The 67,881-nt window shown below is 58.9% G+C and overlaps 3 protein-coding genes across 8 annotated transcripts; 1 reads left to right on the top strand and 2 right to left on the bottom strand.

Annotated features, from left to right (window-relative positions):
- Positions 1 to 748: 748 nt before the first annotated feature.
- On the bottom strand, positions 749 to 5,932 carry LOC141967712 (cytochrome P450 2C5-like). The gene is made up of 9 exons (XM_074921783.1): positions 5,753 to 5,932; positions 5,188 to 5,350; positions 4,676 to 4,825; positions 3,741 to 3,901; positions 3,394 to 3,570; positions 3,148 to 3,289; positions 2,529 to 2,716; positions 1,714 to 1,855; positions 749 to 1,510 (listed from the first exon to the last, which is right to left on the bottom strand). The coding sequence occupies exons 1-9, from the start codon at positions 5,930 to 5,932 to the stop codon at positions 1,317 to 1,319; spliced, it is 1,497 nt and encodes a 498-aa protein (XP_074777884.1). The 3' UTR covers positions 749 to 1,316.
- An 11,160-nt stretch (positions 5,933 to 17,092) lies between these two features.
- Positions 17,093 to 48,100, top strand: ARHGAP44 (Rho GTPase activating protein 44). Of its 6 annotated transcripts, XM_074922208.1 has the most exons (21): positions 17,093 to 17,277; positions 28,840 to 28,879; positions 32,356 to 32,460; positions 32,533 to 32,609; positions 33,246 to 33,357; positions 34,208 to 34,284; positions 35,077 to 35,194; positions 36,669 to 36,737; positions 36,822 to 36,903; positions 37,681 to 37,808; positions 37,954 to 38,065; positions 39,840 to 39,921; positions 40,812 to 40,892; positions 40,978 to 41,091; positions 41,230 to 41,321; positions 42,001 to 42,181; positions 42,763 to 42,780; positions 43,093 to 43,314; positions 45,165 to 45,304; positions 45,407 to 45,775; positions 47,359 to 48,100. In XM_074922208.1, the coding sequence occupies exons 1-21, from the start codon at positions 17,225 to 17,227 to the stop codon at positions 47,505 to 47,507; spliced, it is 2,421 nt and encodes an 806-aa protein (XP_074778309.1). In that variant the 5' UTR covers positions 17,093 to 17,224; the 3' UTR covers positions 47,508 to 48,100. The 6 variants fall into 6 exon arrangements, with proteins under 6 accessions (XP_074778309.1, XP_074778310.1, XP_074778307.1 ...); XM_074922209.1 differs by lacking the exon at positions 42,763 to 42,780; XM_074922206.1 differs by having other exon boundaries at positions 36,669 to 36,903.
- Positions 48,101 to 49,042: 942 nt separating this feature from the next.
- USP43 (ubiquitin specific peptidase 43) lies at positions 49,043 to 67,594 on the bottom strand. Its single transcript, XM_074922177.1, has 15 exons — positions 67,061 to 67,594; positions 63,985 to 64,125; positions 60,611 to 60,711; positions 56,793 to 56,885; positions 56,354 to 56,489; positions 56,138 to 56,261; positions 55,212 to 55,374; positions 54,963 to 55,074; positions 53,609 to 53,712; positions 53,219 to 53,296; positions 52,988 to 53,117; positions 52,445 to 52,793; positions 51,902 to 52,060; positions 50,507 to 50,629; positions 49,043 to 50,424 (listed from the first exon to the last, which is right to left on the bottom strand). Exons 1-15 carry the CDS (start codon positions 67,592 to 67,594, stop codon positions 49,709 to 49,711), a joined length of 3,063 nt encoding a protein of 1,020 aa, XP_074778278.1. The 3' UTR covers positions 49,043 to 49,708.
- Between the last annotated feature and the right edge of the window lie 287 nt (positions 67,595 to 67,881).

Raw genomic sequence — 67,881 nt, 5'->3', positions numbered from 1 at the left:
CTGAAGTCTTGTGTCTGGGAGGTTTGCCCTGGGAGGAACTGGATGCAATGGGAACCATACTGGTTTTTCAAGGCCTGGACACACATTCAGCTGCCTGCCAGTAGAAGGAGGAGCCCAGGCCACCGCTAAGGCTGGGCAGGGTGGGCATGTGTTTGGGTCATTCTTTTCCCTTGCACGGGTCTTTAAAGAAAAAAATCCTTTTCTTTAAAGTCCCGATGTTTTGGAATAAAGACTGAAGCATGCCTGGGGGCTAGCAAGCAAATCTCTCTCCGTGCAGGGGTGGTTAAAGCAGCACAAGCACAGAAGACACATTGAGCACCCTGAGAAGGATGCAGTGACTTTGGTGGCAAAATATTTCTCGCTTCTCAAGCACAGCACCCCTCTCCTATAGCGCATTTCCTCCCACGCGTCATTTTTCAATGTTTTGATGGCCTAAAGGTTGTTCACAGGACTTTCATCCCCTCTCAGCGGGATGCGGGGGTGGGAGCGAGTGCGATTTGCAGTGTCACAGACTGTGTGTAGTGCTGGAGGGACAAAGCAGGGAAGCAGAAGTATTAGGTCCTTGTCACCTTGGGTGTTGTGGCTGGCTCCCACACCACCTGTGAAGGGCAGGGAAGCTGTGAGTGTCCTTAAAAACACCAGCATCCAGTTATGATCGTTATTTTTATTATAGAAGCACTCTTAATCGCTCACCAAAATGAGGGAGCGCCCAGCTCAGCCTGGGGAGCTACAGACAGCGAGAGGCACAAGGAGCCAGAGGCTCAGTCAGAGCTGATAGATACGGCAGAAGGAAAACCAGTGCTGTCTTCCTCATCTTACTGGGATGTGGAGGGGAAGAGTCGGGAGCAGGTTGCCCATGGAGCTGGTGTCAGAGATGCCTGGCAGTTCTCTGAGAAGCTCAAAACTCACAGTGACCCCCCTGCTAGGTGGCTGCTGCTGTAGCATTCATGGTGTCGTGAGTTGCCCTGATTTCAGAAGAAACAAAGCTGGGGATGCGTCTCTGGAGCCAAGGACCCAGCGCCAGGCCCAGAGGGAATGGCCTCAAGCTGCCCAGGGCAGGGTCAGGCTGGCTCTGAGGAAGGATTTCTGTGCAGAAGGGGCTGTTGGGCGTTGGAATGGGCTGCCCAGGGCAGGGGGGAGTCCCCGGGATCCCTGGAGGGGTTGAAGAGTCGGGCTGAGCCAGCGCTGAGGGATCTGGTGGAGTTGGGAACGGTCAGGGTGAGGTTCATGGTTGGACTGGAGGAGCTTCAAGGGCTTTTCCAACCCAGATGATTCTGGGATTCTGTGACCCCTTCTTTTTCCTTCCTGTTCTCTGCTTAAGAAGACACCAGGCGCTGAATAGCGAAGAACTTGGCCGGTATCGCCCTCCTCTCTATCTCAAGCCATAGGGAGAACAAATTTGTCTCCTTGTACTCGCCAGCGAGCTGGAAGGTGAAGCTCTGCAGCAGCGTGGTGAGGAGAAGGAAGATCTCGATGCGGGCCAGCGCCTCCCCTGGGCACATCCGCTTCCCTGGGGGCACAGAAAGGGGAGGGTGAGCACCGGGCTGATGGCTTCATCTGGCATTTGGGAAAAAAGGGCTTAAAAGGGTAGCAAGAAAGCTCATATTAAGGGTATAACTTTGGTGCCAACCAATACTCATGCTGGCGGTCCCTGGCACGGAGGCCCTGCAGGCAGGGTGCTGGCAGAGGCAGCGTGCAGGGCTGAGCACCAACCTGCCGAGAAAGCCAGGAAGGCGTCGCGCTTCCTGAACTTGCCGTTCTCATCCAAGAAGTGGCCTGGGTCGAATTCTTTGGGGTTCTCCCACTGGGTTGGATCCATGTGCACGGAAGAAAGTACTGGAATAACAGTTGTGCCCTGTGGGAGAGGCAGGGGAGCAAGGGGGGACATCAGTGCTGTGACACAGGGCTCTGCTGAGGTGGATTAGCAAGTGAGGAACATCGAGGGGTGTGGGGGGCGGCTGGGTGCACACCCCCACGCCCACCCAGATGCCCTTGGGGGAAGCAGCCCGGATGGGCGATGGCTCTGTGCCAGGCAGGGACAACTAACATGGGGCTCTACTGTCCCCATGGTCCTGCCGGTCTCTGTGCAGCTCACAAGACAGAAATTATTGAGTTATTCCCACTGATTTATGTTAAACCCCCTCTCACTGCACAAAGTCCAAAGGAGGGAAGTGTTCCTTCCAGGGGGGTGCTGTACAAAATGCTGGCAGTCAAACCCAGACTGGCAGTCCCCAGATCTGCCAAGGAGGTGGGGGCTGGCTTGGCCCTGTGCCCACATCTTACTGGTGGAGAGAGGTGTTCTCCTGGACAGGCAAGGGACATGAGTGTGTGGGCAGGACTGGCAGCAGTGTTCACCTCCCCCTACTTCTCCACTCAAAGGTTATTGCCATCTCCCTGCACCAAAGATTGGGAAAGACCTGGAACCTTCAGGAGTGAACAAACAGTCCAGTGGCAAAGGCAAATGTCATTCAAGCCCCTCTCCCACCCCTCCCCTCAGGACACAGAGTCTCCAGGGCCACAACATCTACCTTGGGGATGGTGTAGCCCCTGAACACAACATCCTGAGTCGTCATCCGTGGGAAGTTCTCAGTGCGGCTTTTGTGGAAGCGCTGCAGCTCGTGGATCACCGCGTTGGTGTACGGCATCCTCAGCTTGTCCTCTGTGCTGGGAGCACGGCTGGTGCCCACCACCTCATCGATCTCCTCTTGGACCTTGGCTGGGGAAAAAACAGGCATGGAGTTGCGGTGCTTGCTGTGCAAATCCCCCATAATTTCTTACGGGCGTCCATGGGTATCTAGACCCAAAGGATGACCTATCTGAGAGGGAGCAACCTGACTTAACTCCTTCTAGAGACCAGAAATAAGGTCTCTGTCCACATACCTCTGCAGACCAGGCAGGTCCAAAGCACCTCTCATAGGCCAGTTCAGGGCCATCTGCACAGGCAGGGATGGAGAAAAGGGAGCAGGTACCTGGATCCCTCTGGCCTGCATGAATCTGTGTCTAATGGCTCTCACCCTTGGGTGACCTGTGCAGCATGACTTTCGTCTCCCCCCAAACAGATCCCTCCAGGGCTCGGACTCTCTGTGTGTGTTTGCTGCACTGTGACCTCCTCAGGCACAGGGAGCACTTGCACTTTGCTGCCCTTACCTTGAATATGGGGGTATTTTGTCAGAACCAAGAGGAAGAAGACCAGGGAGTTGCTAGTAGTTATTGTCCCAGCACCAAAGATATCAAATACTGACATGACCAAGTCCTCCTTGCTGTACATGTTCTCTGGGCTGTTTTTCTCCTGCAAGGATGTGGTGGAGAGGAGATTCAGTATTGTCTGAGTGATTTTCCAGGCTACAGCCAGGTCTGGAGGGCAGCCCTCACCCCTCTTTGCACCACCTCTACCTTCTCTGCTTTCAAAAGGAAACAGTCGATGTAGTCCCGGGGGCAGCTGGGATCCAGTGTCAGCTTGTGATGCTTGACTCTTTCACGGATGTAGTCTTTCAGCTTCTCACAGCTGGCCAGGAGTTTCTTGTGTGGCCCTGGGAGGTGATGTATGATGTTGGGGAAGGTGTTGTAGACCTGTGGATGGAGGAGGCACAGGAGGGCTCAGGTGTCTCCATGGAGCCTCCCACACCTTCTCTCAAAGTCATGCTGTCCCATCAAAGCCAAGGAGTGACCCAAAGCCAAGGAGCATCCCTCAACTGCCTGAGCACATCAGACATGAGTGAGAGCACAGCAAGGATGCCTACCATGGCAACGGGAGAGAGGAAGAAGCTGATGTAATTCCCGATCATGTTCAGTAGCTCCAGAAAGACCATGTCACTGTAGCTGTAATGGGTCCCGAAGACAACAGAGCAGATCACATTGGCAGCTGCACGTCTGAACATTGTCATCGGCTCAAACACATTTCCTGCAGTCACAGAAGAGGCAACAAAGGCGTCTAAAGCCAACAGTTATTCATCTGCTTCAATACAGAAAACACCCTTCCTCCTCCTCTGTGCCCCTGTCCTTTGAACTCTGAGCCCTGGCTGAATCTGCCGGATCTAACAGCCAAACCGAAGAGCCCTCCTGAGCCATGGGCTCCTGCATCTACCTCCCTGCTCCTAAACCCCTCCCCAGTGGTTGGGACTCAGGAAAGCAGAAGCATCTCCAAGTACTTTGGGCTCCTGCCCTGGGGATCCGGAGGGCTGCAGAGCATCTCCCTACAGCAAGCAACCCCTCGCCAGCACCACACCTCAGGGCAGAGGAGCCAGTGTACAACTGAGCTTCCATCTCCGCTTATATTCAGGAAGCCCTGAAGAGGTGGTGGCACTGGCAGCAGCCCAGGTTTGTTGGAGATGAGGACATCCCCCTGACAAGCACCATGTCACCATCTTATTTGTATATTCTCAATGCCACACAGTCTAGTTTCCTATTTCTGTTCTTTGGCATGAAATGTTCCTGAGGGGTTGCCACCCTCTGCACCAGTCCAGGAGCAGGATCTCCCACCCTGGCCTTTAAGCCATGACCATACCACAGTCCTGCAGCTCTCTCTGGGTGGGATGGGGCTCGGTCTAAGCCCTTTCTCTGCCAGGTTCATCCACACCAGCCATTGCAAACAGCTCTGGGGACTACATGTGTCCCATAAGGCTGTTTTGTGTCCTCTGCCTGCCACAGGGGCCAGGGTGGACAGGACCCTCCTCACCTTTGAGTTCTGACAGCAATTTCACTAGGTGCTGGGCCTCTTGCTGTACCCGCTGCGACATGGAGCTCTTCCCCATCCCAAAGTCCCGCAAGGTGCTGACCGTGAACCTCCGCAGTTCCCGCCACTTCTTCTCATCGTTGGAGATAAAACCTAGAGGGAGGCAGTGAAGACCACTCACCTGCCCACCCTGCTGCTCCTCCCAGGAATGGGGAACCCTGCTCTGAGCCCAGTGGGGGAGCAATAGGGCAATAATCCAGGGAATGACCCTGGTGTGTGCAGTGTCCTTGAAAGGCTGAAGATCTCTACAGAAACGCAGTACAAAGATGGAACTGGCTAACTGGAATTAATACCGTTCTTGGACAAGAGGCTTAATAGTTGGAAGGACTTCTGGAATGGGAAATGGGTGTTTGAGGTCTTGGGTGTTTCACTAGACTCGAGCATGGCCAGCTGCAGTCAGGGACTTTCTGCTCATCCAGAGAGCAATAGTGTCTAGAAGAAACCCAGACACCTACCATAGTCTTTCGACAGACTCAGCAGAAGAGGTATTTCAGGTCTTCCTCCAAACTCCTCATAGTGGCCCAGCAGAGCATCCTTCACCACCTCGTACCCACAGAGCACCACCACCGGCTTCTGCCCCTGCCAGACGGTGAAGATGGGGCCATAGGTGCTGCTGAGCTGGGGAAGGACAGGAGAGCTGTGGTGAATGAGTAAGTGCCTCCCTCAAAGCCTGCTGCCATCCCATCCCTGTCCCTGGGGGGTTTCTGATCCCAGTACCACCATGGGGGTTTGAAGCATCATCTCTGGGAAGCAGCTCTGGATGGCGGCAGCACTGCAGCCTGGAGAGGGGTTAATGTCACTGCTATGGGTCCCTTACAGGAGGAGAAAGACTTCAGTAACAGTATTGATTATGCTCCCAGTAGCAGGGATTTAGTCAATTTTGTCAGAGCAAGAGAAGAGAGAGGGAAAAAGAGAAAAGGAAGGTAGGGAAAGAGTCACCTGCATGATTCCTCTTTTATTTTGACACGGGACACTCACACTTTCTTTCCTGCTGGGGCTGGGAGCAGCCTCCTCTCTTACCTTCTCATAGGTCTTGTAGAGCGGCAGGACGTCCTTTTGCCACAGGTTGCCCAGAATGGGCCTCGGGGCCGGTCCAGGAGGCAGGCAGCTTCTCTTCTTATTAGTTCTCCAGACCAGGAACCACAGGATGGAGAGGAGGAGGAGGAGGGTGACAAGCACCCCAGCCAGTCCAGCATTCATCCTCACCTGTGCTGCTGAGAAGGGAAAAAAATCAAAAAATTCCTCCTCTAGGGAGAAAATCACAACTGAGCAGTGAGCAGAGAGGAGCTGAAACCTGCTGCCTCTCCCCTTCCTTCTGCTCTATATAGGCACAGCCCTTCACACATCCTTCGGGTCATCTCTTGCCCCCAGCACTCCCCGTGCGGTCAGTGACATGGAAATGTTGGTTTCTCCTGGCCAAGCACATACCTGGCCCCGCTGTATCGTAACACGGGACTCGAAGAGCTGACGTGGGGGGCTGGAAGCATTGCAAAGCCCCGCAGACAGGCCAGGAGAGATAGTGGCTCTCCCCGTGTTGCTGAACCACTTTTTGCTTGGAGCTCTCTTTCGATGACATGCCACAGAAGAATTTGTCACTATCCTAGCAAAACCTTGCATGTCACTGCCAGGTCGTTGCTCGCTTTGTCGCTGCCTCGCTTACCAGTGCAGTGACCCAGGATGGGACATTCTTGTAAACAGAAACCGAGGGAGAGGGGGCACGCACGGCTGGTCAGGTACCTGTTGGGTGACAATTTTTCATCAAACTCCTTTCTGATGGCAAATGGATCAGAAAATAGGAAAATCACATTTTTGTTCTGAAATATTTTGGGATTCCTCTTAGGTTTTAGAGGAACATCAACCCAAGATATTGTGGTTGTTGCAGGAGTGGAGTTAACTCTTCCCAATGTTTTTGAGCATCTTGCTCTGATCACTGACACATCTGGCTGCACATGAGCACATCTGGCGTTGGCTCAGCACCACACCTCTGGTCAAGAGCGCTCGCAGCCCTTGGCCGAGCAAGCTGGTCATAAGTCAATTCCCAGCAAAGGATGCAATTTTTCTTGAAGGGCTGAAGGAAAAGAGAGGGGAAGTTTGATTTCATGCTAGTCCCTGCAGTGGAAGGAGACCCTCAGCAGAGAGTATGAAATGGTATTCACTGAGAGGAACCTGAGTTAGAATGCTCACCCAGAGCAGAGCATCTCCTGGCGTCCAGCCGCAGGATGACTGGCTGGCAGCCAGGACTGTGTTTGGGCAGGGCTGATAGAAACAGCCAGGACCTCTGCACTGCCACCCTTTTTCAGCCACATAGCAGGGTGGTTTGAGGGCATTGGGCAGGGATGCTTGGCACCACCGGCCGGACTCATCCCCACTGGGCTCTGGGAGATCTCTCCCATGGCCGCAGTGCGATTCCTTACACGTATGCACCAAATCTCTCTCAAATCACAAAAATGTGACTGACAATAAACCTCTCACAGACCTGAGACTGCTACGTTTCAATATTTTTATTTTTTTTCTCCCTGCCTCATGCTGCTGGGGGACAGAGAGGGCTTCTGCCTTCACCAGCACTGTAAATACACTCAGCAAAAGGGGTTTTGGGGGGAGAGGGTCATGACAGCTGGATAAGCAGCCCCACAGTGGTGCCAGGAGCCCTGTAGCTGAGACTCACTGGGGATGAAGCCAGGAGGTTACTGTGACTCACTTGTTTACCCCATCCCATCCCGTCCTGTCCCTCCTCTTCCCACAAATTTCTCTAAATTCTTGGCTTGGGTGCCTGCAAGTGGGGAACTTTGCTTGGGGAGGTGATGTAGTGACCAGGATTTTGGCAGGGATGTGAACAGCCTCTCAGTGACTGACACCATTTTTTCCATGGCAGCCAAACAATACAAAGGAATCACTCAAACACCAGGAAAAGAAATAGCTGTGGGGATTAATTTGAGCCGCAAAGTTTAAATCCGATAGAAAATTCCCTCTTTTGCGGGCAAGCTCAGGCAGAGCCCATGGCCACTGCCTGGACACTGATAGCACTTCAGTGCAACACTCATTGCTACAGCAGGTTTTTTGAAAGGTGAATGTCTCTAATGTAACAAAAAACCACATTATTATATCGCATTTTATTAATAAAATAGAGAAAATTAAACAAATCACCCTGGAATTTGTGACTCCAGGTCACCAGACAAGAAACTTAACAAGAAATAACTCCCAGGGATGATGAAATTGCATTTGTCTTCCTGAACTGCTTGATGAAACTTTGGTTTAAGTTTCTTTCCATAATCCATAGAAGAAATTAAAGCAAAAGTCCAGAAATGTAGTGTCCATGTAGTATCCCTTGTCAAGTGTGCAGAAGAAAAAAGGGAACTGAACTTTGTCAACTGAACTTTGTCAACTGAACTTTGTCAACTGAACTTTCAGCAGCAGAACACCACTTTGCCTAAAGACAACTCAGGAGGGAAGAGCACAGATGGGCTTTGGTGCAACCACTTTGGCACATTGCAGGGCTGGGACCTAAAGTGAGCTCAAACTGCTTCATACGGACCCAAACCCACTGGTGCTTTGTCCATCTTTCTGCTGGTTTTATTGTCAGGGATTTTGGAGAGCAGGGTCTGTAGAGAATCAGGCTGCTGCAAGGATTTGGGATCCCTTTAGGAGCAGTTGGTGAGACCTTTCTGCCCCAAAACCAAAAAATAAAATATCAGGGAAGGGTCAGCTAAAAATCCCCATGGAAGGACCCATGTGACATGAACAAAAACAGGGAGAATATTTTGACTTCTGAAAAAATAAAAAATCCATTTAGAGATTGCCAGCGCCTTTGGATTTTAATACAAAACCATGTTTTGGGACTAAACTCATGCAGAAATAACATGTAAAAGCAATCAGGGAGCAGAGTAGCCCATGTCTGCCCCTATTGTGTGGATGCTCCCAGGGCACTGGGGGACTTCTGGTCCCAGTCATGCCTGGTCCCAGTGCTAGGATGGAGCCCAGCTCCTGCCTGCCACACTGCAGGTCTGCGAGGGATGGGGAAAAGCACAGATCATGTTGCTGGATCAGACCCAGAGTATATCAGAGGGGTAGATTCAAGGAGTTAGAAGAAATGATGTTCGTAGGGTATTTTTTGGTGTAGACATTTAGAAAAGCTGCAAGGCAAACATGGCAGCACAGAAATGAGAGAAGGCGACTCCAGTTAAATAAAGAAATCAATAAACTGTCTGGGTTATTAGATCTAGGAAGATGTGCCGGAGGAAATCATAATGGTTGCTCCTCTCTCTCAGCTAGTGCTGCCATTGGTGTCAAAAAAAACGATGACAAGGATCAGGACATGTCCTGCATCACAGGGAGGAGGATGGGGAGCAGAGCCATGGTACAGCCAGGAATAGGGTCTGACTGAGGGCTCGCATCCACAGAAACACCGAGTCGCCAAGGCTGGAGGTACCTCTGGAGGCCATCTCGTCCAGTCTCCTGGTCCAGCAGGACCAGTGGGAGGAGGTCGCTCCAGGCCATTGTTCTGCTGCTTAAGGATACCAATTAAACTCAGACACCAGAGTGAAAAGAGCAGGCATATTTTACTAGTGATAACAGTGTAATACAGAAAACATGCAGTAAGAAAAAGCAGAATAGTGCACTTAAAGCAGCAAACAGGGAAAAACAGGGGAATGCATTAAATCATTACTACATGAGAGAGAGAATGGAGATTAAGAAAAATACATCACCACTTGCATATGTTATCATCCCCCAGCCCCGCAGAGGCTGGGCAGCCCCGGTCACAGCGAGGGTTTGCGGAGCCTGTCCCGGCAAGGGGGAAATCCTACGCGGTGCCTCCACCCGTAGCTGAGGCTGCCAAAGTCGCTGCAAACGGGCCCGGCCTTATAGACCAGAGATCGACAGGCCAGAAGAGCCGGCACCTCTGTTCTGAGTGGGAAATTTCTGGTTTCATTCTCCTGTTGGATTCCACCCAAAGCCTGGCCAGGGCTCAGGGGGGGAAACCAAGGGAGTTTCTAACAAGGCCAAATACCTGGGCTCTCAGCCTTGAAGAAGGCTGAGAAAGGAAAGTTGAAAACATTCTCTCCTCACTACTGATTCTATTTTGTCTAAGCTGCATCTTTCACTAGCCAGTTTACATACTTTGTTATTGATTACAGACTAAGTTAGCAGCTTCGGCTTGGGGCCTGTTGTTCAGACCTCAGTACTTCAAAGCTTTAGCACTTTTTACATCAGCATAAGTGCGTTGTTATAACTTAGTACAATACCTACTAGCACAATGGTTGTCAGTTATAAAATGTACAGGATTCATCTATAGGTCAACTCTGTCTTGGGCCAGTTGTCCAAGCCTTAGCACTTCAGCCATGTCTAGTTGGGCATGGATGGAGACTCCACAGCCTCTCTGAGCAACCTCTTCCCATGTTTGACCACACTCACAGTAGAATATTTTTTTATGTTTAAGAAGAATTTCCAATATTTCAGTTCGTGCCCATTTCCTCTTGTCACTTGGCACCTTGGAGAAGAGTCTGGCCCTGTCTCCGTTACCGCTCCCCATCAAGCATTTATCCACATGAGCCATTCCTCTCAAGTCTGAACCATCCCAGCTCTCTCAGCTTCTCTTCATCAGAGAGCTGCTCCAGACCCTCAGTCTTTGCTGAAGTCACTCCAGCATGTCCATGTCTCTCTTGTACTGAGGAGCCCAAGGTGGGACATGACACCCAGATGTGTCTCACCAGTGCTGAGCAGAGGGGCAGGATCTGCCCCTTGACCTGCTGGTGATGCTATGCCTGATGCAGCTCAGGGGGCTGGTGGCCACCTTTGCTGTGAGAGCATTGCTGGCCAGTTTGGTGGCCACCAGGACCCCCAGGGCCATCTCTGCCAAGCTGCCTTCCAGATGGGTGGCCCCCAGCACGTCCTGGTGCCAGGGGCTGGACTTGGCACTTCCCCTTGCTGAACATCACAAGGTCTCTCTCAGCCTATTTCTGCAGCCTGTCCGTGTCCCTCGGGATGGCAGCACCTCAGGATGGCATCAGCCACTCCTCCAGCTTGGTGTCATCTGCCAACGTGCTGAGGGTGCACCCTGCCCCATCATCTGGGTCATTAATGAAGGTGTCAGACAACATTTCTGGAGACTTGTGATCCGCAGGCTTTCAAACACAGCCTTGGTGGCAGCACCAATGTGTAGCTGTTACACTGTGCGAAGTTTCAGCCTGGGCTTTGCAAGGCCCACCCTAACTCCATGCCCTCCTCCTTGCTCCCTTCACATTGAAGCCACTCTTCAAGGCTGATGTCCAGATCCCACCTTGGGTATGAAGCAGAACTGTGGCTGTGGGTTCCCCTAATCTAGTACTTTGCTTCAGCTCTGTTGGCTTAGAGTAAGCTGTTTCACTTACGCTAAGGCAATTAATATTATCCTAATGCAATTTTCCCCCGTCAGCAGCCCAAAGCCTCTGGAGGTGCTCTGCTCACCCTGGTGCCTTGGCCACGCAGAGCAAAAGGTGCATAAAAATAGCTGCAAACCATTTTAATTTTTCTCCCTTTCCCCTCTGCAAGCACAGGGGTGAGACAGCCCCAGCAGCCACTCACTTGTGTAGCACAGGCCAGCTAATGACTAAGCTGGGAGTATTTTTGGTTGCTCTTAATAATGCAGCAGTACTCATTGCATCAGAGTCTGGCCATAATTTTAGGGTGAGTGTCATTTGTCATTGCTGTCACCTCCTCTCACTGGGATGTAGTGCCATGGCAGCGTAATGCTGAAGCCCCTTTCACACACCTGGGGGGTCGTTTCTGGGGTTTGCTATGGAAACCCTCAAGAAAATCCAGTTTTACACCACTGACCAACCCAGAACTACCCTGGTGTGTGGGAGAGGCATAGTTTGATCAGTCTCAGTAATAAAGATGCATTTTATCTGGTCGCAGGGCTTTCTCCAGTGTCAGCCAGGCAAAGCAGTGGAGGCAGGTCCCTTCACCCGCTCATCATCCTCGTGCTGTTAGTCCTTGCCTGTGCATCTCAGCTGTGGTCCTCGTCCAAGCCCTGTCCCATGGTGGATGCTTGTTGGAAATGGATAGCACCAGTGTGTTGTGCTCTGGGACTGGCCTGGCAGCATGGGCACTGAGCAGAGCTTTGAGATACCTGTGGGCCCAACACCCTTTGAGGGCTCAGCACTGGAGGAGCATCAGGCTCTTCCTTCATCCATCTACATGTTGCAGTTAAACCAAGCAGACAACTTGGTCTGTTTTTCCATGGCTTGCTCGTCCCTTGAGGAGGAGGAGGCTTTCTCCAGTACCAGCATGTTTCTCCTGATGAAACATCCCAGTCAGAGAGGGACCTGAGGGTGTTGATTGCCAGCCGGCTGGACAGGAGCCAGCAGTGTGCCCAGGGGGCCAAGAAGGCCAATGGCATCCTGGCTTGTGTCAGCACTAGCGTGGCCAGCAGGGACAGGGAAGGGATCTGACCCCTGTACTCCACACTGGTGAGGCCGCCCCTTGATGAGTGGGTTCCGTTTTGGGCCCCTCACCCCAAAAAGGCCATTGAATGACTCGAGTGTGTCCAGAGAAGGGCAACAGAGCGTTGGGCATTGGAATGGGCTGCCCAGGGCAGGGGGGGAGTCCCCATCCCTGGAGGGGTTGAAGAGTCGGGTTGACCCAGCGCTGAGGGACCTGGTGGAGTTGGGAACAGTCAGGGTGAGGTTCATGGTTGGACTGGAGGAGCTTCAAGGGCTTTTCCAACCCAGATGATTCTGTGAAGCAGGAGGGAGATGGGAGCTGGACCCTCCACAGGAGCCACTGGCTTGGCCCTGAGCAGCAGCATCACTCGTTATCCGTCCAAAAAGGGGCAGCTCCAGTGCCATATGTGCCGCGGCAGGACAGGAGCTGCAGAGCCAGGTGAGCAGATGGCAGGTGGAGCAGAGCTGCCCTTCCCTGGGCGACCGGCTTCGGGGGCACGGCAGCGTGCCAGGCGTCCGCGGCCAAATCTGAGCGGGTGTGGGGAGGAGAGGGATGCTGCATTTTCCTGGGCATGGTGTTGCAGCAAAGCCCTGCTGCTTGGGAATTTGCTCCTTCATTGCTTCTTTGCACCCAAATGATTATTTACACTCTCACAGGAATAAACCAGAGAGCAGAGAGTCTGCTACTTCTTGGGTTTTGAGGAATTACGTCCTGTGCTGAAGCGGCAGCTCAGCCAGGACAGAGCAGGGATTTGGTGGCAGCCGGAGGACGGTGGGTGCCCACTGGGTTAGGCCAGGCTCGCCCACAGCAGGCACTGAATGACAAGGGATGGGACCCTGCTGCAAGCTCTCCAGCCGCCTCCCCTGCTCCCTGCCTCCCTTTCCTCCTGTTTTTCCTCTGCGGGAATTGCACAGGCACTGCTCCCAGCACACCCTTCGTTATCTCTGCCTCCTGGAACAGAAAACAGGGAAATATGATTAAAGCCCTTTCTCAGGGGAACTCCTCAGCCTGCAGAAAGGGCATGAGCTTCATCACTGCTGGGAGAGAGCATCCCTGGTGCTCTCATCAACACAGCAGCGGCTATTGCTCCTGGTACATTCACACCACGTAGCCCAAGCACGGCACCCACCAATGCCCAAAAAGAGACACAGTGGGATGTGACATTTGCTTGTGATGTGTTTTGGGAGCAAGTCGGGTCACAGAGGGCTGGATGTGAGTCAGGAGGAGCCTGTGCTGGACCTGTGGGTAGGGGCAACTGGGCCAGCGTCCCGTTCACGTCAAGGCTGTTATCTATCATATGCTTTTCCACTAAAATGGATTGCTTTGATGCTAATTTGTTTTGACCCATCTGGGCCAACGCTATCTGATCTTGGAGGTTCAGTGGCTCTCAGATGATGGAGGAGGTGGACGGGAGGGCAGCTCAGTCACCGTGTGCATGAGGCAAGAGGGTTAAAGCCAGAAGCAAGCTGGGGTGGTAAGATTGACCTTACTGGCACCAGTGTGTTGGTGAAGGCAAGAATAGTCTGCCCTGCTATGGTAGCTGCCTTTGGGCCCGGAGAAGGTGGGCACCATTACTGTGTCCTACAGGGTTTTTCCCAGGGTTGTGTCCATGAGTTTTACTTTTCCTGCTCCAGTGAAAGGTTGTAAACCATCTCTCCAGCAATGTCTCAAAACATCTCATGGTGGAAACCACAGCTCTGAACTGTGCCGCTCTCCGTACCTCTTTGAAGGACCCAAAATTCCCTGTATCCACTCCCAGACATCCATAAAGCATCCCTTTTTGCCATCCTGCAGTAATGGTGCAAGTAAGAGTGGAAAAACAGAGAGGAGGTGCTGAGCCTGCACCAGCTTATACCAGGGGAGATGCCAGGGGCTCCCTGGCTGCAAAACATTCCTATATCCTACGACAGGTCGTGCCCTGTGATGCACTGAGAGCATCGCAGCAGCAGAGGGAGGAAAGGCACCTGTGGGTGCAGCCCCCCGCCCCGCTCCCATGGGCACAGTCCCAGGGAAAGACCCCACCACACTGGGGCACCGTCAGAGGTTTTGGGAGTCCTGGTCCCTCACTCCCATCCCTCCGGGCTCAGGAGAGGCTGAGTGGAGCTGGAGCTGCTGCCGGGATTGCTGCTGGTGTGTCCCAGCCCGGGCGGGGAGCTCGGCCGCCTTCCCTCCATCACGGCCTGGTGGTGCCTGATCTCAGCCCTCGTGTGGCAGTGGCTAAATTTAGGGACAGATGCACGTGGGAGCTTTGGAGCATCCTCCTCACTGTCGGTCCCAGGGGTGCCCAGCACAAAGACCCCCGCAGTAGCCACCCAGACCCCCCACCAGCCACCCGTGAGCCCCAAACCAGGGATGTTGACCCATCGGTCCCTGCCCTCCAGCACCGGGGGGGTCCCTGCGTGACCTACTCAGGCACAGGGGTTGACAGACCCAAAACTCATGTCTGAGGTGCTGCAAACTCCCGAGGACTGGGAGACACTGCGCTGGGGCTTCACCTCCTGGGGCGGCCCGGGGCAGCCCCGCGGTGGGTGCAGTGGGGGGGAGGAGCTGTGTTGTAGGGCTGGGGAACGCGGGGACACAAAATCAGGCTGGGTTTGATCTCAAGCCTGGAGCTACTGCGAGCGATGCTGTTCCCATTGATATTACTCTCGCTTTGCCACCTCCAGGCAGTCTCAGAGGGGTTTCAGTCACTTAAAATCCTTGTCATCATTCCTTGGTGTTTAATATTAACTAGAGCATCCTTGCTCTTCCCCAAAAAAGCTCCGGGGGCGTTATTATGGGTTTGCCCCAGAACAGCCTGATTTTGTAAGCCCTGTGTGTTAGACCCCCCGTAAAACATCCCTGGAAGCTGCCTGCTTTGAGGAGCTTGTGAGAGAGGCAGCGCAGGCAGCTGCCCAGACCCCAAGACCGGGGCAGTGTGGTGCTGCTGGCGGGCACAGGGAGCGGGTGTGGGTTTTGCAAGGAAATGGTAACAGGGAGGAAGGATCGTTACTTTACAAATAATGTGAAAACCAAAAAAGCTTTGGAATGTCTTCAGATGGCCTGGAGCAGAGCGGGAGGAGAGGGGCTGCTCTCGGCACAGCACAACCTGGGGAGCAAGCAAGTGCTACCCCCAGCATGGTCCACTCAGGGCAGCTTTTGCTCTCCTTTAATGCAAAATTTCTTGGCTTTTTCCATTAGACAAACATTGGTTTATTATTTTCCTTGGGTTTTCAGAGAGCTGGAAGGAGCACGGCTGGGGCTTGATAATTTATTTTTTTAGGAATTGTTCTCCACCCCTCCATGCGCCCGGCAGGCAGCATGCCCTGCCTGCACTGAGAATCACCCTGGAGCTGGAAGGATAAACACTATTTTGGGGTTTTTTTGGACTGACTGAAATAGCAGCTGCAGCAACCCATCGTCTTATTTTGGAGGATGATCAACAGTATGCCTAGAAGCTCATCGAACTGCTGATTACCAGAAAATCCTGTTGGTCCTAAAAGAAGCTGAAAAAATCCTGGCAACACCTTTCTAGTCCCATTTTGCAGATGAGAAGACTGAGGCTGAAAGCTGCGAGGCTGCGATGGAGCAGATGCTTTGCAGGGTCTAACAGTGGACCCTGGAACCTATGGAAAAGGTCTGGGGGTGACAGGGCTTCAAAGCGGGGCTCACAGCCCAGGGCAGGGGCTGCCCGAGTGCTCTGCTGCCCGAGCCCGGCTGCTGCTGGGGGGCAGCTCTGCCCTCTGAGTGTGTCTCCGGGGGTTGGATCCAGATGCGGGATGCAGAGACTGGGCTGGGGAGGATGCAGGTGCCTTCAGAGAGCATCACTGTGGATTTTCCTAAGCAGGTTTCATGTCATCACAGGGATCAGTGCTGTAGATTTTTTTGATTCCACACCAAGAAGCTACAGAGCAGTTAAATCAATCAAGCGTCCTTCAAACCGGGAGCGATGCCAGCGTGGGCAGAGCAGCCTGGGGCTCAGCGCTGGGCAGGCCCTGGGCAGACAGCTGGGGTGATGGTGGTAGAGGGGGGGAACATCACCCCACCTTCTTCCCCCAGGTCCACAGAGCCCAGGCAGCACAGAGCAGCCAGGCAGCAAGGTCTCCCGGCCACCCCGGCCCTGTCCCGGCTAGGACTGGCTTCTGCTGCCCTGCCCAGGGGCTGGGGCAGGCTTCTGCTCCGGCCCACCCGGTGCTGCCCAGGGATGCGCAGCAGCGGGATGTTTAAACCTGCCACTGCCCCGAGAACCCCAAATCCCCGGGGCTCCAGAGAGCAGAGATGGGGGATGCTGGGGGGGAATGCTGGGGGGATGCTGGGGAGGGATGGAGGGGGATGCTGGGGAATGCTGAGGGGGGATGCTGTGGGGGGAGGGATGCTGGGGTAATGCTAAGGGAATGCTGGGGGGGATGCTGGGGGGGATGCTGGGGAAAGCTGGGGGGGTGCTGAGGGAGGATGCTGGGGGGGATGAGGGGAGGGGATGGTGAGGGGATGCTGGGGGGGGGGGGATTCTGGAGGATGCTGGGGGGTGTTGGGGGGGTGCTGGGGGGTGTTGGGGGGATGCTGGGGGGTGCTGGGGGAATGCTAAGGAATGCCAGGGGATGCTGGAGGGATGCTGAGGTCATGTCAAGGGATGCCGAAGGATGCCAAGGGATGGCAGGTGATGCTGGGGCACGCCAGAGGGATGCCAGGGGATGCTGGGGCCATGCCAAGGGATGCCAAGGGATGCCGGGGGGATGCCAAGGGATGCCGGGGGGATGCCCGGTGCCAGGCCCGCTCCAAGGCCCCCCCCTGCCCGGCAGAGCCCGCCGGGGCGGGCGGCCCCGGACTACATTTCCCATCGCCGCCGCGGCCGGGGGCGGTGCGGGGCGGTGCGGAGCGGAGCGGAGCGGGGGGCGCGGAGCGCGGCGGGGCCCGCGCAGGCGGAGGCGGGGAGCCGCGCAGGGGGCGGCGGGCCCGCTCGGCTCGGCCCGGCTCGGCTCGGCCCGGCCTGGCTGTGCGCCGGGCGAGGATGCGGGAGGGGCGGCCCGCGGCGCCCCGCTGCCCCCCCGCGCTGCCCGCGCTGCCCGCGTAAGGGGCGCCCGCGCCGCCGCCACCATGAAGAAGCAATTCAACCGCATGCGCCAGCTCGCCAACCAGACCGTGGGCAGGTAGGGATGCGGACGGGCCCTGCCCGCCCCCCCGCCCCGAGTCCGCACCCTGCCTGCCCCACCGCTCCCATCCAGAATCCTGCCTGCTCCCCACCTGCCCCCCTGCTCCCTGCCAGCTCCCTCCCTGCCCCACAGCCCCGTCCCACACTCTACCCGTGTCCTGCCTTCCCCCCCGCCTCTGCATCCTGCCCCCTCCTTGCCTGCCCTGCTGCCCCTGCTCCCTCTCTGCTCTCTGCCTGCCCTTCTGCCCCCATCCCACACTCTGCCAGCACCCTGCCAGTTCCCTGCCGGCCCTGCTGCCCTGATCCTGCACCCCACTTGTGTCCTGCCTGCCCCACTGCCTCCACAGTGCCCACTCCCCACTGCCCCCTGCCTGCCCCCTTGCCTGAGCCCTGCTTGCCCCACTGCCCCTAATCCCACACCTTACCTGCTCCCCTGCCTGCCCCACTGCCCCTGATCCTGTACCTTGTCTGCACCCTGCCTGCCCCACTGCCCCTGCCCATCCCCTGCCCGCCTCTTGGCTGCTTCCTGCCAGCCCCACTGCTCCTGCCCCTTTCTGTACCCTGCCTGCTCCCTGCCCTCTTCCTGTCGCCCCTGTTCCTGCCCACACTCTGCCCACCCTACTGCCCCTGCTCCCCAGTTTGCACCTGCCTGCCCCCTGTCCCTGCCCCCAGCCCTCGACCTGCCTGCCGGCTGTATGCTCCTTGCCCGGCTGCCTGCATCCTGCCTGCCCCCTGCCTGCCCCAGTGCCCCAGTGCCCATTCCCTTCCCCCTCCCCTGCCTGCAGCCCCTGCCTGCACCCTGCCTGCCTGTTAACCCCTGCTTGTCCCCCTGCACTCACCCTGCCCCGCCGCCCCCTTGCCCCAGCCCTGCACCCTTTAGTCACTATTTCCCTGCCTGCCCCTGCCCTCACTGCCTGTCCCGCTGTCCCTGCCCATTCCCCGTGTGCCAGGGCTGGGCCGCAGGGACACCCACTGTCCCAGGCACCCCCGCCCTGATGCTGTGGGGTGCCCCACTGGCCTGCTCCCCCCTGCACCCGTGGGTGGCCCCAGCTGGCAGGGGGGCAGGGGGGTGCATTGGGGTGCGGGCGAAGGGGCTGTGCCTGTGGGGATGCCCGTGTGTGCTGATGCATGGCTGGGCCCAGGTTCGGTGGTGGCTGTTGTGTAATTCCCGGAGATTTTGCAGCTTGAGGGGGGGGGGAGAGGAATTTATTTTTTTTTCCTTCTTAGTGCGGTGCTGGGGCACCAGCACGGCTGGGGCGTGGGGGTCAGCACCCCCTCCCGGAGCTGAGGGCTTGGACTTCGTCTGTCGTCCTGCTCCCCCCTCACCGTGTCCCCTGTGGCGAATGGGGACACCCCGCCAGCTCTGGGTCCTCAGAGGTGGCCGGTGGCGACGGCTCCTGCCTCGGCCCCAGTGCTGCTGTGCAGCCCCAGCGTACGGGCGCGGGGCTGGGCTGGCAGCAGGGCCCCATCCTGCTGCGGCGGCAGCGGTGCGGGAGCACGGGGCAAGAGTACGGTGTGGGGACACGGTCTGGGAGCGTGCTGCGGGAATCTGGCGTGGGAACATGGTACAGGAGCACCATGTGGGAAGACGGGCCAGGAGCAAGCAGTGCAGGAGGAGCGTGCGGCAGTGCGGGAGCACGGCGGCAGGACCCTGGCGCAAGAACACGGTGCGGGAAGGTGGTGAGGGAGCGTGGTACCAGAATCTGGTGTGGGAGCACAGCACGGGAATCTGATGCAGGTGCGAGGTGTGGGAGCGCGGTGCGGGAGCGCGCGGCAAGAGCGTAACGCGGGAAGGTGGCGCTGAAAGAGTGCGGGAAGGTGGTGCGGGAGCACGGTGTGGGAGCACGGAGCAGGAGCACGGTCCAGGGATGTGGTGTGGGAGCGCAGTGTGGGAACACGGGAACGTGGGACAGGGAATGCGGTGCGGGAGCGCTTGCCTGCCTTGAGGAAGCGGCAGGAATAGGCTGTTTTGGGGACAGAGCGTGTGATTTTCTCCTCACATCTCTGCTGGGCCAGGTTTGCTCTCTGGAGGCACTGAGGAGGTTTGACACGTCTCCCACCCGCGGCTGGGGGGCTGCAGGGGAGGGGTGTCCCCAGGTCCTGCCACCACCGCATGGGAGACGTGAGCCGGGCACCGCACCCACGCCTGCCTTCAAAATGGTGCCGCCGACAAGGCGAGCATCCTTCTTCCCGCATCCCCCGGGAGCGCGAGGCCATGCCGGGCTCCCCGCAGCACCCGCCTGGCAGCCTGGGCCGCGGGGCCAGTGGCCGCGGGGTTTGGAGCTTCTAAACCCCTAATCCTCTTAGGGGCTGGCTGCCACGCCGGCTCGTGACGGGCAGCTGGCGGGCTCCGTCGGTATCCCGGCACGTCTGCTGCCTGCAGAGCTGCCTGCGCTGCCAGGCTCTTTAGGCTGGGTTTAACCGGGGCGTGCGTGGCCCCCTCTTTGCTCAGCGCTGGGATGGGATGGCTGGAGCCTCCACAGGGCTCAGCAGGAGCTCAGGGACTGTCCTCTTCCTCGGCCCAGCTCTGTTGGTCCCCATCTCAAGTGTGGGCTGGTGTTTTATTCCTCTTGCCCACTGCTCAGAGCCCTGAGCAGCCCTCTTCAGCTAGCTGGAAATAGGGAATAATAGATGGAAATAGGGAATAATAGATGGAAATAGGGAATAATAGATAGGAATAGAGAATAATAAAAGGAAATAGGGAATAATGAATGGAAATAAGGAATAATACATGGAAATGAGGAATAATTAATGGAAATGAGGAATAATAAATGTCAATAAGGAATAATAAGTGGAAATAAGGAATAATAAGTGGAAATAAGGAATAATAATAGAAACCTGGTGTTTTCTCTCCCCTGGGAGAGGCTTGCCAGGGTACATTCACTGTAACCCTCTGGGGTCTGAGGGTTGTCCCCTCCTGCTCCTCACCAACCCCAGTGGGTCACCATCACCCTGCAGTGCCAGCCCCCCGCATCCAGGGCTGGGGACCACCAGGCCAGATGTTGCCCCGGGGCTGGGGTCTGTGCTGCACGTGGAGGTTGTCCCTCGGGGGGAGACAGGGTGCGTTGGGGACAGTTTGCATGTGGCGGTGGCAGCGGTGACACCCAGCTGGTGTCACTCCTCCCAGCAGTACCTGACCCAGAAGATCCCGCTGCTGCGGGGGTGCCTGCGCTCCCCCCACCAACACGGGGGGCTGGGCCAGGGCTGTGTCCCACAGGACTGGGGACAGCAGTGACATCTCCCCAGCCACCGGCGAGTGTGCAGAGGGAGATGCAATGCAGGGGGCCCCAGTCTCTGGTGGCTTTTGGTGGTGCAAGTTCCTTAAAAAAAGGAAAGAGAAAAGGCAGCCAAAGGGAAAACCCCATCTGTGGGTCTGCCAGGAGGTGCCAGAAGTACCCTGGCAGGGGACAAGCAGGTAGGACCCTGTCCCTGTGAGGTGGCCGCAGCTGGCACTCGTGCGGGGGGAGCGTGTGGCCAACTGCAGCCGAGGGACGAGGGATGGGGCTCCCCTGCACGGGGGGAGGGCTGGGCTGGGTCAGGGTTAATGTTAGGAACGGGGTCAAGATTAGGGTCAGGATCGAGGTCAGGGTTAGGGTTAAGTTTGGGCTGAGAGTCAGGGTTAGGGTCAGGAGCAGGAGCAGTGGCAGGGTTAGTCAGGGTTGAGGTTAGTGTCAAGGTCAGGATTAGTGTTAGGGTCAAGGTTAGGATCAGGATAAGGATCAGAATCAGGGTTAGGAATGAGGGAAGGGTCAGAGTCAAGGCAGGATCAGTGTTAGAGTTTGACAAAGTTAGTGTCAAAGTCTGCATAAGGGTTAGGGGCAGGATTAGCGTTATGGTCAAGGTTAGGAGCAGGATCAGGTCAGGGTCTGCTGAAGGTGCTGAGTACATTTCCTTACCTTTCCAAATCTGGCCTCCAACTCTGTCTCCCGGGTGCTGCTGTGTTCCCTTGCTGCTCCACGTGGGACGCTGGGGGCGAGCGGGGACTCCTGGGCCCTGGGGAGAGCAGCAGCACCCGCCAGCACTGGGGTGCCCGGTCTGGGAGTGTGACAGGAGCCACCCAGAGCAGACCACGCTCCTGAGCACCTTTATTTTATTTTATATTTTATTTTATTTTATTTTATTTTATTTTATTTTATTTTATTTTATTTTATTTTATTTTATTTTGTTGAGGTCAGTTCACTAGATAGAAGGAACTGGGGATGCTCATCCCAGCCCAGACCTGCACTTGGTACCTTTGGGAGAATTACTGCGCCCAGTCTGTAAGGGACCATAATATTTATCTCCATGGGGTGGAAAAAGGGAAGAGAAATCAGTAAGTGGCTGTAAAACATTTTGAAGATGGTCTCTGCAAAACACTTTTATTTTTTATTTCTATTTATTTACCCTTTCCATCAGTGGCCAAGCCGGCAAGAGCTCTCACCCTCACCTTGAGGTCACAGGATGATGGGCACAAGCATGCCACAGCACTCACTCCGGGGGCTGAAACAGCCCTGTGAAATTTCCAGAATTGGCTAAATATTTTTTTTTTTCATTGGGAATAAAGTAGACGCTTGCAGCCGCGTGCAGAATAGCGTGGCGGTGTTCCCGAACGGCACGGCAGGTGATGGGGGGGGCACCGGGGGGGATGGTGTCAGCTTAGGGGGGTTGGATTTTTCCTCCTGGTCCTTTCTGAGCATCCCAAGATGTATCCCCCATCCTGGGGGACAGCGGTGGCATTTTGGGCGGGACATGGCTTTGGTGGCTCTCAGGGCAGATGCTTTTCCGTCTGCATGTAAAATAAAGCCTTTAAACACTGAGGGTTTATTCTCTGTGCAGCAAGAATATTCTCCATGAAATAAGGACATTTTATTCTGCTTGTACAAAATAAGGACAGAGGAATAAAAGCATCACCTGGAATTTTTCTGATGGGATTTGTGGGGAAGAACAACACGCTTTAAATAACTGGGCTCTCCATGTCTGCATTTTGGGGTGCCAGTGGCTCGCCATCGGCCGACACCTCCCCCCCCGGGCTTTTTGGCTTTGCCGAGCGGTGCCGCGCCCCTCGGATGGTGCCGGCAGCATCCCCGCAGCCCTGGGGATATTTTTATCGTTCTCGCAAGGCGGCAGCGCTGACAAACTGAAATATTCATGGAGCGGGCTGAAGGTTTCATCCCTGCGGCCAGCAGTCTCAGGGCCCTGCGCTTTGCAGGGGCTTCTCCATGATTCTCGAATCAGGACCCAAGCGTGGTCAGGATGCGGCCCCAGAGGTTCCTCTGCCGGGGATGAGCCGGGAGCGAGGAGCAAAGGGCCCCATGCACCCCGTGCCGAAGGGATGCTGTTGCAGAGAGCTCACAGCTGGGAGAGGGGCAGGAAATGAGGAAAAGAGGCTTTTCTGCCTTTAAAATCTGTCCCCCATTTTGTTTTGATTCCTTTGGTTTTCCCAGCGATGGGCAGAAGGATGGAGGAAAGCTGGACCAGCCTTCCCTGCTCATTTCACCCTGCTTTTCCAGCTTGGCTTAGCTGAAGGCTGTCTTGCTGCTGGGGGTTAAGCCCTGGCACTGTGCCCGCAGGGTGGGCATCGCTGCCCTTAGCCACAGGTTTGGGACATGGGGACTGTCACTGTGGGTCACCTGGCGGGGCAGGATGAGCCCGGGATGCACTGGAGGAGGCACTGGCAGGGCCATCTCACTGTGTCTGGCTGGATATTGTGCCTCGGAGTCGTCTCCCTGGGGGATGTGAGCAGCGATTTGAGGATATAAATATTTGATGTTTCGCTTCTCGCCTGCTAAAGAGGCACCAGGAAAAATCCGCAGCTCTGTTTGGCCTTGGCCGGATGCTAGTGACAAGCCGTCGGGCTGCGATTCCCCGGGGATGCAGAGTGGTGAGGAGAGCTCAGACGGCGGCAGAAGCTGGGGACGGGGCGGTCCTTGGGCCAGCAGCCAGCCTGGACCACGATGCCCAGCACCTCCAGGGGTTGCCTGGATGAGACCCAAGGGGCTTTCTTCTCCCTCCAGCACAAGTGATGGATGCTCAGCACCTTATCCAAGTTGCGTGGTGGAACCTCACCTTGCCAACCTCACCTCTGAGCTGGGGGGACTCCAGCACCTTGAATTTTCTGGTGGGTGCCAGCCCCCAGGCATGTGCTGTGTCACCGGAGGGAGATGCGGGCAGGACTGGGATGGAGCCGGGCACTGTCCCCGAGGCCACATGGGATGGCAGGGCAGGCCCAGCCATGGGAGTTACCGCTGCCGGCATGGGATGGCCTTGGCTGGGTTTTCGTGCCTCCCTCTGCCTGCGCTCAGCCGTGACGCTATTTTTAAGCCAGAGCAAACAGAAATGAGGGGAACTGGCTGTCATCAGCAATTAAACAGTGATGAAATATTTACAGGCATACTGTAGCAAGGGGGCAGCCAGGGATGGAGTGAGACGGGTGTTTTGGCAGGAGGTGTGAGCAAGGGGGTCCTCGGGGCATCGTGGACATGCTCTGCCTCCGGACATGCATCCTGGCTCCTGCCAGTCCCCGCGCCGCCTGAGGCGCTGCCCGCCGGCTGGGCGTGATGGTTTTCCTCTTCAGAGAGAGAGTGCTGCGAAATCCCCGTCCTGCTTTGAGTTTTGCTGGCTCAGGGTCAAATCCAAGGATGGGGGCTCCTTGTTTTGGGTGCACTGGAGGGGGACAGTGGCGGGGACATGGAGTGGGCGCTGGTGGTGGATGGTCCAGCCAGATGGAGATGACTGGCATCAGGAGATGCTCGAGGGAAGCACCAGCTTTGCTGTAGCTCCCTGGGTCAAGGCACTGGAAGCTCATGTAGTATTTATTTGGAAATCAACTTAATTGGCTTGATTGGTGTTGATTTCTGCTGGCAGCAAGTAGTTTTTGCAGAAGTGAACGCCTGACCAAATCGTAGCTGCATTCCCCTCGTTTGCTTTTTACTCTCCATATTAATTGTCCCTTTTCTCCCACCTGTTTGCAGGGACGAGGGTGTCTGGGTGCTGACTGAGGCTGGGGATTGCCTGGATTTGTGCTGAGAAAAACAGCTCTGGGTGAAAATCTGGAGGGGAAGGGGAGGAGTGGGCTTTTATTTGCCTAAGGGAAAGGTGAAAGCAAGTGATGAACGCCGGTAATCCTGGCTGCCTCTCCAAGGATTGCTCCTGCAGGATGCATGTAACTCGCAAGGCATGAAGTTTGGGGGGATTAGAGACCAGCCAGGGAAACTGGCGGGGGTCCCTGCACCCCAATTTGGGTGCTGTTGTTTGCTGAGGCCACCTTGCATGAGCAAAAATCAACAGCGATCAAGCAAAAACCACCGTCTCCAGTTCCCTGGGAGAGGTCGTGTCCCAGCACGGGGGCCCTGGCTGCATCTGCCTTGTGAGACACGAGGATGGAAATACCCACGTGAAAATGAACTGGTGAAAAGACTTTCCCAAAGCTGATACTGGCTTAAACTGTTTTTTCTGGTGCCACCAGTTGCCTGCTCTGATGGTTGGGCCATGGGATGCTCCAGCCACCAGATAGCCCCTTCCCAGGGCTCTGTTCCACGTGTCAGACCCTTGAGCGTTGTTCATGGGTCTGGGGTTATGGGGTGAGCACAGATGGGTCCTGAACCCTGACAAGGCACGAGGAAGAAGAGGCGACTGAGGAGGGACACAGGTTTGTGCTGACAGGAGCTCAGCTGCCTCCTGAGCACGGCTGGAGCAGCACAGGCAGGGAGCAGGTCCCGGCGTCCCCATCACCGCTATGGCAGAGGCTGAGCCCTACATCTCTGACTGCTTATACGGGGGCAGCAGTGGGGCAAGGAGGGGTGCTAGGGTGGACTGGGGGTGCTGGGAGGGGCTGGGGGATGGCAGAAGGTGCTGGAGGATGCAGGGGATGGGCTGGGGGGATATTGGGGATGGACTGGGACATGTGAGAAAGGGCTGGGGGATGTTGAGGAGGAACTGAGGGGTGCTGGGAATGGAGTGGGGGCATGTTGGGGATGGACTGGGGCATGCCAGGAAGGGCTGGGGGATTCCTTGGATGAGAGCAAGATGCCAGGCTGGAGCGGGGAGAGCATCTCTGCTGGAGCCAGACACGCTTCCCAGCGGTGGTCACATCCAAACTTGTTCCTCTTGGTGCTGCTAATGGGTTTCTGTAGGGCTGCGGTTTTCAAAACACCTTTGTGTTTTAGGGGTCCAAAGTCCCACGTGGTCTGAACTAAGCGCTTGAGAGCAATCCGGTAGCTGGGGCTCCTGACTCCTGGGGGAACCGGCAAGCGGTTCTCCCCGCGGATGGGAAGCCAAGGCCAGAGGGGAGGCCCGGGAGCCCACACACATCCTCGAGTGGGATGCTGACTGGAGCATGGTGTAGGGAGGGAGAAGAAACCAGAAAGGTTTGTTGAAAAGGAAGGGTTGAGCAGAAATGCTCAGGGCTGAGCCTGCTGAAGATGCTTTGCCAAGGTCCTCAGAGAGATGCTGCCATCCCGTTCCCAGAAAAGGCAGCGGGACAGTGTTTTTCCATTCCTCTGGGTGCCCTGGGGAAATCCCTGGGTACCAGGGAGATGACACTGGGGCACCAGGGTCTGCTTGAGCAACTCTGAGTACTGTCAAGGGCTCAGCACCCAAGAAATACCCCCCAGGCAGGAGGGAGCCCAGGGCGTGCAGGAGGGTCTCCAGCAGGACGTGTGCCTGCAGTTTGCTGCCGAGCATTGGCTGTGGCAGGTTGGCAGGATGGCTCATAAAACGATATAAGCTCCTGTAAAACCGTATTAACTTTAGGCTGAGACTTTAGAAACATAACAGATATAATGGGATTTTTCCCAGTGGCATTAGCAGCGTGGAGCTGTAATGCAATTGCAATGTCAGGGGAGCGGGATGATGTTATTTTTTAGTCTTTACATGTAAAATGACCATGTGGAGCGGCTTGGGCTGGGCTTTCTGTGGGTTTGGAGGAGCCGCTTGCTTCTCGCTGCCCTGGATATTATTTGCAGGTTCTGGAGTGCTGCTGGCAGGACAGACAAGGGGAATTACTTGTATATTTCTGGTGCCTTCTGGAATATTAATAAGGAGCTTCAGGCAGGGTGACAGGACATCAGAGCCGTGTTGTTAGCAGGACTGTGCGTGTGTGCAGGAGCAGGGTCTGTCCCTCCTGCAGCTGCTGAACTGCTTTGATGGAGCTGCAGCTGCGTTCTGCCCCAGTACCTGTGCGGGGCCAGGCTCTCCTGCGTGGCTGCTGGTGGCATCACCCATAGGGTCCAGGTACCCCAAGACAGGAGACTTCTCTCCTGCTGTGGCTTTGCAAAATCGCCCCGTGGTGGCTTCTGGGGCCCCGTTCTGCCAGATGAGGCGCAGGAGCAGCTCTGGATGCTGGTGCTGGGTTCTGGCAGGACATGGTACCCGGCTCCCACCGCCACAGCCCTGCCATGTGCCTGTGCCACCAGCAGTGGCTGCAGCGTGTCTCTGAGGCCACGCAGAGACCCCCATCCCCGTCGCAATCTGGAGGGGAGGAGAAAGCATCCCAGCTCCCACCGATGCCAAAACCAGGTGGGGAGACCCATGCTCCCGCGGCGTGCCCGTCGCCCTGCCGCAGCCCAGGCCAGCTGTGTCGAGCGGCTCCAACAGCCTCTTTGCTTATTCCTATCCATAAAATGCTGCAGCTTTTTTTCCCTCCCTTTCTAAAGCCAAATTAATTGCTGGCAGGCTCCCCAACCTGCTTAAGCATCCTGGGAAGTGGCAGGGCTGGCGCGGGTGTCTGTGCCGGCACTGGCTGGGGGATGCTCTCTGTTAAAGCCACTGAGGTTTCTCACGCTGAGGATATACTTAAAAGCAGAACAAGGCCAGATTTTTATTACCCTGACTGAAACGTCATTTTCTGCTTCCTGAATGCACATCAAAGTGCAGCACGTGTTGGTTTGTCGCTGCTGGGAGAGAGACCTGCCAGCACGGGACTGTGAGGTGCGCAAAATCCTCCAGCAGCACAGCTGGAAGAGGAAAAAATACACTAAAAACATCACTTTTTGTGGAGCCTTTTCCCAGTGATGCAAGGACAGGCAGGACTTACTTCTCCCCGGCCTTTTTTTTGAAGTTTGGAAATGATTTCTGGGGTGCAGTGCGAGCGGCAGGGGTGTGCACTGCTGGTGCCTGCACGTGGGTGCGTGATGCTCGCCCGCATCCCTGCCACCTCCTTCTCCTTTGGGATGCTAAATATAGCCCGAGCGGGTGCAGGGAAGTGGGGACGATGGATATTTGTTGCTTTCTTCCCTGTTTGTGCTAATTCTGCAGTGTTTCCAACCCTGTACATAAATTATATTGAAGGTTATTTGCAGAAGAGGGGGAGGACCAGAGCAGCCCTTGCTCCCAGGCAGCCAGCGCATCACTTGTTTCATACAGAAGAAATGCATTCATTTAAATCTCTTCTTTAAAAAAAATTAAATAATTTGGGGTTTTTTTCCTTTTTTCAAACCAACTTAAATTGGACACTGGGACAGCTTTCATACACAAACTGGATTTAATGCAGTTAATTTACATTTTTTAAGTTTTTGGACATGATGTATTTGCAGATGAGCCCATAGACTAAGCCCTGCCCTGGCAGGCACTGCTGCCGTGCCAGGCTCACTCTTTGAACCTTCTTCTGCTGGAGCTTATTCCTCATTTCCAGTTTTTCAATACTTCACTCTGTCTCTCAAAGCTATGAAACCAGCTTGGATAGCAGAAAGCAACCAGGGCGCAGGCAATAAAGGTGTTTTCTTAAGAAGAATGAGAGCACCAAGCTTTTGTTGTTTGTTAACAAACCTTCAGGGACTAATTGGCTAAATCACAACTCTGCCTAAACGCATCTTGACAGAGGTCATTTTTCAAAGAAAGATGGTGCACTAAAATTGGAAAAAACTCTTAATAAAATGAATAAATGATCCAGAGTATGATCATTCAAATAAGCCTGAGCAGATCTGGCAAGGAGCGGCTGCGGGGGTGTCACGGGCAGGGATGCTGCGGGTCTGTGTGTGGCCAGGGACGGTCTTGCAGCGGGGTTCTGTCTCTTTCTGCACCCCAGCACTCCTCACTAGCAAAGACAGCGGAAGACACGAGCTCTGGAGCGGTAAATCCGGCTCCAACGTGCAGCGGGGAGGGTTACAGAGAAGCCCCGGGCAGCAGCTGCCGCCACAGATACAGTTGGCTGCGTCGGACCAAAGAGGCTCAGTGGTGCGGACGGGTTGTGTCCTCGGAATCCGCGGTGCTGAGGGTGTGCCAGAGCCCCGCACGGCCCAGGGAGCTGCCTTTGTGCGTCGACACGCCGCCTCCCTGCACGGCCCTGCCTGCATCTGCCTGGGAATCTAGCACCCCTGTTCTGCTGGGGATAATGGAAAAATAAGGGGGAGATGAGGAAAGGACCCTAAATTGATGTGGGACATGGCACGCTCACAGTGAACCGTGAAGATGCTCCATCCTTTGCTTATTTAGGAGATGAGGTGACGGCTGGTGGGACCAGAGAGCCTTAAATCACCAGCTGCATCCTGATGGAAAAGCACATTCAGCCATGCCCAGGACCACAGGGTGCAGCTGTGTGTGCCAGACCCTTCGCCAACGCTTTATGTTCTTCCTTGTCTTTCAGGGCTGAGAAGACGGAGGTTTTGAGTGAAGATCTCCTGCAGGTGAGGTCCTCTGCAGCTGGCCTGACCGGCACCCAGCATGCCCATGGATGCCCAGGCACGCACCCATGGGTGCTGGATGCGGCAGCAGCTCCACGCCGGTCGGTGCCATGGTGCCCCACAGCCATGAGATGGGCTGGGAAAAGGAGAAGGGGTTGGGAGTGTGGGAAGCAGCATTGGCTCCCTCCCACACGCCTTCCCAGGCCTTTCCCAGCCCAATTTTCAGGTCAGCTGGAATCGGATCCAGTCTTGTCTCTGCCAGGATGGCAACCTGATACGGTCTGGCCGGATTGCGGGTGCCTGTGTCTCCCATCTCTGCTGCAAAACCTGCCCTGGGGATGGGACATGTGACAGCAGGGGACGGTCCCCAGAGCTGATGGGATGGGCTTTCCCCAAAGCTGATGGACTGGACAACTTCAGCAAAACAGCCTGAGCCAAAAACCTCCTGGAACATCGGCTGTGATGCTGGGGTCACGGCCTCTGGGAAGAATCTTGGTGCTTTTTGCTTCCTGCACACCCCAGAGAGGGAGGTGGCTGAGGAAGTGACAGCAAAGGGACGTGAATTCACAAATCCATCACTGAATTAATGAGGTTTCTAACTCACACATTCTCTAAATTATCACTCGAAACTCGGGCACTGATGAGCAAAACACACAACCCCCACAACAACCCCCAGCAGCACTAAGGGCTTGGGGAGGAGTGGCTGGAGAGCTGCCAGTCAGAGAGGGACCTGGGGGGGTGATTGACAGCCGGCTAAACAGGAGCCAGCAGTGTGCCCAGGGGGCCAAGAAGGCCAATGGCATCCTGGCTTGTGTCAGCACTAGTGTGGCCAGCAGGGACAGGGAAGGGATCTGAGCCCTGGGCTCGGCACAGGTGAGGCTGCCCCTCGCTGGGTGGGTTCAGTTTTGGGCCCCTCACCCCAAAAAGGCCATTGAATGACTTGAGCGTGGCCAGAGAAGGGCAACGGAGCTGGGGCAGGGTCTGGAGCACAGGTCTGCTGGGGAGCGGCTGGGGGAACTGGGGGGGTTCAGTCTGGAGAAGAGGAGGCTGAGGGGAGACCTCCTGGCCCTCTGCAACTCCCTGCCAGGAGGGTGCAGAGAGGGGGGATGAGTCTCTGGAGCCAAGGAACCAGCGCCAGGCCCCGAGGGAATGGCCTCAAGCTGCCCAGGGCAGGGTCAGGCTGGCCCTGAGGAAGGATTTCTGTGCAGAAGGGGCTGTTGGGCGTTGGAATGGGCTGCCCAGGGCAGGGGGGGAGTCCCCATCCCTGGAGGGGTTGGAGAGTCGAGCTGACCCAGCACTGAGGGTTTTGGTGGATTTGGGAATGGTCAGTGTGAGGTTCATGGTTGGACTGGAGGAGCTTCAGGGTCTTCTCCAACCGAGATGATTCTGGGATTCTAAACCAGCTGCCCAGCTCCTCCTCCATCACAGCGCGGGCATTCCCTGGCATCAGCCCGTCCAGGTGCTGTTGGGGCCACTTCAAAACTCATTTGATGTATTTACACCTTCCTGCTTGTCAGTTTGGTCGGTGCCGTTGCTGTCAGGTAGCGCATTCTGCAGAAGCAGCCAGAGAAGCACTGTCCAGGGCTGCTGGTGACAGGAGGCAGCGCCCGGCAGGTGACAGTGACCTTTAGCTCTTTCTGGCCACTGTGTCGCTCTCGCTTGAACCTAGTGCCACTGCTTCCTGCACATATCAGGCTTTGTCCAGAGCTGTGTGTTAGCCAAAAACATGAGCAGGGTTTGGGTTGGCCATTGCTAAAGGGGTAAGGTGAAACCACGCTGGAAGAGAGTGAAATGAAGGCGTTTGCAAACGTCCCAGCCGCCTGCCTTGGTTAATCCCTCCCATGGCTTCTTGCTGCTTTACTGGGGATTTAGCAGCCGTTCCCATTGTGGCTGGGACCAGCCTGGCCTGTGCAGGGGGAGTGAGGTTGGGCTTTGGTTGTGCCGGCACCGCACGGGCTCCTGGGGCGTTGGTAGGTTGGTTTGCTGTTGGGCGGTGCTGCCCTCACAGTTTGCACCCTCCCGAGTCAGTCTTCAGACTTCAGCATTTGGGGTTTTTGTCCTTTCTTCAGCGCCAGTGCTGCGGGCAGGGATGGGCAGGGCGAGGGGTGACGTGCCCCGCTGTCGGGGATGGGCAGCCCTGGTAGGATGGAGTGGAGGGGGGCTGAGTGCTCCCTGCCACCGGCAGCTAGAGGGAGCATCAATAATGAAATTTTTTTTCTTTTCTGTTTTAATTTTTGGTGTTTCTCCTTGCAAGCTCTGAGGTCCCCATGGCCCCTTGGAACTGGGAGGCAGACCCTGCTCTTACAGCCTCCGGTGACATCCCGGCACTAGGTGCATCTGTGCCGGCACTCTCAAGGGCAGACCTGGCTTCAGCAATGCTGCTCAGGGGATTTTTACACCTTTTGGAGATAATTCAGTGGGGATGGTGGTCGTTGCAGCCTTGTCTAGGTATCTCCTGAAGAGTCAGTCATGTTTGAGGGGGCCTGTCTCCAGGGCTGGGGGAATCCAAACCCTTCCTGGCATTGTACCTAATTGCCTCCAGTTTGGCTCATCTAGGTGGGTGTGCATTCACATATGTGCCCTTCTGAATGTCTTACCCCTTCCTTGCAACATATACATGATCGTGTATATATATATTAAATGTATGTTATTTTTATAGAGAGAATTTATATATATATATCTCCACACATGTCCGTGTATGTGTTGCAAGGAACATATCTGGTGCAGGGATGGCAGAGGCCTCAGCCAAGCATCATGGAGATCTATTTTTTTTTTTTGTAATATATAAAAATAATATTTTTAGTTATGTTATTATTATATATAGTATATGTTACCAGTACTATATATTGTAGTGGTGGAGGGCAGCTCAGTTCGGGTGCCAGGCTCCCGTGAGATGCCTCCTGCCTCACGGACTCACTGCAGGCTCAGCAGTTCTCCTGCTTCTCCCGGCCAGGGAGGACTATTTTTTTTCCCCAGATCATTTCCAAAGATTTTGAGCTTTCCACGTTTTCCTCATGTCTCTCAGCTTTGGTTTTCAGCAGATCTTGGTTGCTTACATTTAATGACTCATCTTCTGAGGTTTGGGATGAATTGCTTGATTTAATCAATGCAGAGGCAAATAAGGTAATTTTCAGCCCCAGGTTAGAGTACTGGGCAGTTTGGTTTGTGGCAGGGCTCAGCTGGGGACAGCTGAGGACAGACACCTCCTGCCCTTGCCTGGGGACACAGGGGCTTTGGAGGTTGGTCTGGATCCAGTCCTCAGCCTTGCTCAGGGGTACGATGGGGCAGCCTCAGCCTGGTGAAATCTTCTGCTTAAATCATCCCTGTCCTGGGAAGGGGTTGGGCTCTGGGGCTGTCGCATCCAATGCAGCAGCAATTAAAAACCACTTGATTGAAAAGCAAGAAGTCCCTTATGTGGCTGGACAGCGGGTGCGGGACCAGGCCGGATACCCCGGTGATGGGCCCCACTGCATCCGCAGGTGGAGAAGCGCCTGGAGCTGGTGAAGCAGGTCTCCCACAGCACCCACAAGAAGCTGACGGCATGTCTGCAGGGCCAGCAAGGCGTGGACGCCGACAAGCGCTCGGTGAGGCTTTGGCAGGGCTCTGAGGGGCGGCGGCGGGGTGGCGGGGTGGGAAACGCAGCCCTCTCTTTGCAGAAGAAGCTGCCGCTGACGACGCTGGCGCAGTGCTTGATGGAGGGATCGGCTGTGCTGGGCGACGACTCCCTGCTGGGGTAAGGGGGCCCTGGGTCTCTCCCCGGCGCTCTGCCGTGCCAGGAGGCTGCCGGGATGCCAGGAGGCTGCTGGAACTGCAGCCGTCCCTTATCTGTGATGCCGGATAACGGGGTGTTGGATGGGCTGGGATGTTCGTGTGATCTCAGTTGTCCAGGGCTTTCCTTTATTGTTCTCCTCCTTGTGATGAGCTGGAGTCCTTTAGTCATGCAGTATACAGTGTAAACTATATATTTATCTCTCTCTCTCTCTCTCTCTGTATCTGTCTATCATCTATCTATATCTGTATCTATCTATGATCTATATCTATTATCTATCATCTATCTATATCTATGCATCTATATGTATCTATTACATCTATCCATCATCTATCTCTCTCTGTATCTATCTATCAATCATCTCTCTCTCTCTCTCTCTCTCTCTCTTAAGAAAGTCCATACAGTTTCAGACTATAATTGGTCCAATAGTTACGGAATGAGATTTTCCTAACGCCAGGGGTGGCCGCGGTCCCCAGGCTGCTGCCCTCCCTCCAGCCATCTGCCAAGGAGGGGCTGTCCCCTCCAGGGGTTTGGGGTGCAGGATGGCTGCCCATCGCCCCCCCGGCGCCCGCGGTGCCCAGCCCTGCCGTGCCCTTGCAGGAAGATGCTGCGGCTGTGCGGGGAGGCGGAGGACAAGCTGGCTCAGGAGCTCATCCACTTCGAGCTGCAGGTGGAGAGGGACGTCATCGAGCCCCTCTTCGTGCTGGCTGAGGTGAGCGCCGGCGGGGACGTCGCTGGGTCGGGGTGTCACCGTGCTGGGGACTCACATCCGAAACAAGCCAGCGGAAAGCAGGGTTTCACTGCATATTTGGTTCCTGACCCCGATGAGAGACCTTCCCCCTCTGAGACTTCTGCTAATTGCTTTAATTGACCGGCAGCATTTGCATGTTCAGCTGGGCTGGCTGCTGGGGCAGCGGTCCTGCTGGGCTCCTTCGCCCGCTCTCCCTGCTCTTGCTCTTTTCTGCCTTCCCTGAAGGCAGAGGCATTAACACTCTTATTTCTGACCCATTTTTCCAAGCTCCAAACACATACCATTGTTGTTTGGGAATTTTTTCCCCCTCCTTTTTCCCCCTGCTGCCAGCTTTGTTTTTCAGTTTTTCCCAATGCTTTTTTCCCTGCTTTTACATCAAGCAAATTGTCCTCGGCTTGGTTCTGAGTTGATCTTCCCCAGCAGAAACAAAAGCTTTATCACACTGCTGGTGTTCAGGGCTTTCAACCGTTACTAAATCCCTTGGCATACAGTGCCTGTGTGTGGGAGGCTTTGCACTGCCATCCCCAAAAGCCCTTTTCCTGCCTTCACCCAGCTCCCCACTGCAGGAAGCTTTGATCCCCCAAGGATGCTCCTTTCAGGGATGCGGGTTCTGCAGTCAGGGCTGGTGGGGGGTGGCACAGCCTGGGTGGGGACACAGAGGAGGGACGAGCTGTGCCATCTTCCCTAGTGATATTAAAATAAGGACCTGCACCCTTATCCGCCCAGCTTGCACCAGTCGCAGTCAGGTATGACCTGCCCTGACACCTCTCCACAGGTGTTTGTCTTCTCCCATTTCCATGTGCTGCTGCAGGTGGAAATCCCAAATATCCAAAAGCAGAGGAAGCACTTGGCGAAGCTCGTGCTGGACATGGACTCCTCCAGGACACGGTAGGAAACAGCTTCAAAGCTGTTCTATAAAAAATAAAAATTCCCAAGCGATGGGTAGTGCTGAGGAGGGCATGTCCCGGAGCCCGGGTACCACAGCTTCCCTGGGACAATAAGTTTCAGTCATGTCACTGTGCACCTTTAAGTCAAGCTCTGCAATGAGCCAAGATTTCTGCTTTTGTCTGCAGAACTGTAGATCCCTTTTCCTCGCTTGCCCTCTGCAGAAAAGAGTATTTTTTTCTGGCACAAGTCTTTATTTTTTTCCTCTTTCCCCTATCTTGGTGAGTTCTTACATGATAGCAAAGAGCCTAGTGCTCCTGCTGCTCTAGAGTAGTGCTGGGGTGGAGCTGGGATGACCCTTGGGATCATCCCGTGTCCCAGACACTGTGCTTTGGGTTTTTCCTGGAGCCGTTGGGCTGGCCAAGCCCCTCACATGACAGCATGCCCTGGGTAGAGGTCTGGGAGGCGTCCGTACTTCCCAGCATCATGTCCAGGCTCGCCCATCACCTTCCTTTCTCCTCCTGCCTGGGTGGGGCTTGTTCTCCTGCTGAAAATAATTGTATAATTAGAGCCCAGTGCATGCAGCAGGTTGTGGGGACTGGGGATGTTTTGGGTTGGGAGTGGATTCGGCATTCCAGCTGGGGTTGGGACCATCTCCGTGGTGCTCAGCCTGGGGACCATGGTGGGCTTGGCTGAGGGGGGTCCCTGGGCAGCCCTCCAAGTCTGCTGGGATCCAGCCACCGCTCTGCACGGGTCCCCATCCCTTGCCGTGACAGCTCTGCCCTCTCTGTGCAGGTGGCAGCAGTCTGCAAAGTCCTCGGGTTTGGCCAGCAACCTGCAGCCCTCGGGCGCCAAAGCCGATGCTCTCAGGGAGGAGATGGAGGAGGCGGCCAACAGAGTGGAGATTTGCAGGGTACCCGGGATCCCGGGGGGGATCGCTTCTTGCTGAGTGGGGGGAACTTGGTGTCCTGAGCACAGCGGAAAACCTGCAGCCTCTCCTCTTACTCTGTTCTTCACCCCTTCCTTACCCCATTGCCCGGGATGAACACTCCTTCAGCTGGTCCCCTGCCCAGACGCAGCCTGGTGGCAGTGGGCGATGCTCACCAGCCAAGCAGGGTGTCACCGGTTCCTCTGTCCCCACCCTCCATATCCCTTTGGAGGCAGAAAGCATTCCCTTCCCAGGGCACCTGTCCCGGCAGGAGCCGGCGAGCTCAGCACCGAGCACACCCACCCCTGGCACAGAGACCCGTGGGAAGTGCTGAGCCCCCGTGTGCCACCCGGCCATGCCACCCCCCGCCATCCCACAGGAGCACAAGCCACCCAGCTGGTTGTGTTGGGTGGGAAAAGTGTCTGAGCGAGGGGGGACGCTGCTGCCAGCACCTTCGTCACAGGCTGTGGGATTCAGCGGTGAAACCCACAGGCAATTTTGTGTGGCTTTTATATTCCTCTGGGGCAGAATATGCAAAGGGCCGGGTGAACCTTGTGCTATAGGTTTTGGACAGGTTTTGGGCAGGAGATGGAGCTGGGTGCATGTCTTAAATCCTGGTGGTTTTCTCCAGGGCCACAATCAGAATCTGTGTAGCCTTTAAAATTCAGCCTCAAACTCATGCTCTGTCCCCCCATCTCAGAGCATCGCAGCCCCACGTGCCCAGCAATTCTCAGCAAACCAGCTGGGCCAGGAGCTGCCCCCAGTATATTCACTGTACGGATGATGGGTGTTGCAGCTGGGACATACCCACAGTGTTTTAAAAACCTGCTGGTTCTCCTCCAGTTGAGTTGTCCAAAGGGATTCTCAGAAAGGAGCAATTCGGGGACTCGCAGAGTCTGTTTTGTGTGAGGACAGAAACATGTGTCCTGGTGCCAAGGGGCTCGTTGCAATTCAGAGCAAGAAACACCCAATGCCCCATCAGCCTGGTCTGCACTGAGTGCTTGGATGCCACCCCCAGCAGCTGAGCAGCAATTAGCCCTGTGGTTAATGAGCCACTTGCATGAGAGGAGCAATGCAACAAGGTGCTGGGATGAGCAAACTTGGGGTTTAATTTGTGCCCTGCAGCCCTCTGGGATGTGCAGCCTTTGGCTGACAGGTTGTTTCCAAGTGACTTTCTCTTCCAGAGAGCTCATTGCAAAGCGCTGGATAATTGTGGGCTCTGGAAGGAGAGGGGAGGCAAGCGTGGAGCCATTTGCACGGCAGCAGAAAGCAAACTCCCCTGGTGCTGCTGTATATTAAACATCCCAAGCAGATCTCAAACGGGTGCTGCAACATGCCACATGGCATGTTGACTCCTGGTGTGACCAAACTGGTCCCTCCTGGTGGCCTCCAAAAGGAACATCACGGTGGCATCAGGGCAGCACGAGTGGGATGGCGATTAATTCTCTGCTCTCTGCAGGACCAGCTCTCGGCTGACATGTACAATTTTGTGGCCAAAGAAGTAGACTATGCAAACTATTTTCAAACCGTAAGTGCCACCCATCCCCACGGGACTCCTCGGTCCCCGGCCCCGGCCATAGGGGTGACAGCCGGTGCTGTCTCTCCCCCCCAGCTGATCGAGGTGCAGGCAGAGTACCATCGGAAATCCTTAGCGCTTTTGCAGAATGTCCTGCCTCAAATTAAAGCCCAGCAGGGTAAGTGCCCGCGGGGTCTGTCCCGCTCATGCATGCGACACCGAGGGCTCTGCCTCACGCCGGAGCCGCGTGGGGCTTTGCTGCGGCGATGAGCGTGGTGCTGGGTTTGTGGCACAGCATCCTCTCTGGGCTCGCCCCTGCTGCATCCCGCCTGCCCGAAGCTGGGGAGGGCATCTCCATCCTGCTCGGTCACAGGGGGCAGGATCCGGCCAGCTTCACAGGGAGCGGGTGAAACCTGCCTGAATATCCCCATCAGGCACAGCACCGGGGGTGGGAACCCAGCGCCAAGGGGGGGGTCTTGGGGCTTGGCTTTGCACTGTGCGACCTCCAGAGGAGCTGGGCTGGGAGACCGAGGTCACAGCGCATTCCCCGGGGCAGGGCTCGGGGTGCTGCCATAGCTGCAGCGAGGCAGGGAGTGATTTGTATTTTATTTTTTTCTCTCGATCCCACAAAATATTCCTGCCTCAAACTGTGATGGAAGAAGGGGGAATATATTGCAAAGGTTTGCTCGTGATTGCTCCCCCCGGAAAACGTTATCCAGCCCCTTTGAAATGTCCCGTGTGATGATTGGAAAACATTTTGTTTGGATTTCATCTTTAAAAAGCACTTCCTGAGCCGCCGACAGAGGTGCGGGGTCCTGTTGTTTTAGCAACACCCAAACGGAGTATTTTGCTGCCGAAACGCTGTGATCCAAGGGCCTTTCGGGGAGGGGATGCCAGATCCGGCACCGTCCCCGCCGTGCCCTCCCCCTCCTCTCACCCCCTCTGCCTGTCACAGAGGCGTGGATGGAGAAGCCCTCCTTCGGGAAGCCCTTGGAGGAGCACCTGGCCGTCAGCGGGCGGGAGATCGCCTTCCCCGTGGAGGCGTGCGTGACGATGCTGCTGGAGTGCGGCATGCAGGAGGAGGTAGGGCCCGTGTCCTACCACCCTCGGTTGGGCAGCATGGAAGGGGACATGGGTACCTCCGAGGTGGGAAGAAGGAACTGGGGGGGCTTTGGGGACATCCCCAACCCCAAAGCTTGTCCAACGCTCTCCCGTGTCCTCTGCCAAGGGTCTCTTCCGAGTGGCTCCCTCAGCCTCCAAGCTGAAGAAGCTCAAGGCCGCCCTGGACTGCTGCGTGGTGGACGTGCAGGAGTACTCGGCCGACCCACACGCCATCGCAGGTAGAGGCTGCCTCAGGGTGGGGGGTTGGTGGTATGTGGGACAGCCCATCCAGCCACCAGGCACCATCCCTGGGCACCCAGAGGGTGGTCACCAGTGATCACCAGTCTGGTTGGAGGCCAGTAACTAGCAGTGTAGTCCAGGGATTGATACTGGGTCCAATCCTGATTAACGTCTTCATTAATGACCCAGATGATGGGGCAGGGTGCACCCTCAGCACGTTGGCAGATGACACCAAGCTGGAGGAGTGGCTGATGCCATCCCGAGGTGCTGCCATCCTGAGGGACACGGACAGGCTGCAGAAATAGGCTGAGAGAGACCTTGTGATGTTCAGCAAGGGGAAGTGCCAAGTCCAGCCCCTGGCACCAGGACGTGCTGGGGGCCACCCATCTGGAAGGCAGCTTGGCAGAGATGGCCCTGGGGGTCCTGGTGGCCACCAAACTGGCCAGCAATGGGCCCTTGTGGCAAACTGAATGTGAATGGTGTCGGGCTGCATTGGGAGGAGTGATGCCCGCAGGTCAAGGGAGGTGATCCTTCCAGTCCTGGGCACAAGAGACATGGATGTACTGGAGAGAGCCCAGTGAAGGGCTGTGAAGATGCTGAAGGGCCTGGAGAGATGGCTCAGGAAGATCTCATCAATGTATATAAAAACCTGCAGGGAGGGTACAAAGAAGACAGATCTCTTTCAAGTGATGGCCAGTGCCAGGACCAGAGGCAGTGGGGAACACGGGAGGTTCCCTCTGAACATCAGGAGACACTTTGTCACTGTGGGGATGACCTAACACTGGCACAGGTTGCCCAAGGAGGTGGTGGAGTATCTCCATCCTTGGAGATACTCAAAAGCCATCAGGACACAGTCACAGGCAGCCAGCTTTGGTGGTCCTGCTGGAGCAGGGAGTTGGGCCAGATGACCTTCAGAGATCCCTTCCAACCTCAATCCTTCTGTGATCTGTCCCAGAGCCTTTTAACATCAAAGACAGAATATATGGGGGGCAAATTCAGGTGAAGAAATATAGCTCTTGGTGGAATTGGGGGCGTTTAGGAGTTACCATCCACCAAGGAGCACAAACCCCAACCCACACATTCCCTCCCTGGCCAAGGGCTTGAGCAGTGCTTTTGGTCACAGGCGTTGAAGAAAACAGGGATGCAATCATAATCCAAGGCAGCAGTGGGGCCCTGGTGACACTAATGAGAGTGACACTAATGAGTGTGACACTGACCAGGAGAGGCTCTGCAGGAGCAGGGAGCAGTTGAGAAGATTGACACGTGTTATCATCAAGCTTGCCATCTTCTCTACCTCTAACAGGGTGGAGACCCTCTCCAAGCACAGATCTGAACTCGTGGGGCTGGTATTAAGCATGAATTGGGTTTAAATGCCAGTCAGCTGCTCCCCTCCTGGGCTGGTCTCTCTGATGGGTGCAGGATTGGACCCTGGTTTCCTGTTGACTACAATGGGAACCTCTTCCCAGTGTGAGGAGCTGCAAATGTCCTGGGCAAAAACGTGGGATGAAGAGCTGAGAATGCCGCGTGGAGGCAAGAAGAGTGGAGGGAATCAGGGGGCTGCTAAGAGAGACTGGGTGGAGGTGGCAAGGTGGTTGCTGAGGTCAGGGGATGCTATGGGCTCCACCAAGCCAGGGAAGCTAGCGGGTGCTTTGGGATGTGGTGGTGGTAAGGCTGGGAGGGATAAGAGTCAAAATGCTGAGGAGCAAAACCACTTGGTGCACATTAGCTGGTGCCACCCGCAGTGCCGAGCCCTGTGTCCCTTGTGTGCTGCAGGAGCCCTCAAGTCCTACCTGCGAGAGCTGCCGGAGCCTTTGATGACGTTCGAGCTGTACGAGGAGTGGATCCAGGCCTCCAAGTGAGTCTGGAGTGTCCCCCTCACTCCTCTGTGACATGCATGGTGGCATCTTGGGCTCTTATGGATGGTTTGGGGGCCATGAGTTATTTCTGACATGGCTTACATCCACTGGGGATATCTGAGAGCTGGGAGGGTTCCTGTGATGTTCCTTGAGCATGGTGGGTCCTGGCAGTGAGGGTGGCCCTGGTGTCCCCTGACCCTGATGTCCCCAGAGCACCCTGGCCAAGGTGGCTGAGCTCTCCCAGCACCTTCCAGCAAGCCCTTGGGTGCTGGGCGCTGGTGTCATTTCTGGACGGGTGTGTAAAGCCCAGGGGACAGCTGGCCAGGGGAGCTCTCACCTCCTTTTCTGGGGTGCTCTGCACCATGGAACCCCCAAGCCCAGCAGAACTGGGCCAGCTGAGGTGGCACCATCATGTCTGCTCCGCCATGGGAGGTGTTTGGGGTATGGGGATGTCGGGCAGAGGGAGGTGGGAGAAGGAGCATCTCCTTTTGGGGTGGGAACCACCTCAGTAGTGCCTCAATATTGATCTGACCACACCCCCCACCTGCCCTGGGAGTGCTGGAGCACAGCAGGGACACAGTGGTGGCTCAGTGGAGGGGACAGTCCCTGGGGGTGGCATGGGGGGGAGTGGGCTGTTGTTTTGGGGAGCTGTTTGCAGTAATGTCCCGTTCCAAAGCAAACACATCCCTGAAACACAAACCTCAGGGGGTCTGTGGAGGGGTGGGGAGAGAACAGTATGCAGTCTGCCACCAAAGGTTTCCTCATTTCGGATGGATTATTTGGGGTTAATTTACTTACATAATGTTGGTGGTAGCCCGAGGGTCTCGCAGGGTCCCCGAGGGCCTCAGGTTGGGGACAGGGGCTGAGCCTCTCACCCACGTCTCCGCAGCATCCCGGAGCAGGAGAAGCGGCTGCAGGCTCTCTGGAGTGCCTGCGAGAAGCTGCCCAAAGCCAACTACAACAACATCAGGTGAGCCCGGGGCTGGTGGGACCCGGGGAGGGGCTGGAGAGGGTGCGATGCTGATACAGCGACACAGCTTGGCTCTGCTCTCCAGGTACCTGATTAAATTCTTGGCCAAGCTGACCGAGTACCAGGACACGAATAAAATGACACCGAGCAATGTGGCCATCGTGCTGGGGCCTAACCTCCTCTGGCCACAGGCGGATGGGTAAGGTAGCCAGGTGGAGAGCGAGCGTGCCAGAGGGATGCTGGGGATGGGGGTGAGGGGGGTCCAAGGGCCAGGATCCCCCTGAGAATAAGGCTGGGCTGTGGTGGGGTTGCTGAGCTGCTGCCCTCCCCCTTGCAGGAACATGACAGAGATGATGACGACTGTCTCGCTGCAGATCGTGGGCATCATTGAGCCGCTCATCCAGCACGCCGACTGGTTCTTCCCCGGAGGTAGGCTGTGCCCTAGCAGGGTGGCATGGGCTTTGTGGGACCTCCCAGCCCTCCCTGGGGAGCAGGAGCTGAGCGCCCATACTTATTTTTGCCATCCCCCTCTGCTTGGGGCTCAGGCAGAGATCCGGCAAGACTCTGAGCCCAAGCCAGCCACTCTGAGAACCCCCAGGAATGCCTGTGGTGCCAGTCTGGAGCACAGATCTGATGGGGAGCGGCTGAGGGAGCTGGGGGGGTTCAGTCTGGAGAAGAGGAGGCTGAGGGGAGACCTCCTGGCCCTCTGCAACTCCCTGCCAGGAGGGTGCAGAGAGGGGGGATGAGTCTCTGGAGCCAAGGCCCCAGCGCCAGGCCCAGAGGGAATGGCCTCAAGCTGCCCAGGGCAGGGTCAGGCTGGCTCTGAGGAAGGATTTCTGTGCAGAAGGGGCTGTTGGGCGTTGGAATGCGCTGCCCAGGGCAGGGGGGAGTCCCCATCCCTGGAGGGGTTGGAGAGTCGGGTTGACCCAGCGCTGAGGGATCTGGTGGAGTTGGGAACGGTCAGGGTGATGCTCATGGTTGGACTGGAGGAGCTTCAAGGGCTTTTCCAACCCAGATGATTCTGGGATTCTGTAATACTCCCCCATCTCCACCCCTCACTGAGGACACACAACCCAACGTGTCCCCCCTCTCCTTTCCCCCTCCCCAGACATCGAGTTCAACGTGACAGGCAACTACGGCAGCCCCATGCACGTCAACCACAACGCCAACTACAGCTCCATGCCCTCCCCGGACATGGACCATGCCGACCGCCGGCAGCACGACCAGGCACGGCGGCCCCTCAGTGTGGCCACGGACAACATGATGCTGGAGTTCTACAAGAAGGATGGGTAGGGTCTTTGCGGTGCCAGGGTTTGGAGAGAGGCAGGAGGTGGCACTGCCACCACCCTGGGAGGGGGTGGCAGTGGGCTGGTGGATGTTGGGTGGTCCCCGTGAGTGGAGGGCCCCCTGCTCTCCGTGCTGGGCTCTTGAGGGTGCTCAGGTGAGCCCAGGGCTTGGCGCCTGCCCCCAGCCTGCTGGAGATGGCAGTGGGGTGGCCTGTGATGTGGCACTGGGGCTGTGCCACGCTGGGGTCAGGTACCCTGGTGTCCCCAAGGTCTGTGGGCTCTGCTCCAATGGAAAGTTCCCCACACCCAGGCTGTGTGTGCCCCCCCTGTGCCACCTCACAGGGGCCGCAGACAGTGAGGTGGGCTCCAGAAAGCACCCCCGGGGCTCTCCCCAAGTCCAAAAACGGTCCCCAGGGCTCTCCCCATCACCGGCGTAGCCTGGTCCCCACCGTGCCCCTCCTACCCTCTCTCTCGAAGCCCCTTGACCTCACAGGTCCTTCTCCCAGCAGCAGGCTCTCACTCTGTGCACTGTCGAGTTTTAGGGGTTTTTTTACACTAATAATGGTGTGTTTCTGCCCATGCAGCCTTAGGAAAATCCAAAGGTACTGTACCCTCTGCAGTGGTGCTGGGACCCTGCTGGGAGGATGCTGGGAATGTGCTGGGATGGGGCTGGCTGGTTGCTGGGAGGGTGCTGGGAGGGTGCTGGTGCCTGCTGGTCACTGGGGAAGGGAGAGGTGGCCGGTGGGTGACACCAGCGTGTCCCACTCTGTTGCCATGGGCGTTAATTCCCAGCAGCTTCCTGGTGCTGGAGATGTTTTTAGGGACCAGGCACCCCGAAGGAGCGGGGCTGCGGCACCGGCAGTCCCGTCCCACCGGGCGGGTGCTGAGAGCCTGTCTCCATGTGTCCCCCCCAGCATGGGCGTCAGGGTGATGGACACCTCGTGGGTGGCTCGACGAGGCACCTCAGTGGCGCGCAAGGCATCCTCCACCCCTCCGGCCGCTCAGCCCCCCGCGCCGCCCGCCGAGCTCCCCGCCACCCCCCACTCGCCCATTCCTGAGCAGTCGCCGGACATTTCGGCCGCCCCTTCCCCACCTCCCACCAGCTTCGGCTTCCCCCCGGGAGCCGAGCGGACAAGGTAAGGCCGCCGGCACCCCCGTGTCCCCAACCCGGGCTGTGAATCCAGCAAAACAACCCCACGGAGGATGCCCGGCGTCCCCGTGGCCACCGCAGCGTCCCGGTCCCCTGCCACCCAGGACTCCCTGCGGGCCCCTTGCCCGGGGGCCACTGGGCCTGGGTGAAATTGGGGCTGGGGTGCGAGGAAGGTGCAAGGGAAAGCCTGAAGGACCCCAACATCCCCCGAGCCCTCGGTCTGCCCAGGGTCTTTGTCCGACTTTAATTTGCACGGGCCAGGTGGGAGAAGGCACCTCAATTCCACTTTTCTGCCCCAAAAAGGGGAGCTGAGCTTTGCCCCGGGGTGCACCCATGGGTGGGGGTGGCAGCCCCAGGTGGGTCGTGCCGGGGGCTGGCGTGGTGGGTGAGGCGTGAGGGGGGGGCTTCGGCACCAGGGGGGGCTCTGCCACCGCTCTCCCCTCTCCCCCCCTGCCAACCCTTCTGCTCTTTTATTATTTTTAACTGCTTTTGGTTTTGCTTTTTGCCCTTTTTTATGGTGTTTCATTTTGCAGCAGGGCTCACCTGGTGTCTAACAGCCCCCCCGCTCTGAGGACGAGCGGGTGCCCCCCACCCCGTTCTGGCCCCCCCCCCCCTCCTCCTTCGCTGCTCGCCCCCCCCCGGCCCCAGCCCTTGCTCCCTCAGCCGCTCCCTCACCCCGCGGCACTGACCCCAAAACGGGCTCCCCCGGCCCCCCCGGCCCCCCCGCCCCGCTCCCCCGGGGCAGCCGCAAGATCCGACCCCAAACCGGGGGGCGGGGGGGCTCGGTGGCCGTCACCGCTGGCCACAGGGGGTGCCGGGGGGGGCGGGACGCAAGCGGGCTGGGGGCTGCGCCGGGGCTGGAGCTAAACCTCCGCCCGCGGGGGGGCTGGGGGCGGGAAGGACCTCACGGCTCTCCCTTCTTTCTTCTACTGCTTTAAAAATTTTCCTTTTTATTTTATTATTTTTAAAATTTCTATTTTATTTTTTATTTTGTTTTAATTTTTCATTTCTTTTTACTGTACTTTTATTTTTCATGTATTTTTATTTTACTTTTATTATTATATTTTGGGTTTGTTTATTTTTATTTTTTCATTTATTTTTATTATTTCATTCTATTTTGGTTTGGGTTTTAATTTTCTTTAAATTTTATTTTAATTCTTCGCATTTTTAAAATTTTGCGTTACTGTTTTTTAAATTTTATTTATAACTTTTCTTTTCTTTTCTTTTCTTTTCTTTTCTTTTCTTTTCTTTTCTTTTCTTTTCTTTTCTTTTCTTTTCTTTTCTTTTCTTTTCTTTTCTTTTCTTTTCTTTTCTTTTCTTTTCTTTTTTCTTTTTATTTCTCTTTTTCTTTTTCTTTTTCTTTCTCTTTTTCTTTTTTCTTTTTCTTTTTCTTTTTCTTTTTCTTTTTCTTTTTCTTTTTCTTTTTCTTTTTCTTTTTCTTTTTCTTTTTCTTTTTCTTTTTCTTTTTCTTTTTCTTTTTCTTTTTCTTTCTCTTTTTTCTTTCTCTTTCTCTCTTTTTCTTTTTCTTTCTCTCTTTTTCTTTTTCTTTCTCTTTTTCTTTCTTTCTTTTTCTTTTTCTTTTTCTTTTTCTTTTTCTTTTTCTTTTTCTTTTTCTTTTTCTTTTTCTTTTTCTTTTTCTTTTTTTTTTTTCTTTCTCTTTCTCTCTTTTTCTTTTTCTTTCTCTTTTTCTTTCTTTCTTTCTTTTTCTTTTTCTTTTTCTTTTTCTTTTTCTTTTTCTTTTTCTTTTTCTTTTTCTTTTTCTTTTTCTTTTTCTATTTATTTTTATTTTCATTTTTCTCTTTCTTTTTCTCTTTCTCTTTCCCGCCTCCTTTCAAGCACTTTCCGGCCCAAGGAGCCGCCCCCCGGGGCCGGGCAATCGCGGGGCAGCCCCGGGCCGGGCGCCGCGCCGCAGCCGCCCCCCCCCGCCGCCGCCCCCCCCCCGCCCGCCGAGCAGAGCCCGCCCGCCCTGCGCAAAGGTAGGAGCGGGGCCGGGGATGGCGGAGGGGGGGTCCCCCGCTCGGTGTGACCCCCCCAGCACCCTGACACCCCCCCTTCCCCCCCTTGTCTGTGTCTCGCAGTGGCCAAGAAGCTGGCGCCCATCCCGCCCCGGGCGGCCGCGGGGGAGCAGGGGGGGGGGCAGCCCTCCCCCGCCAGCCTCTCCCCCACCCCCCCCAGCACCCCGTCGCCCTACGGCCCCGCCGCCCCCCCGGGGCCCTGCCCGCCCCCCGGGCCGCCCTCCCCCGCCCCTCCGCCGCCGCCTCCCCCGCCCCCCCCGCTCCTGCCCTCCCCCGCCGGTGCCCCCCCCAAATCCCGCCCTACCCCCAAACCGCGGCCGCGCCCCGTGCTGCCCCCCCCGCCCCAGCCCCCCCCGGCCGCCGCCGGCCCCCCCCAGCCCCCGGAGCTGCCCCGCCCGGACGCCGCGGGCCCCGGGGACAGCGCGCTGACAGGTAACCCCGGGGGGGGACCGGGAGCGGCCCCTCCCCGCGCCGCGGGGCTCGCTGGTGGCACTAACACGCGTCTGGGGTGGGGGGACACGGGGTTTGGGGGGGGTGGCCCCTGGAAGGCCGCAGTGTCCCCAGGAAGGTGACACCGGCCCTGGAAATGTAGAACTGTCCCCAGGGAGGTGGCAGCATCCTTGGGACCCTGGCGATGCCCTCGGGAGGGTGGCAGCGTCCCCCAGGATGGTGACAGTGTCCCTGGAAAGGCAGAACTGTCCCCTGGAAGGTGGTGATGTCCCCAGGAAGGTGGCAGCATCCCTGGGAAGGTGATGATGCATGTGGCAGTGTCCCCCAGGAAGGTGACAAAGGCTGACAAAGTGGAGCTGTTACCAGGAAGGTCCCCGGGAAGGTGGCAATATCCCTGGGAAAGTGGTGGTGCACTCAGGAAGGTGGCAGTGTCCCCAGAAGGGTAGCATTGTCCCCCAGGAAGGTGACAGTGTCCCTGGAAAGGTAGAACTGTCTCCTGGAACATGGTGGATGTCCCCAGGAAGGTGGCAGTGTCCCCGGGAAGGTGCCAATGACTGACAAAGTGGAAGTGTCCCCAGGAAGGTGGCAGTGTCCCCGGGAAGGTGCCAATGACTGACAAAGTGGAAGTGTCCCCAGGAAGGTGGCAGTGTCCCTGGGGAGGTGATGTACTTGGGACAGCGGCAGCCCTGGAAAGGTGGAACTGTCACCAGGAAGGTGGCAGCATCCTCGGGAAGGTGTACGTGGGAAGGTGATAATGACCCTGGGAAGGTGAAACTGTCACCAGGAAGGTAGTGATGTCCCCAGCAAGGTGCCAACATCCCTGGGATAGTGGCAATGTACTCAGGAAGTTGGTGACATCCCTGGAAAAGTGGAAGTGTCCCCAGGAAGGTGGGGATGTCCCCAGAAAGGTGACATCACCCCTGGGAAGTACCAGGAGTCACTGTTCCTGCTGTCCTGACCTCCCTGTCCCTGGGGTTTGTTGGGGGGGGCTGTGTGTGTGTGTCCCAGGGTGGCATCAGGGACACCTGGGGACACAGAGGCCAGGGGAGCATGGGGCCAGGCATGGCTGGGAGCCTCCCGGCTCTGGCCCAGCTGGCCGTGGGGTCCCGCAGAGCAGGGGGTCTGCTCCTCCCTCTGCCCCATCGTGGGGTCCCTGAGCTGGCAGCAGAGTCTGGCAGGCGCAGGCAGTACTTTTTCTAACAGGAGGTGGGTTGCTGCGCTCCCAGCAAGGGACAGTGGTGACACCGCCACCGCCTGCCTCGGGCTGTGGGTCACCTGCTGTCACCTCACATGTGCTACCTCACCCTGTGGGTCCCTTGGGAGAGGGGACAGCAGCATCACCTGCACTGTGTGGGAGCAGAGCAGAGTCGTGGGGGACAGGCAGCGTGTGGGGACAGCGTGGCCATTGGGACGGGTGGCACAGGCTCTGGCTAGGGTGGGGTGGCGCAGAGCAGGGACTGGTGGTGACATCCCTGGTGATGGCACTAACACGGCGCCAGCCCCAGAGAGATGTCCTGTCCCTGAGCCCCTGCCACAGCATCCCCCATCACTCTGCCCTCCCGCAGGTCTGCTCCGTTTTGAGGTCCCCTCCCTCCACGTCCCCCCAGATGCTGCCCTGTGCCGGGACCCGCCGGAGGCACCGCAGAGACTCTCGGGGCCGGGCCCAGCCACCCGGCAGGAGGAGGAGGAGGAATCAGAGAGCACAGCCCTATGACAGTGTCCCTGTCCCCAAGCTCATCCTTGCGGCACCCAGAGGCCAGCACTGGCCACCGAGGGCCACCGGCACACCAGTTCTGGGTGGCAAAGCGCCCGGTTTGGGGGCGGTCGCTGTTCTTTATTTGTGTTTCGCCTTATCCAGACTTTGCCTTTTGACTGGGTGCCTGCGTCCCCCCCCAAACCTGCAGCACCCACGGCCCTGGGGTGATGCCACCACCCCCTCCGTGCCCTGACGGCGGGTTGTCTCTGGAAAACAGCCAGGTGACAAGGAGCTCACCAGCGCTTTGCAGCGGGATTTCATTTCTTCGGCTTCTTCCCCCTCTGCTTGTTTGCCGGAGCAGGATGGGACCTGACCAGCAATAACCTGGGGACGCAGGATGTGGCCCCCCTGGGCTCTCAGGGTGCCGGCGGGCAGGGGCGTGTGTCCCTCAGCACCCGCTCTCCCCGTGGGTTGGTGGCTTTGGTCGTGCATGCGAAGACAAATTAACCTTTTATCCTTTCCAGAGAGATAAGAGAGAGATATATATATATCGGCAGAGATATATATATATTATATATTTGTATATATATATAGAAAAAATATATAGAGATTTGTTTTATTTGGAGCCATTCCCACCCACCCGGTGCACAGAGGGAGGATGGAAATGGCAGCGCTTTGCCCCCCGCCCCCCCCCCCCCCCCCACCGCTCACGCCGTGCCCCTCGCCCCAGGCGGGCACCCGGGGGCACCAGCACCCCAAAGCAATCAATAAATCCTTGTGCCACTCGCTGTGAACTGCCCAGCAGCGTTGGGTTAATGCCTGGCAGCGCCGGGGGGGGGTTGGTGGGAGGATGTGGGGGTGGATGAGGGTTGGGGGAGTAATAGGGGGGGGGGGGGGTCGGGGAAGGGTGTTGGAGTCCGGGTCCTCTGGGATGGGGCAGTGCCAGGCGTGGGATGGGGCTAGGCTGGAGTCGGGGTGGTCCCAGCTTGGAAGATCCGGGTCACAGCAAGGGCCTTGGCCTGGAGCAGCCCTGCAGCAAGGACACTCCTCACCGTCACCTCCTCCTCCACCGCAGCCCAAGCCTCCGAGCATCTTTACTTCCATTTCCACCTCCAGCTCCTCCACTTCTGTGTCCATCTCTGCCCCTGGCTCCTCCGTTATCTCCACTCTCACCTTCATCTCCTCCACCCCAACCCCACCTTCTCCGCACCCCTCTCCCTCTCCACCCTGGCCCCACCTCCACCTTCCCAGTCCCACTGCTGTCTCTGCCTCCTGTTGTGGCTGCACCAAGTTTCTCCACCCGCCCCCCCCCGTTCCTCTGCCCCAGCGGCTGCAGCCCTGTGGTACCACGACCCTGGTGCTGCCCCCCCTGCACCAAACCCCCCCCATGCCGGGGCAGGACCCAGCCACCACTGACCCCACCAAGCCTGATGCCAGGCTGATCCCCACCACCCCCACCTGCAGCACGCACCCCAGTACCGGGACCACCACGGGTGGGACATGAAGCCCCTTCCCACCCCCGATACAACCCCCCGGGACAGACGATCCCCCCAGGCAGCGCACTCGGCTCCTTTCACGTGTCTTTAATAGAAACCGCCGGCGGTGGGGCCGCAGCCCCCGCGTACAAAAGCTGGCTGGAGGAATCGCGTATTGCATAGACCTTGGTGTGGGGGACTCGCCTGCCCCCCAAAATAGTCGCCTTTTAGAAAACAAAAAGCGTCTCTGAATAAAACTCTCCTGTTACAATAAATACTCTCACATCTTAGAGCTGGCAGAGGGGCCCCTGCCCGGCCGTTCCCTGGGAAGGGGCGGGGGGGGGCGAGCAGGTGATGCCCCGGCTCAGGATGCCCCTGCGTTGAGATGCCCTGATTTAGGAGCCTCTGGCTCGGGGTGCTCCCAGTTTGGGCCACCCCCAGTTTGGGAGCCCCTGGTTTGGGGGTCTCTGATTTGGGCTGCCCCAGCTTTGGGATACCTGAATGCCTCCACTGTGGGGACGCTCTGGTTTGGGAGCCCCCGGGTTGGGCTGTTCCTGGTTCAGGATGACCCTGCTTTGGGGCGCCCTTGTTTGGGAGCCCTTGGGTTGAGACACCCCCAGTTTGGGACACCCCCAATTTGGGAGCCCCCAGTGCAGGCTGGCCCCAGCTCAGGAGTTCGGGCTGCCCCGGGGCTGGGGGGGGATGCACACCGGGGGGGTGAGGGGGATGCCCACTGGCTGGGGCTCAGAAGCTGGACTCGGGCACGGCCGGGCTGCACAGTGAGCCCGTGGGCTGCCGTCCCCGTTGCAGCGTGGCCCCAGGGGGACCCTGGGTGGGCAGGGGGGCCCCCCCCGCACCCCTACCCAGCGAGGCCGAGCGCCGCAGGCCCCCCTTGGGGCGGGGGGGCAGGCTGGCCGAGCTCTGCGAGCGTGCCATGGCCACCGTGCCGGGGGACAGCCGTGCCAGGGGGACACCCGCATCCCCCTCTGGGCGTGGCAGCCCGTGGCGGAGGAGCCCCCCCGTCCCCTCCCCGCTCCGCCCCGGGCTGCTCTGGCTTTTGGGGGGCAGGCGCAGGGACCCCTCGGCACCGACGCTGGCGACTCGCCGCAGCACGGGCACACGGAGGGGCTGGCGGGGGGCGCGGGGGGTGCCCGGCTCCTCCTGCCCCTTACCGGGATGTTTCGGGGGGCCAGTTGGTGTGGGGCTGGGGGCCACGGGGGCGTCGGGGCCGCTCTCCCCGCCAGTGCCGAGCGGGAGGAGGGAGCGACGGGAGCAGCGAGGCCGGCGCCCTGACTCCAAGTAGGTCACCAGCTCCCCGGGGACCCCCGACCGGCCCCGCTCCTTGCAGGCGAAGGACCAGCGCGGGGGCATGGCCCTGGGGGGGCCCGCGGCGGGCGAGAGCTTGACGCTGAGGCTGCGGCCCTGGACACCCCGCACCAAGGGTCTGGCCTCAAAGCCACCTGCAATGAGAAAAATAAGAAGCGGGAGGATCTGGGAGCCACCTCCAGGGTGCTGGAGTGGGGTGGGGGTGCTCAGCGTCACCTTTCTCCAGGGTGGTGGTGGCGTTGGGTGTGCTGGGTGGGGAGCTCTGTGTGACTGCTGTGTCCCGTGTGCTGCTGGCCAGGCGGGCCAGCCAGTGGTCCGAGAGCGAGGAGGCCGTGGACCCTGTGGGGAGCGGGAGGCTGGGCTGGACATGGGGGCCAGGGGGGTCCTGCCCTGCCTGCACCTGGGGTGGCCACTGCTGCAGCACCCAGTGTGCTCACTGACAGGGGAGCGGGGGGCTGCGACCAGCTGTGTGTGCACACATGTGTAGCAGCAGTTTCCCGCACACGGGGGTGCATGCACCCACAGAACCCCAGAACTGTCTTGGTTGGAAAAGCCCTTGAAGCTCCTCCAGTCCAACCATGCACCTCACCCTGACCGTTCCCAACTCCCCCAGATCCCTCAGCGCTGGGTCAGCCCGACTCTTCAACCCCTCCAGGGATGGGGACTCCCCCCTGCCCTGGGCAGCCCATTCCAACGCCCAACAGCCCCTTCTGCACAGAAATCCTTCCTCAGAGCCAGCCTGACCCTGCCCTGGGCAGCTTGAGGCCATTCCCTCGGGGCCTGGCACTGGGGCCTTGGCTCCAGAGACTCATCCCCCCTCTCTGCCCCCTCCTGGCAGGGAGTTGCAGAGGGCCAGGAGGTCTCCCCTCAGCCTCCTCTTCTCCAGACTGAACCCCCCCAGTTCCCCCAGCCGCTCCCCAGCAGACCTGTGCTCCAGACCCTGCCCCAGCTCCGTTGCCCTTCTCTGGCCACGCTCGAGTCATTCAATGGCCTTTTTGGGGTGAGGGGCCCAAAACTGAACCCACTCAGCGAGGGGCGGCCTCACCAGTGCCGAGCACAGGGCTCAGATCCCTTCCCTGTCCCTGCTGGCCATGCAAATGCTGATACAAGCCAGGATGCCACCCGCCGCACTGCTCACACCAGCCGTGCTCTGCCCACCACCCTGCATGCACACGCGTGTGCACTAGGGTGGGCGGTGGGACTGTGCCTGCTCACACACGTGTGTGTGCAACACCATGTGCTGGGGTGCATGCTTAGCTACACTGCGGGCGTATGTGCCTGCCGTACTGTCCATACACGGGTGTGCATGCATGTCGGGGAGTGTGTGCAACCGCCTGTGCGTGTGTGCACACCCCTGCCTGCCAAACCATCCCCACAGGGGTGTGCACACACACACGCCTGCCATGTCCATGTGCACACACGTTAGTGCTCTGTCCATGCCAGCATCCTACTGTGCCCACACACCCCCGCGTGTGTGTGTGCTGAATGCACGCGTGTGTGGCTCTGCTCCGACATCTGTGCTCCGTGTGCCCGCGGGCGCAGCCGTGGGGGTGCGCAGCCGTGCCATGCGTGCCCGGGCGCTGGCGGGGCACAGGCGGGGGGGGTGCTCACCCCTGACGGAGCCGCCAGCTGACCAGGCGGGCGCGGCGTTGCGGCGCTGGTAGAAGAGGATGTAGGCGCTGCGGGTGCTCACCTCGGCCTCCTGCACCCCCTCCACCCTGCTGTCATCGTAGCTGTACCACCGCCCGTCCAGGGCATTGCAGCAGTAGGCTGGGGGTGAGGGGGGACACAGGAGGGTGAGGGGGGACACAGGAGGGTGAGGGGGGACACACACAGAGGCTCTGACCTGGCCACCCCCAGCCCCAGGGTGCAGTGTGGAGTGTGAGTCGCACAGTGCAGGGCCAGCTTGGGGGTGCAGGACGCTGCTGGGGGGCACATCCCAGTGCTACGCTGGCCCTGCACGGCCCCTCTGCCCACTGGCCCCCCCATGCCATGCCCCTCAACAGCAGATGCCCGAGCTTGCCCCCAAACCCATGCTGTACCCCATGGCGTATCCCCCAACCCCACACTGTGCCCTGCAGTGCCCTCAAACCCCACGCCATGCCCCCTGAAGTGTCCCCCACCCTCCTGCCATGCCCCCCCCGCCCCGCTCACCAGTGTAGTGGCCACCCTGCATGCTGCCGTGGTGGTTGCAGACGGCGTAGAGGTCGTAGAGGTAGTCACGGGGGCAGCTCGGGGGCAGGCAGAGGGGGGGCTGCCAGGGCGCCCAGCGCCCCAACAGCTGCCCACCAGCCTGGCCCCGCTGTGCCACGTGGGGGGCCATGTCGAGACCCCGCAGAGGGAACCTCACCAGCGTGGTGAGTTTGTGCCGGTGCTCAGCCACCTGGCGAAAGCGCTTGAGGTGGATGATGAGGATGTCAGGCAGCGTCCAGAGGCTCAGCTTCACCGTGCCCTGCTGCGGCACCTTGCAGTGCGGGCAGCACCAGGCGTCATCCGGGGCCAGCTGGGAACACCACATGCCATGTCACCTCCCCCCACAACACCCCCCCTGCCACCTCCAAAGCCGCCCTCGGCACTGAAAATGCCCACAGCTGCCATGCTGTGGGCAGGGCTTGCACCCAGCGGTGGCTCTGCCGGGTGCAGGCAGGGTGCGGGCAGGGTGCCCGCTGCCCACGCAGCTCGGGGGGTGCCAGGTACCTGCTCCTCCTTGGTGTAGAGCTGGAAGCACTCGTCCAGCGTGCAGCTGTGCTGCTGCCGGTGCACTTGCTGCTGCAGCCGCACGCTCTCGGCGTCCTGCACCACCTCCTCCTGGATGTTGCCGAAAAGGCTGCATGGGGTGGGGGGGACATGACGCCGGGGGAGGGGAGTCAGGGAGGGTGAGCTGGGTGCTGGGGTGTCCCCACCCACCCCTGGGGGTAAGGGACTCACCGCTCTTTGGTGCTCACGTCCCACTCCACCGTCAGCTTCACATGGGGAGGGCCACCTGCCCCGCTCAGCTGTAGGGCTCTGGGGGGCGAGGATGAGGCAAGATACCCCCCAAAGCCCTCCCCGTCCCCATGGGGCCACCTCCTTACCACCCTGTGGTGGCACGCAGGGATGACCACCACCTCCCCATGAAGCACCCACAGTGGGGACACGGGGCAGAGGTCCTAGTCCCTGGGCAATGGAGTGGCCAGCACTGTGGCCACCCATGGTGAAAAAACAACCACGCACAGGGACACCACAGCCACCCACAGGGACACTGTGACCAGCTGCAGTGACAGCACTGGCCACCCCCGGGTAATGAGGGGACAGTCTGGGGACAATCCTGCCCCTTACCTGTCGACGGCCGGGTGGCAGAGAGGGCGGGGGTCCTGCGGGGACAGGTAGGCGCAGGGGGCCGAGCCCCCGGCCAGGCGGATGCGGAAGAGCGCTCCCGCGCCCTGCAAGGGGAGAGGGGGCTGTGGGGCTGGTTGTGGGACAGAGCCCCCCCTACGTCCCAGAAATACGTGGGGGGAGCCATGCAAAAAAAGCCCCCAAAATCAGATTTCTTTGGTCCCTGTGGCCGGGGACACCCATGGGGATGGGGACGTGGGGCTGCGGTGTGGCTGGGGGGCAGAGGGGCAGCATGGGGACACCAGCACCCGTGGGATGGTGGCACCTGGGTTCTGGGGAGGGTGGCTGAGCTGGGGGGGCTCTGCCGTGCTAGCTGGGTGGCACTGCGGCCACTCACGGTGATGCTGTGGCCACCCACGGTGACAATGTGACCACCCACAGGGACACTATGGTCAGGCACAGGGACACCACTGGCCACCTACAGGATGTGACCACCCCCAGGGCCACCACAGCCACCAACAGGGACACTGTGGCCACCTGCAGCAACAACACAACCACCCACTGGCCACCCACTGTGCCACCACAGGCTGCCTGCAGTGTGCATATGACCACCAACAGGGACAGCATGGCTGTCCCCGGTGACCACCAGCATCAACACAACAACCCCCAGGACCACCACAACCACCCCCAGTGACCCTGCAGCTACCCACAGCTTCACCGTGGTCCCCCACAGTGACACCACAGCCAGTGATGGTGCCACCACGACCACTCACACCTGCACCTTGGCCACCCATGGAGACACAAATGGTCACCCATGGGGACGGCAGTGGCCACCCATGGGGACAGCAGTGGCCAACTATGGGGACACCACAGCCATGCACAGCTCCACAAACGGCCACCCATGGAGACACCACGGCTACCCATGGAGACACCATGGCCACCCACAGCTCCACCAGTGGCCACCCATGGAGACAGCAATGGCCACCCATGGAGACAGCAATGGCCACCCATGGAGACACAAACGGCCACCCATGGAGACACCATGGCCACTCACAGCTCCACTAATGGCCACCCATGAAGACACCAATGGCCACCCCTGGAAACAACAATGGCCACCCACGGTGACAACACTGGCCACCCATGGAGACATGATGGCCACCCATGGAGACACCACGGCCACCCACAGCTCCACCAGTGGCCACCCATGGTGACAACACTGGCCACCCATGGAGGCACCAATGGCCACCCATGAGGACACCAATGGCTACCCACAGCTCCACCAATGGCCACCCATGGAGACAGCCCACGGGTGAGCGTGCCCCGTGTGGGGACAGCAGCGTCCCCCGTTTCAGCTCACCTGCGCCCGCACCTCTCCCCGCAGCAGGGCCCGCAGCTGGGCCAGGATGCTCTGCTGGAGCTGCTCCCAGGAGACGCCCCGCTCCTCCCGCAGCACCAGTGGCGGCCCGAACCTGGGGACAGCGGGGGACGCCTGGCTGAGGGGGGACACCCGGCTGACGGGGGACACCCCCGCGCCCCCCTCCCGCTGTGGGGGGAAGGCAGGGAGGGCGGCGCGTGCGGGCAAAGCGCAGGCAGGGCGGGCAGGTACCTGGTGAGCTGGGGGCCGGTGCCCGCCGCGTTGCAGAGCAGCAGCAGGATGCGTCCGCCCGCCCCGCGGTGCAGGCAGTCGGAGGAGCGGGCAGCGGCAGGCAGCAGGCGCTGCCCCTCGGGCCGGGCCCCCCCGGGGGAGGCGGGCAGGCTGCGGGGGCACCCTGCGGGCGGGGCAGGGGTGAGCGCCCGGCCCCCGCCCCTCCGCAGCGGGGTGACGGCGGGGTGTCGGTTATCAGGGACAGGCGCTCACTACTGCCGGGGCACCTGCCCGCTGCTGGGCGCTGCCTGCGCTGCCCTGCCTCAGCACGGCCTCCCACGCTTCCCACCAACCACAGCCCAGGGACACGGCCTCCGCCAATCACAGCAGAGCACTCCTGCCTCTCACCAATCACGGGTAGGAGGGGAAAGGGAAAACAAGGCTCACACCAATCACAGTAGAGTACACCTGCCTCCAACCAATCACAGCAGGGCACACCTGCCACCAACCAATCACAGCAGGGCATACCTGCCACCAACCAATCACAGTAGAGCACACCTGCCTCCCACCAATCACAGCAGGGCACACGCACCTCCAACCAATCACAGCAGAGCACACCTGCCTCAAACCAATCACAGCAGAGCACACCTGCCTCCCACCAATCACAGTAGAGCACACCTGCCTCCCACCAATCACAGCAGGGCACACCTGCCTCCCACCAATCACAGCAGAGCACACGTACATCCAACCAATCACAGCAGAGCACACCTGCCTCCCACCAATCACAGCGCACCTCCCAGTCACCAATCACAGGATGGGGAACCACCGCCTCCCACCAGTCCTGGCGATAGTCCCACCACCCCCAGCGCCACAGCAGCTGCTCCCAACCAATCAGAGCAGCGCGGGCAGGCAGCTGCTAACCAATGGCAGGGCACGGGGGGCAGTACCTGTGTGGCGGGCGGGGGGGGGCTGGAAGGCGTAGAGGGGAGCCCCCTCCCCAGCAGCACCCAGCTCCTCCGCGTCGCCGAGGGAGCGCAGGAAGCCCCGCGGGGACACCTCGGCCAGGATCACCTGCGGGACGGGACGGCACCCGGCGCCCTCAGCGTCCCTCGGGGGGGTGGGTCCCCTCCCTCTGTGTGTGTCCCCCCCTGCTGCCCCGTTACCTGCTCTGGGGGGATGTGTCCCTCCCGCGCCACCATCTCCCGCAGCTCGGCCACGGTGCCCAGCAGGGGCACAGCCAGGCCCACCCGCACGAACCGCCAGCGCTCGCACTGCAGCACCAGGGTGACGTTGAGAGCCCTGGGGACACCGAGGGTGGGGACACGGACACATGTCAGCGGGCAAAGCCACCGCACGCCACACTGAGACCTGACACCGCTCGTCACCACGCTGCACGGACCCGCGTCCCGGCGCAGTGGCTCTGACACCCATCGGAGACAGCTCCTGTGGTGGTGGCCGCCACCCATCCCAACGTTCCACCATCTCCCACAGGAATTATTTACCCCAAAATATGCAAATTACTGCCGCTGGAGCCATCACCCCGCTGCTGGGTGGCAGTGCCTCTCACGGCAAGCGGCTGGGGAGGTGCAGGGCCCGGCTCACCTGGTCTGGCGCAGCGGGATGGGCAGGGAGATGCACAGGAAGGGGTCAAAGGTGTTGCTCTGCTTCAGGCAGTGAGGGCACGTCAGGGAGGACCTGTGAAACACGGCCGGGGCGCGTCACCGTTTGGGGGGGGCGGCACCCACAGTGTACACCCACCCATACTGCATCCTGGGTACCACATCATCCCACAGGGCTCGGATGGCCCCTGCATCACACAGGGTTTGCACGACCTCCTGCCAGAGCAAGGGACCACAGTCTGTACCTGCCTGCCCAGCCCAATGGTCTGTTCACTCTGAAACCTAACAAGGGTGCCCACAGTAACTGACACTAGAGAAGACAGAGTGAAATCCCAGGGCTGGGGGGTCTCCCATGCTCATGTGTGGCTGTGGCCTTGAAACCCCCCCCCCCCCAAATCCCACTCCCCCTCCCAAGGGCTCGCAAAGCCCAGGGTAGCTTCTGGTTCCTGGAGGCTTTGGGGTGACCCCATCCCCCCCAGGTGGGGGTTAAGCAGGGACAACACCTTGAGGTGCTGGGAGGGGACAGGACCCCTCCAGAGAAGCAGGGCTGTGGCTGGGCTGCAGGGAGGAGGTGGTTATGCTGGCCCCTTGCCCGCCCTGGCACCCACAGCCAGAGGCAGGGCTGGTGGTGGCACCCTGGGGACCGTCCCACCAGCAAGCTGCGCCCAGGGGACACCACGGTCCTGCCATGCCCCCCATCCACCTGCTGGGAACCACCTGCCTGCCACCACCACGGGGCCGGATCCTGCACCCACTGGGGTCCCATCCCTATGGCGGGGCCGGATCCTGCGCCCACCGCGGTGGCACTCCCAGCACTCCCGTTCCCAGTCTGCCGGCTCTGGACGCCACTGGCTTCCCCGGGGCTGCCGGCTCACCCCCCTGGTCCCCGCCGCAGCACAGCCGCCGGCTCCACGGCAGCCCCGGGACAGTGATGGGGGGCTTCTGGGAGAACCAGGTCCCCCCACCAGTGGGGAGCCTTCCCCTTCTCCCACAGGAGATGCTCCACCAAAGCCTGGCTTAAACGAACCTTTAATACCAACAACCACCTTCCCTCCTATTTCTTTTTAATTCTGTCTTTTTTTATTTCTTTTTTTTCCTCTGTTTTATTCAACAAAAAGGGGAAAGATAAATTAAAAACCAAATCAAAATCCTGAGGCCTTGTTATCTATCACCTTGAAGAGCCACCAAGCTCCCCAGGAAGCAGCTGCACAAATTAATAAATCCTTTTGCACACAGACAGGCTCTGGTACGCAGAAGGGGGTGGATAATTAAAGCGCCTTTTCTTCATACAGAGCGGGGGATTAATTCAGAGAGAAGGACTTGTGATGCCAGATGTGTTCCCTCACGCCTGCAGTGCCATGGCATGGGGCGGGGTGGCCAGCTGCTGACCCACTCAAGCATCCCGGGTCTCAGCCAGACAAACATGTGGGGTATCCCATCACCCACACGTGGGGGCACCCCCATGCTGGCCCTCTGGGACAGGCTTGGGATAGCCCCTATCTTGAGTCCTGTGAGAGAACCATGGGGCATCTACCACCTCTCTGAGCAACCTGTGCCAGGGCCTCACCAACCCCACCTCCACTGTAAAATATTTCTTCCTTATGTCCAGTCTAGCCCTACACTCTCGTGGTTTAGAACAGTTGCCCCCTGTCCTGTCACCACAGACCCCAGTAAAACATCTCTCCATCTGCCTTAGAAGCTCCCTTTCTATAGTGAAAGGCCACGATAAAGCCTCCCTGGAACCTGCTCTTCTCCGGGCTGACCAACCCCAACTCTCAGTCTGTCCTTCTAGCAGAGATGTTCCAGCCCTCTGAGCATCTCCTCTGGACCCGCTCCACAGGTCCATGTCTGTCTTGTACTGGGGGCCCCAGAGACGGAAGGATCAGCACTGAAGGGGGGATCTCAACAGAGCTCAGTAGAGGGGGAGAATCCCCTCCCTTGCCCTGCTGGTCACACTCCTCTGGCTGCAGCCCAGGACACAGTTGACTTTCTGGGCTGTGAGCACACACTGCCAGCTCACACCCAATTTTTCATACAACAGTACCCCCAAGTCCTTCTGCATTTTCCACTCAGTCTGTTCTGGTACTGGGGACTGCCCCAACCCATGGGCAGGACCTTGCACTTGGCCTGGTTGAACTTCATGAGGTTCACATGGGCTCACTCCTCCACCCCACCATGGCCCCTCCCTCAACGTGCCACCTGCCAACTCGCTGGGAACACACTCAACCCCACCATATCACTGATGAAGATATTAAACTGTACTGGTCCCAGTATGGACCCTTGAGGGGCACCACGCCTTACTGGGTTGCTCCACCACCCACAGCCTTCATCCCCAACACATGCCGGTGGAGGACAACCAGGAGGAAGCGCATCCCCTGCCCGAGCCCTGCCCATCTCCCCAGGCTGAGCTCTCCCAGCTCAGCACCCGCCTTGATTCTGCCAGCGAACTGGTGTTGTGGTGCAAAATCAGCTGCCCCCAAATCAGCTGTCCTGGCACAAGCCATCTCCTGGTGGCTCTCCCCACCCTGGGGCAGTGATAACGAAGGGAACTGCTTAAGGGTTCATTAAGGCCAAGGCAAAGTGGGCAATGGGGTGTCTAAAGGCAGGGGGGGTGAAATGCCCAGGAAAGGTGGGTGGTGGGTGGGGCAGGGCTGGGGTGTGCCCGTGTCCGTGTCCATGCCAAGAGGTGACACTGGATGGCGCTGATGACACCCTCTGCGCCCTCACTCCAAGGAGCGGGCAGCCACACACACCAAAAACTGCTCCTAGGATGCGCTTCAGACCCTGCTCCGGATCAGTCCTTAATAAAACCATTAACCCCTCTGGCCAAATGTGCCCAGCCCGACGACAACGCTGCCAGCATTGCACCGTGCAGCTAAAACCCAACTTCGTCTTAACTGGGCTGCTCCCTCAGCTCATTACCGGGAGTCCCGGGGGTGCGATGGGTGGGGAGAGGTCAGGACCCCCCCTCGCTGCCATGGGGATTTGGGCTCCGGCCCTCCCCGTGTCCTGTTCTGCACTTGCAAAAGAATTTGCTGGCATTGAAGCGGAGTAAGAAATGGCCATGTTATTGCTTGTTAGCGATTTGTTATTAATATAAGTTGATGATTTTTGGTGATTTTGATAAGGAATGATTAGGAATAATCAATTAAATGGAATCTCACAGAAATACTGGTTTTATAAAAGATAGTGGTGTAAAGTTTTAAGCAGCCATAGAGATGTTGTATTTAGTTTAAAGTCACCATGCAACCGGTTCTGCTGCTGGACAAGGTACCATTGTTAGACTGTTTGGTGAGGACGATTCATTGCCCTGGAGACCAGGTGTTTTAAAAGTTGCATTGTGAAAGGGCCTCGGAGCATGTTAAAATCGCAATGTGAGCCAAAGTCCTTGAGTCAAAGCCACTGGAGGGTCTTTCTTTTTGGCCAGCAGTCCGTGGTGGTCGCACAAGCCGCCCCCGACTCATTTCAGGGCTCAAGTGCGCGTGGCCGGGAAGGGGTGGGGATAAGAAAATGAGTTATGGGAGTTAACATGATTATGTATGAGAACTTGATTAATATGTATGACTGTATCCTAAATAATCAGCATGTTACAGGGGTTAGGGGTGCGTTGTTGGGGAGACAACTCTCCTGTGCACCCGGCCGTTACTACAGGAGTCTGTCTGCTTATCTACGTCCCACTGGGGTCCATAAGCCCTTTTATCCCGTCTTGGTGACAGCCAGATGGATGGAGTCGCTCTGCAGGGCTGAGCACCCCCCAGCTCGTCCCTCCCCTGGGCTCACAGAGTCGGGCTCCCCACTCACCTGTACTGCGCCTGGAAGTGGCTCTGCACGAAGCTCTGCCCGCGGGGCTGTTGGCCGGGCGGTGGGGAGCCTCCGGCACCGCCGCTCCCGTCCTTGCCAGGCTGTGGGGGCAAGAGACAGCAGGGTGAGAGAGGTGACCCCCCCACCCCTGAGGGGCTGGCGACACGGCCCAGTGAATCAAGCCCAGCCTCGGTGTCCCCGCGCAGGAGGACAGGCTGAAGGGGATGCGGAAGCTATCCCTGCCCAGCCCTCCAGGCTCCCCACACGCCTTCTTCTGGGGAAACTTTGGGGCATGGCCCATCCAACCAGCCTGGAGCTTCCAGACACCAAGGAACTGGAGCTGGAAATGAGCCCGGCTGAAATGCTCCAGGAGGGAAATCCTGGGTGAGTCAGCGGGTGCCCGCAGCAGCACCTCTGGCAGGGGAAAGCTTGGGGAGGGGAAATCTGGTCCCCTCCAACATCCTCCCCCCAGGAGCCCCAGTGCCCACGGGCACACGCCCGCAGGGTCGGCAGCGCCCGCACCCACCGCACCAGCAAACGCACCCCTGGGAGCTGAGAGCGGCCGTGCTGCGGGGAGCTGGGCTGTGGGCGGGCGAGATGGCGGGATGCTGCGGGGAGCGGGTGTCCACGGGTCTGTGTGTGGGGGGGTCTGGGGGTCTGTGTGTGTGTGTGCACGCATGGGTCTGTGTGTGTGTCTGTTGGTCTGTGTGTGTGTGCACACGTGGGTCTCTGTGCATGCATGTCCATGGGTCTGTGTGTCCATGTATCTGTGTGTGTTCGTCTGTCTGTGTGTCTGTGATGTCTGTGTGTGCCCATATATCTGTGTGTGTGTGTCTGCGTCCATGTACATGTCCGTGTGTCTGTGTCCACGTGTCTGTGTGTCTGTGTATCCGTGCCTGTGTATCTCTGTGTGTCTCCCTGTGTCTGTGTCCGTGTCACAGGCCCCTGGAGTGGGTGTGCACGTTCCTGTGCTTGCATCCACCTGAGGCAAACTCGGCAGGTTAACCACATGCAAATCACCAGAACCAGGGAGCTAAAAAAATCCCCGGCTGGCATCATGCCCCCCCAGGCAGGTTTGCCAGCGGGGCTGCAGAGCTGCCCAGAAAAGCAGCCCCACTGCTGCGTGTTTCCTTTACCAGCAGCAAGCCCAGGCGCGGCACCCGGCACGGTGCCTGCCACGTCAAGCCCAGGCACAGCACCCGGCACAAGTCTGCACCCCGAGCCCAGGCACAGCACCCCAACCCCTCGCCCCAGAGCTGGGCTCTCAGGAGCCACGTGCCTGGCGCAGGTGGGGGGAGCAGCGCGCACTCCACCAGCATCCCTGGAGCTGCCAGGGGAAGCAGCCACGGGGAGCACTTGCTCCGCAGCCAACTCAGCCCTCGGCCACCTCCCCATGTCACCACATCCCCCAGCTTGGCCCTGGACGCGGGGTGACCGCAGACACCTGACCTCTCTCCGAGCCTGATGCACCAGCTCCCACACCCCGAGTCAGGGACCCCAGGCAGAGCCGAGTCCTCTGCCCTGTGCCCCCGGGAGCTGGGACACCGGGATGCAGCCATGTTACACAGCCAAACATGCCTGCTTAGCCCACACCTCCCTGCCTGCATCCTGCCTGCCATCCCCCTGCCTGCCATCCCCGCACACAGGGGACACAAGCCACTGGCTTCACCCCCAGCTACGGCCATGCAGAGTTCAATGGCAGAAGAGATGCTGCAAAAAGGATTGGCTGTTTTGGGGTAAGACAAGGAGGTTTTGGTGTCACAATGAGTAAGATTGAAAATCAATGAGGTATTTGGCTGGGAGGAGGATTTTCCTCATGCCATCTGCTGGCACTGGGTCCTGCTGAGGCTGACGTGTCCTTACGGTCTGCCCGGGGCCAGGGTCCATCTGGTGTGGCACAGAGGGGACCTGGACTGTGTCTGAGCACCACGTGGCCCCCAAAATCCCCCCTAAAACCCAAGGGGATGGATGCTTCCTCCTCCTCCTCCTCTAGCCCTCCTGGCAACCAAGCTTTGGTTCCCCCCTGGGCTGCTCCAGAGCCCACTGGGTGCCACCGCAGACACCTCGGGGGCATCCATCAACCAGTCAGGATGGTATTTCCCCCCCTCAGCCTGCCCGGCTCCATGCCCTGAACACCATCTTCTGTTTCCCACCAGCTGAGCTCCTCCTGTCCCTGAGCCTCAGCACGGGCTTGACCAGCAGCAAACCGTCCCCCTGACCCCCATCGTTCAGTATCTGCACAAGCCCTCCTCCCCCTGCCCCTGCTCCCCAAAACCACAACAGGTGGGTGCATGTCCAGCTCCATCCAGACACTTCAAACCTGTTTATTCAGGCTCATGACCCCCACGGGGCACCCTGTCCCCAGGGACTTGGGCACACATGACCTGAAAGGGGCTGGGACTGTGGTGAGGGACTGTGGGAGGCTGAGCCAAACCGAGGACGCTGGGGAGACACAAAGCGGGGGACATTGCCATGGCACGGCCAGCATCACGCTCCAGCTCGGGGCAGGCGTTGGCACCTCGCATTTAACATGGGAGCAATGGGAGCTGCCAGGCCCTCCCGACCGCCCCGGGGTATCCCGATGCCTCTGGGGAAGGCAGGCAGGGCTGAGGACAGCTCAGCTCAGCGCGGGGATGGCTGCAGCCCCCTGGCCAAGAAGGGCTGGAAGCCACAAGGCTGCCCTGGCCAGAAGCTTGGGCAATGGGCACTGCAGCTGAGCTGCCTGTGAGAGGCTGGAGGCGGTCTGGGGCTCCCCTGGACCCCCTCAGCCACAGCCACGATGGCCCAGGCAAGGGACAGGGAGGATGAAGCTGCCCCTGGGCCCTCCCGGGCCCAAGCTGAGCATCACCCCCAAAGCAAGGACGGCGGCTGCACAAATCCATCCGCTGCAACAGGCAGCACCCAGCAGGCAGGCAGGCAGGGCGATGCCACACGCAGATGGATGGAGGCCGACTTAATTACTTGTTTTGCCAGCAGCAAAGCCTCTGAGAGCTGTAATTACAGCAGCTTAGCTGGAGCGGGGAGGGGCAGAGGGGCTGGACCTCCTCCTGCCCGAACAACCCCAAGAACCAGGGTGCCCTCCAGCAGCGAGGTGCTCAGCCAGACAAGCTCCTGCTGACACCCCCACGCTCTTACAGCACCCCAACCAGTCCCGCAGCACCCAAACCCCACCATCCTCCCACCCTACACCGGCCAAACTACACCTCCCGCATCCCCATCCCATACTGGGGGGGGGGGGGGGGGGGGGGGACGGGACACGGACAACTCCAACCCGCCCCCTCCCAGGACATTTTGGCTTCCCCAGTCCCAGACCTGTCACGGACACCCCCCACCACGAGCCAGGGTGTGCAGCCACCCCGGCGGGGGCCACCCACCTCCTCAGGGACGCGGGTCTGCTGGGCGGGGGAGGCAGCGCCCAGGTCCTCGTGCATGCGGTCCAGCAGCCAGAGCAGGAACTCGAGGGCGTCGTGCTGCGCATTGCCCCGAAACTGTGAGCTGTGCTTGGAGACGATGTTCTGCAAGAGATGGGCAGGGAGGGCACTGAGCCACGGGCCAGGCTGTCTGGCACTAATGAGCGCTGGTTCGTTAGCGCCCACCAGCAAAACCCATCCCTGCCTCCTGCCCGCAACAGCATCCGCCCTTGTCCTGCCTCTGCAGGGACCCCACAGCCACCCTGGGGACAGCAGAGCAGTGGGGACACTGGCACAATGGCCAAGACAGCAGTTCTGTGGCCCATCACCGTGATGTCATGGCTTTTGTGTGCCAGGATGAGGCCGGGCGGGGACAGCTTGCTGTGGGCAAGGGGACAGCACACACCCCAACAAAGCCCAAATGGGCAAGCCCAGCCCACAGGGACCCACCAGCATCACCTGCCCTGCACACCGACAGCATCAACTCGGTGTAACAGCCAGGGGAAGGCTATTCCCAGCACTGGGATTACTCGTCAGGCAGCAGCTCTCCCCCCAGCCCTGCCTGCACATGCCACCTCATCACCAGCAGCCAGCCCAGTGCCTCCCCGTGCCTCAGTTTCCCCAGCCAGGCGATGCTGGCAGTGCCAGCCCAACCACCCAAGTCCCTGGAAGAGACAAGGGCTGTTCTTACAGTGAAGCAAAGGTGTGGCTCGTGGGCAGGGGAGCTGTCACCCCTGCCTGCCCTGCCTACACAGACAGGAGGAAAGCCCCTGAGCAAGCCTCCTGCATCCCAAACCCAGGGATGCTCAGCCCATCGGAGCCCGGCACTCAGCACCCTCTGACCAAAGTGGAGTGAGACCAGAGAGGGAACCAGTGATGTCCCTGATGGAGCCAGGAGCCAGGGGGTTCCTGCCAGCCCCCTGCCCCGAGGGCAGTGCTGGAGAGGGGGTGCTGCCTGCCCTGCCAGGCTCTGCCCATCCACCCAAAGCCCTGCCAGCTCCCCCTGGCCGAGGCTGCCCGACCCTCGCCCCCTCTTCACCCATGGCCCTGCAGGGGATCCCCAGGAGGTGCTGATGGGGCTCCTTGGTGCATCCCACCCATCTCTGCCTTCCCCCCCAGAACATGCAGCTCTGTGCATGGCACAGGAGTCGAGCCTGAAGCAGCCACAGGGAGGATGAAACCACCATGATGCTCCCTCTGGGCACCCTGAGGTCCCTGTGCCACCAATGGCAGCAACCCCCGCCCCATCAGAGCATCCCCCTGCCCCACAACTTCACCCATGCCTGGATCAGGCCCTAAAGCCGTGCACTCTGCCTGCCCTCACCAAGCCACTGGCCGTGCTGCAGCATTTTGACTAATTAGCATTAATTTTGCCATCAGGTGAGCGGCTCGATGCCCTTATTGGGGGTTCCATGGGTCTGGGAATGCCATGTGCCTGGGTTTCAGGTGGCCCCGGGGCTCGGCTGGGGGTGTGTGCCACCAGCAGATGCCAGGGTGCCAGCAGCCCATGAGAGCTGCATAAGCAGCTCCCAGGGGAGCAGCGTGAGCCGGGATGGGTCCCTGACCCCAAAGAAGCAGGATGCAAGGGGCTGGGAGTCCTGCTCCCTGCAGGCAGCCCAGGGAGGGGGCCCAGGGAGCACCTCAAAAGGCAGAGTTGGGGGTCCCCATCTCTGAGCCTGGGCTGGGCGTGGCTGCTCAGAGCCAAGAAAGGACAATTTGGGGAGCTCAGCCCCAAAACCAGCGCTGGGAGGAAGTAGCCCCAAACATCATATGGACTTTAAGCAGCTGATCCCGTTAAAGCCCAACCATCTGTGGATGATTCTAACCAGCACACTGGGACCTGCCGGGACAGGGATCAGACTTCCAGCACCGCTGAGAAACACCCCGAGCCGAGGCCCCTCCGGCCACCCGCCCGCCGCCCGGCTCGCCCCCACCCCGCTCTCGGTGGTACAGGCATCGCGGGGCAAGCAGAGGGAGCAAGGCCACGGTGGATGGGCTTCGAGCAAGATGAGTCACAGATTCAGCTCTGATTTCAAAATCTTATTTGGGCAGATTTTAAAAAAAAAAATCAAAACAAAAAAAAAAACAGGTAGAGATTCACGGAAGATGCAGATAACGACGCAGAGGGAGGAAATTCAAAGCAAAGGCTGGAAGTTTTTTGGGTTTTTTTTGCTGTGCACTAAGGAATGTGCGTGTTTGGGAGCAGAGGGCATGGAAATACTGTGCCCAGCACTGCAAGAGCTGATCACTTTGCTCCAAGGAAATTAAAGGCAATGAGCTCCCCCAGGAGCACCCCAGCACCCTGGCAGCCCCTGCGGGGTGGGTGCTGCCACCCTCCAGGCAGGGAAGGGAGACAGGCAGGTCCCAGGGAAAGGGGGGGGGAGAGCAGCGGGTACCCCGGCCCCTGCCCACGTAGGACCAGTCTGGCAGCTGGAAACCCCGGCCCAGAAGGGCCCTGCCTGCCCAGCAGCTCCCCCCTGCACTTTGCAAAGTTTAACTGCAGCAGCAGTTTGATGGCAGCGCCCTGTTGGAGTGTCCCCGGCGGACACGTGTCCCCGAGCGCGATGCCAGGCTCAAAGCACCCCGTCCCTGTCCCCAAGCAGGGCCGCTGAGATGTGCCCGGCCAGGATGTGAAATGTGCTCAGTGACAGGGCCTGAGGCCACGGAGTTGGGCTCCCGTGGCACCATCCCGGCCAGCATCGCACCCACCGTGGGTGGGCCGGGCTGGGAGCTCCATCTCCTTGAGGGGGGGTGTGGGGTGTCAGGGCTGGGCTCAGGTGAAGGCAGCGCGGCCAGAGGTGGGGGGTGGCAGCGGAGCTGGGGGTGTCCGGCAGGACGGGGAGGATGGGGCTGGAGAGCGGGTGATGTGAGCAGGGGGTGCCGGGGGGGTGCTGGGAGGACGGGGATGCTGGCAGGGGCGGGGAGCGGGGGGTGCCAATAAGCAGGGCGCGCCGGGGGGTGCCGGGAGTGCGGGGATGTTGGCGGGTGCTGGGGGGCACCGGGGGGCGGCGGGACCGGGCGCGCTGGGCGGGGCCGTTACCTTGAACTCGGCGGAGAGCTGCGGGGTGTAGTCGCGGGTCCAGAGGGCGCGGACCAGCGCGGCCAGGCGGTGGGTGACCTCGGCGCGGGCCCCGCGGGCGCGGTACCGGCCCAGCGCCAGGAACTCGGCCAGCGGCGCCGTGTTGCTGAGGCACTGCACCACGGCGTTCATGAAGCAGGTGTTCCCGTGGTTCCGCAGCCCCTGCGCGCCCGGCGGCCGCTCCCCGCCGCTCCCCTTCCCGCTCCCCCCTCCCGCCGCCGCCGCCGCCGCCCCGGGCCGCCGCCGCCGCCGCTCCCCCCCGGGGCCGCCCCCCCGGAACCCCCCCTCGTCATCCTCCGGGGCGGCGCGGCGGGTCCCGCGGCCCCCGGCCAGGCGCGCCCAGGTGCGGAGCAGCCGCCCGGCCAGGCTGCCCAGAGAGCGCAGCGCCCGCCGCCGCCGCCCGCCCCCCGCCCGCCGCCCCGCCGGGCTCCCGCCGCCCCGCCGCCGCCCGGGGCCGCCGCCGCCGCCCCCCCCCGCCGCCGCCGCCGCGCTCATGGCCCCCGGCGGCCGCCGCCCTCCCCCGGCCCCTCGGGCCCCGCCGGCCCCGGCCCCGCCGCGGCGCGCATGGCCCCGGGCGGGCGCTGGGCGCTGGGCGCCGCCGGTGCCGGTGCCGGTGCGGGGGCCGGAGGGGCCGGGCGGGAGGTTTTGTGCGCGGCCGGCTCCTCCCCCGGCCGGGCTGGCGCTGGGAGAAGGGAGAGGGAAGGGGGCCGGGAGGAGGAGGAGGAGGAGGAGAGGAGGGAGCGGGGAGCTGCTGCTGCTGCCGCCGAGCGGCCGAGCCTCGG

Source organism: Athene noctua, chromosome 18, assembly GCF_965140245.1.
Source record: "Athene noctua chromosome 18, bAthNoc1.hap1.1, whole genome shotgun sequence".
Taxonomy (NCBI): Eukaryota; Metazoa; Chordata; class Aves; order Strigiformes; family Strigidae; genus Athene; species Athene noctua.
The sequence above is the reverse complement of the archived record's forward strand: the minus strand, read 5'-3'. Positions and strand labels throughout refer to the sequence as shown.

Excerpts from the sequence above, each read along its gene's own strand:
- LOC141967712 (XM_074921783.1), bottom strand. The coding sequence starts at position 5,932 with ATGAATGCTGGACTGGCTGGGGTGCTTGTCACCCTCCTCCTCCTCCTC. Across the intron at positions 4,826-5,187 it reads GAGTCTGTCGAAAGACTATG|GTTTTATCTCCAACGATGAG; the intron begins GTAGGTGTCTGG and ends GCCTCCCTCTAG. Across the intron at positions 3,902-4,675 it reads ATTGCTGTCAGAACTCAAAG|GAAATGTGTTTGAGCCGATG; the intron begins GTGAGGAGGGTC and ends CTGTGACTGCAG.
- ARHGAP44 (XM_074922206.1), top strand. The coding sequence starts at position 17,225 with ATGAAGAAGCAATTCAACCGCATGCGCCAGCTCGCCAACCAGACCGTG. Across the intron at positions 37,809-37,953 it reads AGTGCGGCATGCAGGAGGAG|GGTCTCTTCCGAGTGGCTCC; the intron begins GTAGGGCCCGTG and ends TCCTCTGCCAAG. Across the intron at positions 41,322-42,000 it reads CGACTGGTTCTTCCCCGGAG|ACATCGAGTTCAACGTGACA; the intron begins GTAGGCTGTGCC and ends CCCCCTCCCCAG.
- USP43 (XM_074922177.1), bottom strand. The coding sequence starts at position 67,594 with ATGAGCGCGGCGGCGGCGGCGGGGGGGGGCGGCGGCGGCGGCCCCGGG. Across the intron at positions 60,712-63,984 it reads AGACCCGCGTCCCTGAGGAG|CCTGGCAAGGACGGGAGCGG; the intron begins GTGGGTGGCCCC and ends TTGCCCCCACAG. Across the intron at positions 52,794-52,987 it reads TCTACACCAAGGAGGAGCAG|CTGGCCCCGGATGACGCCTG; the intron begins GTACCTGGCACC and ends TGGTGTTCCCAG.